The sequence below is a fragment of the Mustela putorius genome, unplaced genomic scaffold, assembly GCF_011764305.1.
Source record: "Mustela putorius furo isolate JIRA1106 unplaced genomic scaffold, ASM1176430v1.1 tig00003845_pilon_pilon_pilon, whole genome shotgun sequence".
Classification (NCBI taxonomy): Eukaryota; Metazoa; Chordata; class Mammalia; order Carnivora; family Mustelidae; genus Mustela; species Mustela putorius.
In genome coordinates, this window is record NW_025421998.1 from 89,740,340 (window position 1) to 89,812,428 (window position 72,089).

At 40.5% G+C, this 72,089-nt stretch overlaps 1 long non-coding RNA gene across 1 annotated transcript; it reads left to right on the forward strand.

Moving 5' to 3' along the window:
• The first annotated feature begins 24,045 nt into the window (after positions 1-24,045).
• On the forward strand, positions 24,046-53,397 carry LOC106004500. Its single transcript, XR_006601421.1, has 3 exons — positions 24,046-24,231; positions 33,585-34,602; positions 51,666-53,397. It is a non-coding gene; the product is annotated as an uncharacterized LOC106004500 (long non-coding RNA).
• Positions 53,398-72,089: the final 18,692 nt, after the last annotated feature.

Consider the following 72,089-nt stretch of genomic DNA (forward strand, 5'->3'; position numbering starts at 1 on the left):
GTTTAGTTGGGCATTTCTAAGACTCCTTTCCCATGTAAAGTTCCAAGTGGAGGTGTTCTTCACTCATTCTGATGAGTTACTGTTAGTCCTTTTTCTTTCTCTTTCTGCCTCCAAAAATTCACCCTTGTGAATGGGTGGTGTGGTGATAGCATCTATTCCCTCCAAATTAGATCTTTGGACTTTGTTTCCTTACTCCTCTACTCAAGGGTAAGAGGTAAAACTTCATCTGTTTGCAGCTTCCTGGTATAATCAGCATTAGGACCTATCAGGGGACGAGTAATGAATGCGTGTCTCAAAGCAAGAATCTGTGGAACGAGTCGCCAGTCAAACCATCCTCCATGTTAGCAGGCACTGGGTCTTCATGGGGATTTGGGAGATGCCATTGAAATGACCCTGTTCCCAGTCCTCCCCTCCCTTCCCACATAGCCTCAAGTCCCAATTGTTAGAGATTAGTTTCCCTAGATTCAGAGATGAAGTTTCTGGGAGTTCCCTTTGAAAATTAAATCCCTGTGGGTGGGAGGTCAGTGGGGAGGAAGCATTTCAGCACAAATGAACTCATCAGCAACCAGCAACAGACATCCGGAACAGGGCAAAGGCAGTGGTGAGTGCAGAGGGCACGCTGACGAGCACAGAAGCAATGAGTCCAGAGAATGTGCGATGCCCTGTTAGAGAGGAAGGACGGAGCGCTGTCCAGGGAGGCAGAGTGAGTTGGGATTTCTACTAAATACCCAGGAGGGAGGTGCTTGATCTGGTTTTGGACAAGCCTAGGGCGGAAAAAAAAAAAAAAAAAAAAAGAAACTGAAGAATAATTTCATTTCCTTCCCAATTCGGCCCAGGGTTGCTCTAGCCCTATTATTTTAAATAAGCTGGGACATCTACTATGGACCAAGTACTAGGTCAGTTGCTTTCATCATTTCTGATAGCGTGCCCTGGCTACTGTTCTAAATGCTTTATGCATATCAACTAACTGGATTTTCAAACAGCCCTTTGTGGTTGGTACCATTAATTTCCCGTTTTACAGAAGAGGAGATGGAGGGCCAGAGAAGTTCAGCTACCCAAGGTCACGTAGCTGGTAAGTGGCAGAGCTTGGACTTGAACCCAGCCATCCCGCTCCACAGCTATGCTCTGGACAACTGCACTGTTCTATCCCTCATGTTCTTTCTTTAAGAGATGACATGTGCGAGTCCTTCGGGCTGTTCGTTTGTTTCAAAAATGGCTTTTGAACTAGGTGAATAGGGTATGGGGTCCGATAGTTCTGAGGGCTTCCTAGGACGTAGGGCTTTGGGATCTGAAATAGGAAAGGTCCCAAGCAGCCTGGGATCAGACATCTGCTTAGGTTGACATCCTTAGGAGAAGGATGATCATGAAAACCAACATCAGACCTGCCCTAGAGAAATGGTGCTTCTTGTCACAAAAGCAGAAGACAGCTCACGCCTGGGAGCTGGGTCTCCAGGCCCAAGAAGGGACAGGTATGGGTTAATTTTTTCCAGTCGGAGTGATTTCAATTGTTACTACATTACAAACCTGGAGAATTGTAACCAATAATCAAGATTTATACTGCTAATGCCTCTGCTTATCCCAAGGATGCATTCATATTACTGTTTAAACCTGATGTGTTACACTTTAAGTGATTACCAGGACGCCCGTGTATTTTTTAAATCCTGCTTTTGTTTTTATAATTTACAGCTGCAGAGAGCCCCAGGAGCTGTTTTTTAAAGAGGATTAAGGTACTGCCTCCAGAAGCCTCCATTTCTAGTCAGCAAATCCATTGTAGCTATAGAATTAAAATTAAATATCATTACATGTTTCCCAAGAAGTTTAGGAGAATATGGAGGTTAAAAAACAGAAAGATTAAAAGCAGCAAATGTAATATGTGGGCAAGAACTCTGAGGGTACCTCTCTTTTGGCTTTTTGGGACTGGAGACAGAGCTGTGGGTCTCCCGAGGGCTGAAGACTTACAGGGGAAGGGTACAGTCCTCTATCAGCTCATGTTCATTCTGAAGACATCGCTGTTAGTCTTGTGTTAGGAGAAAACCTGAACCAGAAGGCACCTTAAGTGCAGGCCAAGTGAGGCACAGAATTAACAAAAAAAAATTGAGTTGTGCTCCTATGTTAGGTCAGGCTGACAGCATAACAAAATACCACAGACTAGGTGACTTCTACAACAAGCACTTATTTCTCACTGTTCTGGAGACTAGAGATCCAAGATCAAGTTGCAAGCAGGGCTGGTGTCTGGTCAGTACCCACTCTGTATCTGCCCAGGGTCTTACCATGGTGCACACTAGTGGGGATGGGGAGGGGGGAGGAGGGAAGGGGCAGAGGGGAAGTGCTCAATGTCTCTTATAAAGGGCACTCATCCCATCATGAAGGCCCACCTTCATGACCTCATCTGAACCCAATGATCTCTTAAAGGTCTCATCTCCAAATATACTGAGGATCAGGGCTTCAGCCTCTGAATTTTGAGGGACCACAATTCAGCCAGCAGCAGCTTGTTTTTTAACTTTGTGGCAGGATTAGGAGGAAAAGTATACGTTCCAAAGAACTAATAGAGAGGCAGGAATTCTTTCCAGGTGTTTTGGAGAAGATGGTTTAATCCAAACCCAGCTCTGGGTTGAAGACGTAGCACACCCCTCACCCAGAGAGTGTCCCAGCACAGAAGCAGTGAAGTATGGCAAGAGGGAGCCTGGATTCTGGAGCTGCCCTACTTTGGTGTGAGTATCCGTGCTCCTGCTCACCATCCAGGTTAGTGGGAATCACCAGTGGCTCAGGTTAACGTCTATGACGAGAGCACTTAATGCCAAGTGGTGCTGGAGGAGTAAATGGCTGATGGAAAATGCTGCATAAGGAATACAGAGAGTCTTTTTATACCAAACATGAGTTGAGGGGGAGACTGCAGGAGCTCAGAGCTGGGGAGTCGGGTGGTGGTTCGAGCTTGAGGCTGGTCTTGATAAGGCACCAGACTTCACATTCAGTTTGTTGAGATTATTTGTTTTTATTTTTGGGTATTTATATGTTTATTTTATTTTTTTGTTTTTTATTTTATTTGTACTTTATTGTTTAGTTTATTTTTTGTATTTATTTATTTTTTACTCATTTGTATTTATTTTTTGAGATTATCTGTTTTATTTGTTTTCAACGTTGAAAAAGAGAAAATTATGTTAAGTGAATTTTCAGACAATGGTGGATATCATACTTTGATACTACCCAAATTTGGCAAATTGTACTCTCTCTCTCCCTTATTTTTTTTTTTTAAGATTTTATTTATTATTTGACAGAGAGAGACACAGTGAGAGAGGAAACACAAGTAGGGGGAGTGGGAATGGGAGAAGCAGGCTTCCCATTGAGTGGGTAGCCAGATGTGGGGCTCGATCCGAGGACCCTGGGGTCATGACCTGAGCTGAAGGCAAACACTTAATGACTGAGCCACCCAGGTGCCCGTGCTTTGGATCTTTTAAACCTAACATCGGGCTTTGATAATTTGGAAAATATTGATCTTTAAAATATCCATGCATTTCATTTTGTAATATAAAAAAATTATGCTCATCAATATCCTCACTGATTTTCCCAGAAAAATCTTTTAGAATGGGCAAGTGTCAAGCTCAAGCAGTAGACTCAGGTTTTCTGAAACCTACTGTTTGCTTGAAAGCTCAAATGTTAACATGGGCAGCGAACACTATCTCTTGTTTTCCTTGAAGTGACAGACTCTCTCTTCATTTCTAAGAAAATGTCTGCCAAGTCTGAGTCCCTGTAGTTTGTTGTTTCAAGTCAAAATGATGTTGCTTGGAAAAGCAGCTAGTTCCGTCCCCAACTCAAACCTTAAACAAGTGCTTTCCCTTGAGACAACCATGGTGCCCCAACATGTTCCTTTTTAAAATTATTTGTATCAGAGTGGTAGAATGCCAAGAACGTCTTCGGTGAATTTTCCTGGGAAATGTCATAGGTCTTTGGCTTCTGTGCTGTCTGTGGTTTAGGCTTAACTCTTGCTGAATTCCCACAGAACACGGTCATGCGCAGTGAAGGAAGACCGCCTGCTTCTTAAGGAGTGGGGATGGATGTTCCTTATGAATTTTGAAATCCTTCACCAATAGTCTCCATCTGGCAGCTGGCAACCATGTTGTCTCAAGGACAACTGCTGTGTGTAACAGATGTGCTTTGGGTAGGCTTCCCTCCCTTTTATCACACCGAATGCAGTAAAGACACACATTCAGGATTGAGATGTCATCAAGTCAATTATTTATACTCATCAGGGGCAATTTAAAATAAGGCAAATTTTGTTTTTAACCTGCTTGTACGTATGCGGAAGCGTAGCATACAGTAACTATCAGTCGAGTTTGGTACCATGAACTTGTCTTTGCGCTAAGACAGCAGCAGTTCTCAGTATGAGTTGGGATCTAGTTTTGACCTTGCCAACTCTCTGTGAGAACTTTGGCTCTAGTGAACGTAAGCCAAGCCTGTCCAGGAGGTAGGGTGTGGAATCCTGAAATCCTTCTGCTTCAAGAGAGCCAGGAAAACCTCTCACTGAGGGAGAGGCCCCAGGAGGAATAAACTTGATGGCAAAGGCAGGGTTGCAGTCTTGAGTTTACCTGCAGAGAATTCAAACTCCCAAACAGCAAAAGGCAAACCCAGAGGGGCAGCTTGTTTACAAGTCAGACATAAAAATACAACCTAACAGAGCACAACTCTTGATAAATACACTTGGTAAAGAGAGCAGTGATGGTATTGGCAGGAGATATCTCTATCATATTGCTAGAAAGGTAATTCTTAAGATTTTTTTTTTTTTTTTTTTTTTTACAGTAACCAAGTCACATAAATTTCTGGCTTAAGATCTCAAAGCCCATTATCAACATGCTTTTACGTTTTTCTTGGTTGAGTTGAAGATAGGAGTAACTCTCATTTCCTTTGGTTAATTGGCATCAGTATGGTTGCTGTACTTGAGTTCAGTATATGTAACATGTTCCTTTTTATTTTTTATTTTTTTAAGATTTGATTTTATTTATTTGACAGACAGAGATTACAAGTAGGCGGAGAGGCAGGCAGAGAGAGGAGGAAGCAGGCTCCCTGCTGAGCAGAGAGCCCCATGCGATGTGGGGCTCCATCCCAGGACCCTGGGATCATGACCTGAGCCGAAGGCAGAGGCTTTAACCCACTGAGCCACCCAGGTGCCCCAACATGTTCCTTTTTAAAATTATTTGTATCAGAGTGGTAGAATGCCAAGAACGTCTTCGGTGAATTTTCCTGGGAAATGTCATAGGTCTTTGGCTTCTGTGCTGTCTGTGGTTTAGGCTTAACTCTTGCTGAATTCCCACAGAACACTGTCATGCGCAGTGAAGGAAGACCGCCTGCTTCTTAAGGAGTGGGGATGGATGGTCCTTATGAATTTTGAAATCCTTCACCAATAGTCTCCATCTGGCAGCTGGCAAACACACATGACATTCATTCTCTTTGTCTCTTGTCATTGTGAGTAGGACCGAGTAGAGTTAGAACTGCATTTGTGGGAGAGAACATGATTTGTGCTCAGAGCCTGAGGTTGCATTCATAACTCTACGGGCTGGAACTGTGAAAGAAGAGTTGCTGGCTTTGGGGTTGCCGCTAAGTAGGACGGCTGCCTCTACTAGAGCATTTTTGTGTATCCTCTGCTTTATAAGTTGCATCTTATATCAGATTTAAGTTACGTGGAGTATGTTTTCTGTTTTAATTTCCTTCTTGGCTTTTTCCATTTATCACCCCCTCCACCAGGACATCCTCCTGCCCCCACTGCCATCTTGTTTTCTTTCTTTCCTTGAAGTGCTGGCCTCTGCGTGGCTAGGTGAAGGTAAGGCAGAGTAGCTCAAGTTGGCTTGCTTTCACTCTTCTCTCAAGCTGGGTTGCTTTTTCCACACGATTAGCAGCCTCCGTGTTTCCTTGCCTGCTGAGCCACCTGCCACTGCATCACCACCACGGCCATGGTTGTGGCCGTCGTGGTTAATGGTTGTGATGCTTAGAGCAGGACCAGAGGGTCATTGTATTAGCCTAGAAGAGACCTAGGGCATCACCTCACCTACCTTCCTCAGTTTTACAAGAGAGGAAATTGAGGGCCAGATTGGACAAGTTCACAAACTAAACAGCAAACCCAGATGCCCTGTGTGAAGGAGTGAGGACTGCTGTCTATCATGTGACTTCTGTCCTTTAGCTGCTGTCTGATGACATCCTCAGGTCGGTATGCTAAGCACCCCCACTTCTGTAAATGGTAAAATTGAGGCTCAGATGCTTGATACAGCTTCCCAATACCAAATTGCAAAACACTGGTTAGTTGGACTGTGAATTCCACCTTTCCTCTGCTGTCTCTTAGCTGTTCTGCCACTGTCCCCCACCCACAGGACCAAGCAGCAATATGTCCCCTCAGTTTATGAGCTTCCGTTGGTAGGAGTTGTTGTTAAAATCCTATTTAAAAAGTAGGAGAACTCTCTGTTCCTTTAAGACTTGGAGAATGGATCTGTGAAAATAAACTTTCTTGGAGACCTTATGCATGACCTGAAAGTTCATTAAAAACATCGCTTCAGTACCACTTCGCTTAGCTGGGTTCATGTTATAGAAGAAAAATGTTAAGTATAAAATTTATGCATCAGTATTTTAATCAAGTCAGAAACCTCTTTGGCTGCTCAACATGGGAGTTAAAAATCTGCATTTAAATTGTGGTACTAAAATATAAATCCCAAGGACCCAAGAGGCCTGTCCCCAGAGGAACAGTATACACAGAGTATGAACTTTTTGCTTATGTTTGATTCTGCCAGCTCTCAGAAAGTTCAGGGATGAGTTGGAAGGAGGAACAGCTTTAGGAAATAACAAGAAAATGCTTAGGGATTTGGTAAAGAACGTCATTTAATGATAAGATTTTTCCAGTTCTTCCTAAGGGCTGAATCTACATGATCTGACATGAATTATGGCTTGGGACTGCTAATAGGCAATTTATGCAACAGCTGTAGGAAGGATTATGGCTTTCTGTCAACAGTCCCACATATTTGTTTTGTGGTGACGCTGGACAGCTGCTGGAGAAGGAGCAGGGTCCCTTAAGTGATGTGCACACGGGCTTTTCACTCAGGCTTCACATGCAGGAGCAGAGCCTGGTGTGGTTATCATCCCAGAGTAAAGGAAACCTCAGTTTAGGAATAGTTTTCATTGTAAAGAAAACTTGTGCGTACATATGCATGAGAGAGAGAAAACTGCACTGGTTACTATTAACTTTCCCCCCAAAGTTTCTGCCTAGTCTCAAGCTTTTCTACTTACGTACAACCTACACATCCCAATCTGATTAGTTTTCTTTCTTTTTTTTTTTTTTTAATTTATTTATTTGACTGAGAGAGATCACAAGTAGGCAGAGAAGCGGGCAGAGAGAGAGAGAGAGAGAGAGAGGAGGAAGCAGGCTCCCTGCTGAGCAGAGAGCTCGATGTGGGGCCTGATCCCAGGACCCTGAAACCATGACCTGAGCTGAAGACAGAGATTTAACCCACTGAGCTACCCAGGCGCCCCCAGTTGGTTTTCTTAAAGTCAGTTCGGAAGGTATGTGATTAGCCCGCACTCATACAGTCCCTGACCTCACATGACCTGGCATTGGAGGCATTCCTCCGTAACAGGGTCCTCGCCTACCTTTCCTTCCTGACCTCCTTCTACTCCTCTGTGCACCTGACACTCAACTGACACACAGACAACTTTTTTGAGTGCGCCTTGTACTCTGTGGCTTCTGTCATCGCCTGGGCAGTCCCCTCTCTCTCTGTCTTCCTCCCCTCTTCCTTCCTCTCCGTCAGTACCTCCATAACCCAGAACAGACTCTTTCCAAAAAACCCAAATCTCTCAGTGATGGTTGTGAATTCAAAGTCTCTCTTTGTGATTCAGTTTCCTCGTTGGGATTGTCATTAGCATCAAAAGATACAGGTGGACATGCTTTGCAACGGTAGTAAAAGTGTGGATTTTGTTTTTATGATTCTGATGGTAGGGGTGGTGCGTAAGAAGCCAATGAGAAGCCAAGGCTGGGCCTCAGTTTGGGGCATGGACCAAGTTGGCCAGGTGCTTCATGGGAAGTGCGGTCAGGAGGAGGCATTGTTACCCTCCTCTCTTCTGTTGTCCCCTCTGTTCAAAAGGGACTTTCAAAGCCACTGGCAAAGGTTGACACAACTCCTGGGGCCATTCAGTTCCCGCCCAGAAGTGGGGAGCTGATAATTAATCAGATGAGATGTGCTGATCTCCTCTCTTATATGTTAATTGCGGTTAGCACGGGCTCCTTCTTCATCACCATGCTTTCCCAAACTCCATTTTGTCGACTCCTGTGCCTCTTTTGTTCTTGTTAAAACACTTCACGGAGCTCCTACCATAGAACCTTCTTTCCTGAAGTAATTCAGGAGACTTCAGATTTTGCTTTGCAAGTAATTATAAAGATTGCATCTTGCTGCACAAATGAGTCCTTTCAATGGAGGGTTCACATTAGTTAGGACTTTATTCTACCTGCCTAGGGATTGTCAGCAGCGCCTTGGCTGGTCAGTTAAGTTTTAGTGTTGACCCCTTCCTTGTCCTTGCCTTTTTCTCCTGCTGGAACGAAGTCCTTTGAAGCTGACCTGGTTATTACGCCTTGATTAATTCCACACTGCAGCCCTGCCTCGCTGTAATTGTGGCATGCCAAAGCGAGAATCTTAATGATTTACACCAAAATCAGATGCTGGAAAATTGCTTTCGACGTTGCTGCTGGAGATGATTTCTCAGGGGCTCTGTTTGTGGTAAACATTACTTAAATGTAGCAGAGTGTATCATCTGGGTTTAGGAAAGTCAAGAAAGTGATGAGTGGAAAAGTTGGCTGAATAGCCTACAGGAATAGGGTAACATTTTTTGTTTCATAGTGTGTGTATGTTGTGTGGGTTGTGCTGACATGTTTTTCTCATGTATCAGTTTTGGTCAGGTTTTGGTTTACATAACATTAAAACCTGATGTGAAAGAGTCTTGAACAACACAGACATTATTTCTATCTCCTATAAAACGAATCCAGTGATGGGTAGTACTTGCTTGGTATGTGGTCCAATGAAGTCCTTAAGAACCAAGCAAGGCTTTTTCTAGGACTGACCAGCCTCATAGTCAAAGATGGCTGCCAAGGCTTCGGTCTACACAAACAAGTATTGGTCCATGAGGGAAGACAAGGAGGGTGTGCCCCCTTATGTTTACAGAGCCTTGCTGAAAGTCCCATGTGACACCTCAGATAATATTCCATTAGCCAAAGCATAATTCTGTGGATATACCTACCTTCTAGAAAGGATGGGAATGTCTTTTAGTGAGGCACCTAGGAGACGAGCTAAAGTCAGGTTACTGTCGTTAAGGAAGAAGGGGTTGATGGGAAGGGAAGTAACTGACAGTTTCTTTCACATCAATCACTATTTCCCATCACCTTTTAGTTCAATTTACCTCTTCAGTCAACTTGTCTCCTGAACCCATTTGCATTTCCCCACATTTCCTTTGCTCCTGTGGTGTTTCCTCTACATGGAAGGAATGCCCCATACTGCCTCCAGGCCATGACAATCACTTTTTCATGGATCTTTCCCTGAGTGCTCACCTGAAAGGAACCTCTTCTATCCTTGGATTCCTAGAACACTTATTTTTTCAATCATTTAAATAATATTTATCACAGGTTACCTTCTATGACAATCATTTGTATATATTTATATATGTGTTTTTTTTTTTTTTTAAAGTAGGTTTCATTCCCAGCATAATGCCCAACATGGAGCTTGAACTCACAATCCTGAGATCAAGACCTGAGCCGAGATCAAGAGTTGGATGCTTAACCCACTGAACCACCCAGGTGCTCCACTTACATGTATGTTTCATTGGTATATGTTTATCCCAGTCTATATACTAGACCCCAGAGAGTAGACGGCCTATTGTATGTGTGTTTTGGTCCTCAAATCTCTAAGACTTTGCTTAGATCATAGTCACTCAACTGAATGACTACCATGTGCCAGGATAATGTGATGAGTGGTGTGGCATGGCTTTGAGGGGAAGCAAGCTAACACACAATTACAATGGAGTGTGGCAAGTGGTTACCACCTTGCATCCCTCACTAAAGAACTTGCCAAAGAAATCAATGAATATTACCCCCTTGCTTCACTTATTTTACAGTTCTAAGTGGAAAAATATAAGAATATTCACTCTTACTAAAACAGATAAGCACCTTTTTAGAAAACCACAGCACTGAGTTCTGAATAACTTGAAGTCATATAATACCCACATTTGTAAGAATATAATTTGTAGTAAGTAGATAATACAAAATCTTTAGAGACGATGGATAATTTAAGCTCAGGCTGCTCTAGAGTATTTTTTCCTACCTTCTTCCCTTCTTTTTTTCCTCTTTTTCTTCTTTCTCTTTCCTTGTTCCTAAAAAATATGTGGGGTAACTTATAAAAATGTATGGCATATAACAAGATAAAATATAATTAATTTAAGAGCGTGGAACAATTGCACTGGGATAATAAGATAATAAGATGACATCAGAAGTAAGATTAGTAAACAGAATAAATTGTTAAATGTTTATAAGAATTTATAAATTTTGCTAGGAGTATACTCTAAATTTGTATTTAAACTTTTTAGCAATCAATGCTCAGTTACATGATGCCATGTCTGTTCTTACATGACACTGTGAGTAGATGAAAGTCTGATTAAAGCACATCGAACAATCATTTTCTAACTAATTACCTATAGGGATTATGGAGAGTCACTAAGGAGGTTGCAGGGACTCTTTTGTTGATCTGGCTTTGGTTTGTTGAATATTTTAGATTGAGTCTAAGCCGGAGAAATTTTTTAATTATTATTTTTTTTAAGAAGAAAGTTTTTTTTTTTTTAAATTTTTAAAGATTTATTTATTTATTTGAGAGAGCATGTGCATGGGGGCGGGGCAAAGGGAGAGGGAGAGAGAGAATCTGAGGGAGACTCCCCACTGAGCCTGATACAGGGCTTGATCTCATTACTGGGAGATCAGGACCTGAGCTGATACCAAGAGCGAGATGCTTAACAGACTGAGCCACGCAGGTGCCCTTGTTTAATTGGTTTTTAATGAGCCTGCCTCATTGGTAAGCATAAGAGATAGTGGAGGAGAATGGCCCTTTCTCCTCCTGTGGCTTTATTACAGTATGAATTACAGTATGAATATTGGTTGAGAAAACTGAAAAATGCTTATTAAAACATATAACTAAGCCTACTACTACCATATTCAATAAACCTTGAGTTCCCTTCATTGATGGTTTTTTTATGAGTATAATTGACAATAGAGTTTACTGTACTCCAGAAGAGTGGTTCACAATCCTAGATTTGCATCAGTAGCTACTTTAGAGCTTTTTAAAGAGTGCATATACCAAGGTTATGGATCTGGAAATTCAGATTCAGTAGGTCTAGGGCTAGGTCTAGGCATCTGCATTTTAAAAATATTCAACAAAAATGTCTTTAAACTGTCAAGGTGGAGATTTGCTCTTCTGGACCTCATGGGACACCCCTGACATATCACTTAGGATGCCAAAGAGATTAATAAAACCAAAGATAATCTATTAGCCAAGTCTAAAAGATGGGCCAATGGTGGGGTTCTGGCTTTATTAAGTTCTTACTGGTCTATAGTGCTGTCTTGTGTCTGATCTGTAAGTATCCCAAGTGGTGTATGCTGGCCTTTTAGACTTGGTTTCCTTCATTTCAGATATGACATGTACCAGGATACATTGGAAAGCACACTCAACCTTGAAATCTGGAATCCTGGGTTCAAGTTCCATCTCTATTAGATATTAATCCTATAATGTAAATAAGTCATTTGGCTTTTCTGAGTCTGTTTGCTTTTAAAAAAAGGAAATTAAATTATCTATCCCATCTCAAGATGTCATTTTGAGGATTCTGCCATATAAACTATGAAAATAATTTGTGGATGTCAAGTGATCTGTTTATGTAAAGAATTATTTTTAATGAGATTCCTTTTCAACCCATTGACAATCTCTTATTGATAGAAAAGTTATGACAATTTGTGTGCCTTCTTGCTTTTCATTTCACAACACCAGAGTGTTGGAGGGGTACCAGAACTGTAGAAGGCATACCTTAAAGGCCATCAGGTAAGCATCAGGGCTAGAATAGCTGGGTTGCACTGAGAAATCCCAAACACAGAGGCAGACACCTGATGTCTGATTGATCCTAGCTTATAATACCTCTTCCTTCTCTAAGAAAATCAAGAGAGCACCTGTATATACACCCCTCTGGTCAATCTGGGATGGACCATGAAACAAACTGGATCAAGCAGACTCTCAAAGCAGAAACTACTCCCAAGGCATTAAGAGTACTGAGAATCTACATGGGATCCTGTGTGTTTGGGAGAAAAATTTAGGGAATCAAGAGTTGAGGGTCATTCCTTGACAAGAGTTTCTCCAAGGGCATACCTATTCAGAATCTTTTTTATAGTGTAAATCACTGGTAGGTACACCTATTTCCAGTGGTTTGAAAATCTGAAAACTACTAATGTGTTTTCCTGATAAGAGAAAAATCTATGTTTCTGTCATTTCTAGTAGTTTCTGGAAATGATGGGATTGAAAGAAAGAGATAGCCATTTCTGTGGCTAGTTTTGGTAAGTTCAAGGCCCAGTCACCTTAGGAAGGTGAATGATGACCAAGTACCAGGCAGGTGGGGTGGAGCAAAGAAATATTTGGGAACATTCCATGTGGAGCCAGCCTAGGCAGGATTTTGGGAAAACTTACTTTATAGCTACTTCATGATATAAGGAAGGCATCCATTGTTCCTGTGATGCCTTCTGACCACCCCAACCTTCCCTCTCCAACTCCTTCCCCCATATTTAGAATTACCTTCATCAAATCCCACTTCTATTGTTCCTTATTTCTGATTGGTTTTGGGAAGAAGTAAAGCAACCTGATGAATTTCATTTGCACTTCTGACTGCCATAAACTGGAGGTCACTTTATATTTGGCCCAGTGCTCTGTTCAGGATACTAAGAACTTTAATTTTCTGTTCTATTGTAATAAACTCAAATGTAAGCTGAGATTGGATACAGGAAAATACCAGATGTCTGTGCTGATATATGCTCTGTTTAAGAGAATTCTAAATATCAGTTCAGTATTACATTACTTCAGGGACTCTCCCCTTACATTGGTTTATTCTGTAAATTGGTTGAAGTTATCATGATTGTTTTGACTAATTATGCAAGGTTTAATGTATTGTTGCTTGATGTAAAATGCCCTTCATTATCTAATGAGATGGAATTGATTTTCTTCTCCATTAATTATTTCTCTGAAAATATAATTACGATATGAAAGATACTATTCTGTAAAATCAAAACCAGTTGATTTTAAAATCCTGCTTTTGTTTTACTATGGGAAAAAAAAGTCCCTGTTTATGTGGCTCACTGATTTAAATTCCTCAGTCTTCTTGGAGAATCGATGCATCAAACAGGACTTGGTACCTTAATTTATGGAAAGGCTTTGGCTTTATGACCCTGTGCAAAGTTCTGTGTAAAAAAGAGGTAGATGCTGGGGGGAGGGGGTTTGGGAGAAGGGGGTGGGATTATGGACATTGGGGAGGGTATGTGCTTTGGTGAGTGCTGTGAAGTGTGTAAACCTGGTGATTCACAGACCTGTACCCCTGGGGATAAAAATATATGTTTATAAAAAATAAAAAATTAAAAAAAAAAAAGAGGTAGATGAGTTTCCTGCTCAGGCTGATGGTAGAACACAAGAGATTTTAGGTTGGCAAAATAATTATTATTTAAGATCTACCGTGATATTTTCTTGAAAACACCTTGGCCTCAGTTGTTTTTAGTTCTGGAAAAACTCACTGATTATCAATTTAGTGGAGAGTCAACCTTATTGACCTAGGTCTCCTTAAATTTGCATTGTTAGATTTTGTGTTCATAAATTAGACTTAGAAGTTGTGCTTTGCCACTAATTGAACATTTCATCAGATTTCAAAATTAATAAGCCAAGGTCTTTTCTTCTAGAATTTTTTAAAAAAGTCTTATTTGTAGAATAAGAGCTTGTCTTTCTCCCTAAGGAAACCATATAATTCACTGAGTGTTTGTCATGGTTACTGGCTGATCAGTAAAAATGAGGCAGAATGGTGGGCCTGACTGCTGTCATACATCTGCTCGTCTGGTTTGTGTTAAAAGCATCATTTACAAAGGTATTTTACTAATGAGTTCGCCTGATCATATCTCAGGGACAGGGCAGAACTGAAGGACTGGGTTAATCAACTTTAAGTAAGGATTCCTGAACATGATTTGTGTGTATTTGTGTTTTAGGAGCCTTAGGGAGTCTTGGGATAAAGCATTTGGGAGGTTTTCTATTATCAAGAGCTGAATGTTATTCAGGAACTGGTTTATATAAATATTTTCTTTTCTTTAATTTTTTTTCCAGTCTGTTTATGAGGAATCTGCTGTTTTGATGCCAGGGTTGAGTGAAAGAGAAGAGATGAGAGAAATGTACTTCCTTTTCTGTGCAGCCAATACACTTCACCATCAGCAACGGAGAATTGGAATGCTCTTGGAAAAACTTTCACAGGATGGACTTTGGGTTATGCCTGAATTATTTCTCTTGAAACTGTGACGATTTATAACCCAATGTCAATGAGATAGGTAGGTACGATTAGAGTTTAGTGTTCCTTCAAGGAACAGAAATGTTACATCTACCTGATACTCTTAACTTCATTATTACCACGCCCAAAAGTAAGTTAATAATATATCCTAGTAGGATCATTTCCAAATAAAAGAAAAATTATGGATCCAATATATACATAAAAAAAAAAAACAAACCCTTGAGGATATGAGATAAAGGGAGAGTAGTTTCCTAGGGGGTCCCTGCACAGGCCAGTCACTATTCTTATAGATGATGGTGGCTGCCACTGGTTGACCTTGGGGTCAGAGGAACTATGGTAGGACTGGAACTAACAGTAGGACAAGGCCAGAGATCACAACTACAAAGAGTGTGAGAGAAGAAGAGAAGATGAAGCTGAGAGCTAGCTAAGCCTGGGGCACAGCGTTGAAACAACTGAATACCTTCTTGTGTCCAAGGAATCTAGATTTTGCATTTGAAGGGATCTTGCAGATCATAGTCTATTTGCCTCATTTTTCAGCAGAGGAATGAGAGATCCAGATGTGTCAGGCATTTCCCCCAGATCAGACATTTAGTTGTGGTGGAGCTTGGACTAGAACTTTAGTTACCCACCTCACCAACTCCTTTCCCACTGATAGTATCATCACTGAACTGTATCTCTTGGGACACATTGCTCAGTGAAAAATGTTCAATAGAAAACAAAGAACTTCAGCATTCAGTAAATATCTATGGAGTGCTGACTCCATGCCAGGCCCTGCTCTAGGCACTGGTGTTTTTAGGGTGACATATTCGTATTCTTCATTTTTCTCTGTGTCTTTCTTTTCTTGGCCATTTTTTTTTTTTAATTAGCTCCCCGTGGAGACTCATTTTCACTGCTTGCTGTTAGTTCTTTGGTCATGGTAGGGGGCCAAGGACAGTTTTGGGGGAGGGGGTGTTGAGATCTGTAGGAAGTGAATGCTCGTAACTTTGTATTAAAAATTCCCCCGATGCCCACAAAGGTCTGTTTTCTTGAGTCGTTTAGAAAATCAAATGGTCATGATAGATTTTCACTGTGGAAGAAGAACCAATAAATCTTGATTGTATATCGTCGCAAAAGCTGCCTCTTGAATAAGAATTTGTATGTAGATTTCTTGAGAAATTTGAAAAAGGCAGAGTTTGGGAATGAGTTTGTAACAGAATTATCTTTTATACTGTTAAAAGTAGATAGGTGATTATTTCCCCCATACTATAAATATTATGCTATTTATTTTTCTAGGACTTTCACAAAATTCCAAGTGAAAGATTATTTTAACACTTCACAAATAACCAGAGGTAAGCATTTTTCACTTCTACCTGCTGCAGAAGATGTACCTCTACTACTTCATCTTGAGGAATATAAATATTGCATTGATAGGGTTATGACAGAAATTTTGATTTAGAAATAAGTTACTTCCATAGCTGAGAGTTTGAAATGAGAATTATCTTAACATTTTGAAAAATTTTCCCATAGATGCGATAGTTACCTTTCACTTCAGCATAGGCCTCATCTCATAGTTGATGAACACTCTGGTTTTTCAATTTGAGGAGAATCCTACTAGTAATAATATGATTTGTTAATTCTACATAGATTTACTCTTCATAGAAGAACTGTTAGGATTCAGGATTGGTAGCTGCATTGTTAGAAATTGCATTAGCCAACACAGAATTTTGGAGATAGGTTTCTGCAAGGAGAGATTTCATCCTGGTCATCTGACCAACATCTTTCACAGAGAAGAAAGTCATGCAGAGAAGGAGAGGTTTGGTGTGGCTTATCGTAATTAAAATTTTTCCTATATGATACACTTATATTTACTTTTTAAACTCTCCAAATATTTTTGGGTCTGTTTTAATTACTTACCCCAGGATAAGGAAGAATCATTTGTTATGGGTGGATGTGGTACATAGAATGACAACACCCCTATTGCCCACCCCTCCAGTCCCCAGAACAAGTGAATATGTTACTTGAGAGAATTTGCAGATATGATTAAGTTAATCACCTTGGGATGGGAGATTATCTTATATTCTGGGAAGCAGGTGGGCCCCCCATAGGTCCAATCGCATAGATCCTTCAAAGAGGAGAATCTTCCTAGGCTCCAATGAGCAAGATGGGATGGAATAATATAAAAAGGGTCAGAGAGATGCTGTGTTGTCAGCTTTGAAGATGGAAGAAATGAGCCATGAACCAAGAAAATCCACTACAGCTAGAAAAGGCAAGGAAATGGATCAGCAGTTGGAGTCCCCAGAAGGGAATGGAGTCCTGCTGACATCTTGATTTTTGTCCAGTGAGACCTGTGTCTGATTGTGAACTCCACAACTATAAAATATTACATGTGTGTTGTTTTAAGTCACTAAACATGTGACAATTTGTTACAGCGCAAGAAAAACCAATACAATAGAGATTTGATTTAATAAGAGTAAATGAGCAGCAGGGGTTAATGGGCCTTTCTTCAGATGGACAAGTGATCACATATGAGATGTTAGAGGAGTGGTAGTAGAACCTGGACTTTTAAAATTAGGGTTTTCATAGAAAATTCCCCGAATTAGGATTGCACAGTAGAACTCCAGGTTTCCTTACAACTGTGTTCTTTCTAGATAATGAAATGTCAGACTTTGCACTAATGGGAGATGAGTTTCTGTGTGAGCAAGTGGCAGACAATAACTTGAGGGGGAAATGACCCAAGGTAGGTATTGATAATAGCATTCAATGATATGATTGGTGAGCTGTTTTCAGCTTCTGACCTGTTATCTTTAATGCAAATTCTGACTGTAGTGACCAGGTGTTGCTAGGGCAACCTAGACAAAAGACTTCTACATTAACTTCAAGCATTGTATGCCTGGTATACCTGGAATTAGGCTAGAATACCAATGGACACTTTTCCACTTCGCAGGAGCAGAAATCTTTGGCTGGGAGAATGCAAGAGGGAGAACGAGATCCTGGACTCAGGAGAGGCTGACATGACGTACCCCAGAATCAACCCTGTGAGGAAGAAGTAAATCCTTTTAGGGCTGTGCTACTCAAGCTGGGTTAAGAACTCCTTTAGGGATGAGTGGCTGATTCCACGAAGTATAGAAAGCTACAGGAACGTTGTGGAGCATCTTCTTGGAAGTCAGTGAATGGAATGATTTTGGGAAAAACATTTTGTTTTAAATGCCTAAGTAATAAATTATGAAATGGTGTGATCTGTATTAGTATTCAAAGCAGACCTCAGAAGAATTTCATGCAGCCACAGATGACAGACGTGGGCTCTCTGCTCCTCAAGAGGTGGGAAGGCTTAGGAAGCACTGGTGTAAGGCAATAATAACCTCCTACTATGATACCTCCTCTTTCACATCCCTCCCACAGGGAATGAGAAACGTTTGGGATTTTTAGGTATTTACTTCTAAATTATTGCCCAAAGTATATTTTATGACCTATATGACCTAGTCCATCTTACACATTTCACTACAGGGTGTGTGTATATTCTTTGTAAGTTCACCTGAGTCTTTCTTTCCAGACTTCCTCCCACTCCTCTTTATTGTTCCATTCTCAGGGCACTGTCCAGAGCTGGGTTTCCAGGTAAGCAGACTCTAGGAGGGAGATTAATGCACTGGAGGTTTATTTTGGGGTGCTCTTTGGGATGAAGGACTACTATGGGGTAGGAAGCAAGATTGGGCAGAGACAAAATCTGGGTACAGATTGTCATTGTCAATGAAAACCCTAGTTTGGCCACAAAGGATGCTCTGAAACTAAGATAGCCCTTCAAAGTTGTCCTATGTTGGGGTGAGGAAGTTGGGCTTATTGGGTTCTGGCTGCCTGGGAATATGGTTGTTAGATTTAGCAAACAAAAATACAAATGCCCAGTTATATTTAAATTTCAAATTGACAACGTACAGTTTTTTTAGTACATGGGTGTCTCAGGCAATATTTGGATCATGCCCATACTAAAAAGTATTTGTTGTTGATCTTAAATTCAAATCTAACTGGTGTCCTGTATTATATCTGGTAACTTTGTCAGGGAAGGGAACAGGGCCATTTAGAGAAGGAAGGAACAGTTACTGGGGGAATCTGGAAAGGTCTCTGGAAGAAGATGGTATTTGAACAGGGCCCTGATGGGCAAGCTAGATTTGGATATGCAGAGATAGGAAGCTCTTGAGAGCCTTCCAAGGGTGCATGCATATTGGGCCAAGTTCAAGTTGTCTCAGCAGATGTAATTCCCAAAGGGGCTGAAAGGTGAGGGCCAAATGTGGGCAGCAGCCCCAGCAGTTGGGGACATGAGTCCTCTAGTTATCCTGGAGAATCTGTGCTGACCATCTGCCCTAGGCACACATGTCTTCCCATTTTGCATCACCATTGGTTGTCAATGTGAGAGTCAGGTAGGAGTGTGTGGGCTTCTGTGAATCCAATAATAGTATTTGATGGAAATAAAACAGGGAAGTTTTGTGGTTCTTTCCTTTCACTTAAAAAGAAAAATGATACCAATTTAAGATGACCTAGGTGAATGATCTACCCTTCCCCAGTCTCCAAGAGAAAGACAATCTTTTCCAGATAACATTATATGGTTTTATTGTCAACAACTGGTACCAATTGAATTGACAACTGACTCTGTTAGATACTAGTTTCAGAAAGAATCTTGACAGAACAATTATAATCAAACTAAAGTTCTCATATTTGTAAATATCTCTGGATATTTAAGTCCCTTATAGAAAATATCTCTATCCAGAAGAAAAACTTATTTGCTTAAGTGTATATTCTGCAACTGTAAGATGCTAAAAGTGCATGTTACTTTATGGGAATCTTACTAAGATGGTGGATGGTTCAGAATAATCCTAAAATTTGTATGTAACCAGAAAAGACCCAAAATAGTCAGAGGAGTGTTGAAAAAGAAAACCACAGCTGGTGGCATCACAATTCCAGACTTCAAACTCTATTACAAAGCTGTCATCATCAAGACAGTATGGTACTGGCACAAAAAACAGACACATACATCAATGGAACAGAGAAGAAACCCCAGAAATGAACCCTCAACTCTACGGTCAACCAGTCTTTGATAAAGCAGGACATAATGTCCAATGGAAAAAAGACAGTCTCTTCAACAAATGGTGTTGGGAAAATTGGACAGCCACAGGCAGAAGAATGAAACTGGACCATTTCCTTTAACTACACACAAAAATAGATTCAAAATGGATGAAAGACCTAAATGTGAGACAGGAATCCATCAAAACCCTTGAGGAGAACAAAGGCAACAACCTCTTCGATCTCAGCTGCAGCATCTTCTTCCCAGAAACATCGCCAAAGGCAAGGAAAGCAAGAGCAAAAATGAACTATTGGGACTTCTCAAGATAAAAAGCTTTTGGACAGCAAAGAAAACAGTCAACAAAACCAAAAGACAACCAACAGAATGGGAGAAGATATTTGCAAATGACATATCAGATAAAGAGCTAGTACCCAAAAATCTATAAGGAATTTATCAAACTCAACACCCAAAAAACAAATAATCCAATCAAGAAATGGGCAGAAGACATGAACAAACATTTATGCAAAGAAGACATCCAAATGGGGCCAACAGACATATGAAAAGTGCTCAACGTCACTCAGCATCAGAGAAATACAAATCAAAACCTCAATGAGATACCATCTCACACCAGTAAGAATAGCTAAAATTAACAAGTCAGGAAACAAGTCAGGTGTTGGCAAGGATGCAGAGAAAGGGGAACCCTTCTACACAGTTGGTGGGAAAGCAAGCTGGTGCAGCCACTCTGGAAAACAGTATGGAAGTTCCTTAAAAAGTTGAAAATAGAGCTACCCTAGGACCCAACAATTGCACTACTGGGTATTTATCCTAAAGATACAAATGTAGTGATCCAAAGGGGCACATGCACCTGAATGTTTATAGCAGCAATGTCCACAATAGCCAAACCATGGAAAGAGCCCAGATATTCATTGGCAGATGAATGGATAAAGAAGATGTAGGATACACACACACACACACACACACACACACAAATACACACATATACATATGATCTCACTGATATGCAGAATTTGAGAAACAAGACAGAGGGTCATAGGGGAAGGGAGGGAAAAATTAAACAAGATGAAACCAGAGAGGGAGACAAACCATAAGAGACTCTTAATCTCAGGAAACAAACTGAGGGTTGCTGGAGGGGAGAGGGGTGGAAAGAATGGGGAGGCTGGGTGATGGACATTGGGGAGGGTATGTGCTATGATGAGTGCTGTGATTTGTGTATGGCTGATGAATCACAGACCTGTACCCCTGAAATAAACAATACATTATATGTTAATAATAATTAAAAAAAGATGGTGGATGCTTCAGATGAGCCATTAGATACCCTATTTGAAATTTTTCCTGGGCTAAAAACTTAACAGCTACTAAACTATAGAATAAACATTTGAGGCCATCATCACCAAATTGTCTTTATGTTCACATGAATACCTAATCTTTTTCTGAGAAAAATCTTGGCTCTGGCTGGGGGTTATCCCTTGGCCCACCTGCGTGGGTGCCAAACTTATTTTCAGTTCAGGATTGTGTCATTTTTTAGACTTCTTTTTCTGATTTCTAACCCAGCTGAACTAAGTCAGATAGCTGTATATTTTACAGAAACATAGAATACCTTGTCTCTAACTGCTTTCAGGAAATACAACCCTAATTTGCAGGTTCATTGTAATGATCAAATCTGTATTTATAAGGGATTATCCAATAATACACAGTTTATTGATTTTTTTAGATGTCATAAAATTCACATCTTTACCACTGAAATCTACATTCTTATACCACATTGTTGTGATTTTCATAGAGTTGCCTTTTTAAGTTTTAAATCAGTTAAATTTTACCTCATGTACCTTAAAGATATTATATAAAAGAGTTCTGTGAATCCCTCTAATAACATGTTGACGATAATAATAATAATTTATTATATGATAATTCATGAAATTCATTCTTTCAATAAATATACATTGAGCAACTTCTATATGCTAGCTCTTCTTTTAAATTCTGGGAATGCAAACAAATGAGATAGACAAAGTCTCTGTCTTCATTAAATTTATATTTCAGTGTGGGGAAGACAGATTCAAAAAGATAAAATACAAGTTGATGGCAAGTGTTGTGGGAAGAAACAGAGCTGGAAAAGGGGATAGGGAGTTGTCATTTTAAGCACGTGGCCATTGGGACTTCTCCAGGGATGCCTAGGATGACCCAGATATTTTGCTGCACATTTTCTATCAGGATAGAAATCAGCTGTTCATTATTTAATCCCATGAAGATGATGTTCATTATCCTGCACAGTGTCCTCTTTATGAGGACCCATGGGGGAACTTTCCCTTTGGTGTTAGAACTAGCAGTCGTTGGGTTTCTCCTGGGTAATTGGTTTCTTTTTATCTTTTGGGCAGCAAGAATCATGGAACAGATCATGTTTCCCTCTTTGTTTAGGCTATAAGGAAACTTAAAACTTTGGCATGAACTAAGAGCACTGATCTTATTCTTGCCTTTGTCTTACTTTTTCTACCTCATTTTAGTCTTTGTTCCAACTGATTCACTTACTTATTTTAAATTTTATTTTGTTATATTTATTTTGCTACATTTCCTTAAAAATTTTGTAAGATTTATTTATTTATTGTACAGAGAGAATAAGTGCATGAGAGCAAGGGGAAGGGCAGAGGCAGAAGGAGAGAGAATCTTCCAGCAGATTCCCCACTGAGCACAGAGTCAGATGTGGACAGATCCCAGGGCCCTGAGATCATGACCTGAGCCCAAATCAAGAGTCTGCCACTCCCCTGACTGAGCCACACAGGTGCCCCTAAATATTTTTGAGCAAGGTAAAACATGAATAAAAATAAATACTCAAATGCTTACAGGCACGCACCCATACATCTACACATGCATAAATAAACAAATCATCCCACAAAGGTGTAGTACCTCTTCCTCATTTCCCTGTACCTTGGACCTGGAGTTCTTAGCTGAAAAAGGTTTTCATGCTTCCTGGTACCTTGCTTCTACAGTTGCTCAATACATATTTATGGAATAGCTGTTTCGGTAGCAGTTATAATTTAAATGAGAAAGATATTCATGAATATCTTAGGAGTTTTTGCATTTGAATGTCAAACAAGTAAAATTTTACTGCTTTAGTTGTTTGAATAATTATACTTAAAATATAAAACTTTTTAATATAAAGGCATGGGGCAAATATGGAACATGATAGCTAAGTTATTCGGACTCCTTTAAGCCACTTTCTAAAAATTTTCAGTCCATGGATTTAGTAATTCTGGGATGATGAAATCCTTTGAAAACTCTCATTTTCTCTCCAGACAAACTTAGTTACAGAAAAAGTGACGAGCAGTCTTAGAGGAGTCATGGATAAGTTGAAGCCCATCCATCAACAACCCCAGATTATGAAGGCTTGTAGCATATTTCTCTTTTTAAATAATACTACATGTTCTTACATTTTTAATGCTCAAAAGCAGAAAGAAGCAGAAAAATTACCTTCAACTCCTGCAGTAAGAGACAGCTATTTTACATAATATTTAGACATATTTATCTTTGATCCTTGTATTTTCATTTTTAAAAATGTATTGAGTTTACATTATTGATAGGATTTTATACTTTGTTGTTGTTGTTTAACAATATATAGTAAGTAGTTGCCCAGGAAATTAAAAGCTTTTTGTAGATATCATTTTTAATGGTAAATATAGGCATACATTTAGAAATACCTGCACTGAAATATTAATATACAATCACTAAATATGAGGTCTCCAGACACCACGTGCTGAAGCATTTTTCTAGTGTTGGGGGAACTTCCCGCAGCTCTTACCCCAGCGCATGCTTCTTGCTGCTGAGTTTCCCCACCCCAGCCAGGCACCCTCTTTGGCCGGGCATCTTCGAGAATGCTCCAACCCGTCCACCTTCCCTGCATCCTCTTCAGGCACATGAAACTCCCATCTCGTCCCACCCCACTGCTGCCTCTCTTTCTCATTCCATGCTACCCTGACCAGGCTCCAGCTTTCAAACCTCTCCGGAGGAGCACAGGACACTATCTCTATGTTTATGTAAGTCCTCAAACTCCCAGGGAGACACATCAAGCTTCAAAGAACTTTCTTTTTTCTTTTTCTTTCTTTCTTTTTTTTTTTTTTAAAGATTTTATTTATTTATTTGACAGACAGAGATCACAAGTAGGCAGAGAGGCAGGCAGAGAGAAGGAGGAAGCAGGCTCCCTGCTGAGCAGAGAGCCCGATGCGGGACTTGATCCCAGGGCCCTGAGATCATGACCTGAGCCGAAGGCAGCGGCTTAACCCACTGAGCCACCCAGGTGCCCCTTTCTTTTTTTTTTAAGATTTTATTTATTTATTTGACAGAGGGAGAGATCACAAGTAGGCAGAGAGGCACTCAGAGAGAGATGGAGAAGCAGGTTCCCTGCTGAGCAGAGAGCCCATGTAGGACTCGATTCCAGGACCCTGGGATCACGACCTGAGTCCAAGGCAGAGGCTTAACCAACTGAGCCACCCAGGCGCCCATCAAAGAATTTTCTTACCACATGCCCCTCTGCTCTGAGGCCAACACCAGGATGGGTTTGCAAGACTCTGCAGGTCACTACAGGAGACAGAGATGCAGATATCTTCTTCTGAAAGGTACCCTAAACCCTCTAAATTGCTTTTATGGAGTTGGTGGCAGGGGGGGCGGTGGGGGGGCGAGGGGGAGCAGTGGGGGGTGGGTGTATGTTTTGTCCCCACCCCCTTAATCACTGCCCCCCCCAGGGGGGTGGGGAAAAAAAAATCTCAGCCCATTTGCCCAATAAGACCTATCTTAACATCTCTTCTCATTCAACAGAAGTTCTTTGAATTGTTCATTTTTACTTACCTAAGCAGGTTGGAATGTGGCATTGGGGGCCCCTTTAAACCCTGGATGGTGTATGAGAATCACTTAGTCCTCTCTTCAGAATTTGGCAATCCATGGCCTCCAATATACTCAGCTGTGGGGCTCTAAACAAAATTCTGACATGACAGGAAAAGTCCTATCCAACATCAAACGTTTACCATTGCCGTTTCTTTAATTAATTAATTGATTGATTGATTAATTTAAAAGATTTTATTTATTTGAGAGAGAGAAGCACAGAGAGAGAGAGAGAGATCACAAGGAGAGGGACTGGGAGAAGGAGAAGCAGGTTTCCCCACCCCCAGCAGAGAGCCCAGTGTGGGGCTGGATCCCAGGACCCTGGGATCATGACCTGAGCCAAAGACAGAGGCTTTAACCCACTGAGCCACCCAGATGCCCCTCACATATATAGTGTTTTTGTATATAGTGTTTTGGTGCAAGATTGTTTTGTTGTTGTTGTTTTTAAGGAAGGCTACTGCTATATTTCATAATCTTTGTATAACGAGGGAGGTCTTTTTATTGTTTTCATACCCGAACAAGTTTTTTTCTACATTTTTAATTCGTGAGTCAAAACAAGAATTTCCTCAAAATTATATTAAGCACTGTTTAATTACCTACCAGTATTTAGTATTTCCACCAAGTCTAAGGTCAGCCTGGTATTTAATTGTATTTTTCTGCCTGAAAGCTTCTAGTATTTTTTCTTTCCATTGACATTTAAGACTCTCACTAGGTGAGACCTAAGTACAGGTCTTTTAAAATTGTCTTAGAGATACTCTTAATTTTATAATTTTCACATTGAGCATTCTGGTTTGAGGGAATTCTACTAAGGGAGGGATTTTACTGAGCGTGTTCACTGAAAGATTTTTGAATTTAAAAAAAGAAAACTCAAATCTCAGATTTTCCTAATCAATAAACAAGATTTGTTAGATTAAAAACATAAAAATTCAAAGATAGGGAAGTGTATAAGCAACATAATACCCTATATTCATGTCACTATCAGGCTGTCAATTCTCTTGGCTCTCCACTTTTCTAATCCTTTATAAGCTTCATTCTACCATACCTTCCCACATTTAAGTGAGATGGTGGCCAGTTGTTTCTGGGGCAACAGCCTTCCTTACTCACATCTAGGAGAGATGGCATCTATCCTCATATTTTTAAATAAAAGTTTCATGTTTCACTCTGATTGGATAATCACAGGTTACATGGGTATTTTGAACCAATCACTATGATGGGGGAGGTTGGGCTGCCATGATTGTCTTAGACCCATAAACTTCTTTCTTTTATTTTGTTACCAACTTTCTCATTGTTGGTATTTCTTACCTCTTTATTTTTTATTCTGGCGGCTTTCTCAAGATTATTCTCCATATCACTGAATAAATTTTCTTCTTTATCAGTATTGCTTTTTACCTCCTCCTGTGAAGGAGGAGGTAACTTCCTGTGAAGTTTAGTGCAGTTTCACTAAAATGTTTTAGGGGTGCAGCCAGGGGGGCTCAGTCAGTTGAGATCTGACTCTTGGTTTTGGCTCAGGTCATGATCTCAGGGGTGAGAGCCAACCCCCCCACCCCAAATTTGACTCCAAGCTAGGCATGGAGTCTGCTAAAGTGTTTCTCTCTCCCTCTTTCTATGTCTCCCCTGACCCCTGGCTTGCACACATGCAGAGCCATGCACTCTCTGTCTCTAAAACAGAGAATTTTAAACCTGTACTTTTTTCCCCCCTCAGAAGCTATCTCTGTATTTTGGGGGGGATACGATAAAGGAATTTTAAAAAAATACATTCTGTGCTATATAACCATATGAATATACTTAATGCCACTGAACTACACACTTAAAAATGAAAATGATTAAAATGATATATTTTGTTATGTATATTTTACTACTACATATAAAATACATATATTTTATATATATAGAATGTTTCTACAGAAAATAATTTTCAATGTGTATTCTTTCCCTTACAATATTTCTTTTCCCTGTAACAAAATATTTTATTAGCCCATCTGTTTTTTTTTTAAATTTTATTTATTTATTTTGACAGACAGAGATCACAAGTAGGCAGAGAGGCAGGCAGAGAAAGAAGGGGAAGCAGGCTCCCCACTGAGCAGAGAGCCTGATGTGGGGCCTGATCCCAAGACCCTAAGACCATGACCTCAGCTGAAGGCAGAGGCTTTAATCCACTCAGGTGCCCCTAGCCCATCTGTTTTATTTATTTGCTTAGAGATTGCTTATCTCCAACATTGGTAAGATTTGTCCTGACTCAGTTTTGTCAGAAGTTAGGGTTGATGAAGTGTCCCCAGTATCCTTTTGGGTAAAAATGACTCTGTGTGATTTAGACTTGGAGTGGTTTGCATGGTCAGAATCCTCAGTGCCAATTCTAATGATCTGGTAGGAATTGACTGGGATATTCTGTTCTTCCAGATCTTTTTTTTTCAATGGAACGTAAGAAGCGGTATTTAAATCTTTTGTATGCATGCAATTGTTTATATATGAGAGCTTATACTCTTTGTATGCATGGCTCTGAGATATTCTATTTTTATCTACAGAGTGTGTCTAAAGGTGTCCACACAACCAGGACAAAATATGCTATAGTCAGACATTCATTCTACTTACTGCTGTGCTGAGAGACATGATTTGCAGTTTCTCAATAAAAGTGAAAGAAACGGGCCAGACAATAGTTCTTGGGCAGTGTGTGTGTGTGTGTGTGTGTGTGTGTGTGTGTGTGTATGCGCATACATGATAGTTGACTGATAGAGTTTCTGGTCACTATAGCTTCTACAGAAGGCCAGCATTGGATGGATTGTAAGACTGAATAAAATTCTTTCCTAGTTTACTTGGTGTGGTTTTGGGGACTCTAATTTAGAATTCTAAATTTATTTTAGTCAAGAATAAATTAAAAAAAAAATTCCCATTTATTCTGCAACTAGTGCAAATGGCCCTGGCTTTTGCCAAGTTTTCTTCAAAGGTAGGAAACACCTATCCTTGCAAGATCTACAGGTAGAATGAATAAGTATTACTTAGAAGAAGGTCAAGTTAGAACCTGGGGTGCAGACTAACACTAGAAACAATGAGAAAGTCTGGGGTCCAAATAGGAAAGTGGGGTAGTGTCAAGCTGTGTGGTGATGATGTGTGAATTAGTGTGGGTGCTGAGAGCTCTCGTTTGGGCAGGAGGGCAGAGGCAAGAGCCAGAGAATGGGAGTCCATGCTGTTACGGACACTGCATAAGATGTGCATGTAAGAATATGGAAATGTACAGAAAACTCTAGAGATTGTTATTAATGCCCTTGGCATTCTTGTAGAGGAACAGCCTGATCTCTTTTCCTTGTTTAGGGGGAAATGCATGGGATGTTAGAAAATCTGCCATGTGATGAAGTTGGTCAGATCCCAAGCAGAGCTTGTGAGAACTGCAGATACCAGAAGAGGCTGGTGTAGCTGAGGTGTTTCTAAGTGGTCCATGAAAGGGGCCTGCTATAATGCGAAATTACAACTTTGGCAAGAGGAGGACTGAGGCAATGTCTGAAACCTCCCACTACAAAGACTCAGAAATACTAGCTCAAATAATTTTGAATACATAGTTCTGATCACAAGAAAGACTATTAGTTACCAGAAATGAAGAAAGAACTAAAGCCAGAATGTTGGGAACACTCATGTATCCACCCTTGATTTGGGTAGAGGTCGGACTGAGAGTTTCTGTCTTGGTAACCTGAAGCCTGAGTGAAATGATGTGTTGTAAATGAGACCCATGCATAAAGTAAAAACCCTCAAAGAGCCACCCTCACTACAAGAGGTGTTAGAAAACAGTCCACCACTGTAAGGAGACAAAGAGGAAATTCTTGCTTTTGATCTGAACTCTAGATTAAAAGAAAAATTCTCCTCAGAAGAATCTGTAACTCAGGCTTGTATCTCATAAGTTTGGGTTCTTAAGAACTAGGTAGGTGTCCCTCAAATCTCTAAATTAAAAAAATAAAGTTCGTGACTGGGTATTAATAGCTGGGGGTACCTGGCAGAACTACTTTGAAAATATACTTCCTTAAATAGGCCCACAGGTTTCTCATAGAAAGAGTACATCACTCTTGGGGTACCTGGGTGACTCAGTGGGTTAAGCATCTGTCTTCAGCTCAAGTCATGATCTCAGGGTCCTGGGATCAAGCCCCACATTGGGCTCTCTGCTCTCTGTTTCCCCCCACCTGCATTTGTCAAATAAATAAATAAATAAAATCTTAAAAAAAAAAAAAGGAAGAGCACATCACTCTTTTATCTCATGTTCAAAATCATCAATCAAAATAACTAAGAAAGAGAGAGAAAGAGAAAGAAAAAGCAAACACAATACACAGGGAGGGTAGAGTCCCTGAACTCAATGACGTAATGTGAATGAGAATACAGTGTGTTTGTAAAGATTCAAGAGACTTTAAAGATCTACATAAGTAAGTCACATTACACTGAAAAAAATAAAGATAAAAATAAAAATGTGTGGAAAGGAACCAAATGGAGCTTCTGGAAGTGAAAATCTAGCCCATGAAGTTAAACTCAGTGAATGGGTAAAACATCAGTTTAAATACTACTGAAATGGTGACTTTCTACCTGGAAGGCAGAACTGAGGAAGTTATCTGGGATGCAGCACTGGCTCTCTTGCAGAGCCAGAAAGTCTGCAAGAGAGGTTAACTAGCACATTGTATATAATGAGAAGATAAAGAGTATATCCAGCAGGATTTCCAAAAGAATAACTAGAAATCGGAGGAGGAAATATTTGAAGAGATTATGGCTGAACATGTTTTAGAGTTGGTGAAAGATATCTATCTCCATAATTTATAATAAGATACTAATATTCATATTTGATAATCCTGAACAGGATGAATAAGAAACAAATCTCTATAGCAACATTCTGATAGTTTCAAAGGCATGAGAAAATCCTAGAAGAAGCCAGAGAGAAGTTAGATAGAAGCAACAGTTACCCTCAAAGAAACAAATTTATCACATGTAAGTTTTCTCAGAAGTACTGATCAACAGACAACAGAATCACTTTTTTAATACAACTGTGGGAAAATAATAAAATATAGAAGTAGAGGACCAACCATCTCAGTTTGTCCAGAATGGTCCTGGTTCTAGCACTGAAAGTCCCTATGCTGGGAGACCCCCAGTCCAAAGCAAGCTGGGACAACTTGTATGTTGCCCTATAGTGCTCCCTGCAATTAAACTGTCATCAAAGAATAAGAGTAAACATTAATGTATGACAAAGACTGCAAAGGTTCATGTCTTGTAGACCACATTGCTGACACAGTGTGATAAAACTATTGAAGGATAGGGTGCCTGGGTGGCTTAATCATTAAACATCTGCCTTCAGCTTGGGTCATAATCCTGGGGTCCTAGGATAGAGCCCCACATCAGGCTCCCTGCTCAGCGGGAAGCCTGCTTCTCCTTCTCCCACTCCCCCTGCTTGTGTTCCCTCTCTCACTGTGTCTCTCTCTGTCAAATAAATAAAAATCTTAAGAAAAAAAAAAAAAGAACTATTGAAGGACAAACCATGAAGGGTAGAGTGAGCAAAAAAGAGGACTGAATCCAGATGAAGTGGGCTATCAGAAGTAATGGGGAACAAATAAGTGAGGGAAAGTATTGATCAACATAAATAAGCATTGACTCCACAAAATCATAATTAAGATAACTATGAATTTTGGAGATACAAAAAAGGAAGGGAAAAACCCATGACAATAACCACATGTAAGACCATGGGGTGGGAGGCAGAGGTTCAGGATTTAAACTCTGAAGTCCTTGAGTTGATTAGGGTGAAGATAGGTATTTGGACTAACTTTATACTTCACTAAGTGTGCATGTTAAAAATCGCTGGTGCTGGGGCACCTGGGTGGCTCAGTTGGTCAAGTCTGCCTTCAGCTCACATCATGATCCCACAGTTCCTGGGATCGAACCCTGAGTCAGGAATCCCTGCTCAGTGGGGAGTCTGCTTCTCCCTCTGCCTCTGCCACTCCTCAGTGCTTGTTAGTTCTCTCTTTCTCTCTCTCTCTCTCAAATAAATAAATAAAATCTTAAAAATCCCTAGTGCTCTGTCTCCTTCCCCTTTTCTTCCTGAATAATCCAGTTTGAAAGGCAGTAGGAAAGCTAGACATCATGCTCGGGTGGACAGGTGCTGGTCATGGTGACCCAGAGTGGGATGACAGAGCCCAAGTAGAAGAAGGCAAGCATCCACGCATGGGTGGCTTGCGGCAGGGTGTGGAAGCTTGGGTTGGGTGAGGAGAGTGTCCAGACAGCTGTGTGAGGAAGGCATTTATATAGGACTGCCAAACAGGGTCAAGCCCAGGCTAGGAGAGTGAGTCCATGTGGGCTGGGGGTGGCAGTCTGGCATGGTGTTGGAGTGAGGAAGGTGTGCATATAGCAGTGGAGATGGAAATTAGTTACATAAATGGGTGTTAATGAATAAATATATTAAGGAAAATTAGGAACTAGACATTTCAGTATCAGAGTGTGGGGAGAATTACAAAGTAGAAAGGGACCAGCCTATGAAGATTTGGAACTGGAAGTATCTGCGTGAATTCAAATTCTCAGTATAGATATAAGAACAAATGTAAATTTAGATGCATGTGTGTATTTCATGAATACATATATTTTAGCCTACTACGCTTGGAGGGCATGGGAGCCAAAGAGGGGACAATTTAAGCATCACATTGAGCAGAACTGTCACATCAGATAGCAAGAGTAATGGTCCATCACACAAGGCGTGTATACGAACAGAGGTTACCAAGTGGATGCATTGCAATTTTCATGTGAATGGGAAATTTACATAATCTCAAAATCCCCACAAAATATTTATCAATTATATAACAAAAAAGGAGGTACTTTACAGTGGAGTGGACTGGTAGGCACACGCTCATCGAGTGAACAAGAGCGGACACCGGCAGTACGGAGACATTAAAATTGTGCGCCATCTGGGGAAATGCAGTAATAATAAATGCAGACTCACCTCTATGATACTCCTGCCAAGGATGCATCATCATCAGACAGATGCAAACTGGGGAAAATTTTACAAAATAACTAGCCTTTAATCATCAAAGTTGTCAAAGCAAGAAAGAGGAACTGTTACCGATGAATAAAGTATAAAAAGACACAGTGACCCAAAGAAGCAAATGGCTCTGTTGTGGACCCTTTTTTTTTTTTTTTTTTTAGATTTTATTTATTTATTTGACACAGAGAAAGAGGCAGAGAGAGAGAGCACAAGTAGGGGGAGCAGCAGGCAGAGGGAGAAACAGGCTCCCTGCTCAGTCCCAACGTGGGACTCAATCCCAAGACCCTGGGATCATGACCTGAGCGGATGGCAGACCACTTAACCGACTGAGCCACCCAGGCACTCCTGAAGGCAATACTTTTACTATAAAGGACGTTATCAGGATGAATGGCAAAATGTGAAAAGAGTCTGGGGATTAGGATATCATTGTTAATTTCTTGATTTTGATGGTTATATGAGGTTTCTTAGAAGAAATATCCCCCATGCCTCCCTTACCCCTCGCCCAGGAAACACAGACAAAAATATTTGGGGATAGGCATCATGCTGGCAACTTACCTTAAATGATTCTGGAAAAAAAAATCACATAGTGTTCACAACTTTTCTATAAGAGCAAGCTTGTTTCAAATTTTTCAAAAATGTTCCCCAAAACTTTTTTCCGGCAACACTGTAGACTAGATGTCCCCCAAAACCTTCCAGGTCAAGACACTTTAAATGCTGCAGGTAAAACAAAAGGAAACCACTTCTTAAAAGCAAACGGTGAAAAAAGAGAAATATTTAGAGAACAGGAATGTCAAAAAGACATGATTCCCCAGGAGTGAGCGAGCTCCGGAGCCCTGGTTTTCCTGGAGCTCACTTTGAGTCTTCAAGTCTCAGCTTCATCTCCCAGAAAGGAAACAGAGAGAGCCCAGTGCCAGCAAGGAGAAAGGCTCTCTCCAATCTGGCTGCGTAAAAGCAAACTTCCCTGCAGAGTGAGACTTACCCATTTCTGTCTCCGTGAAGGGTAAAGTGGAACAGTAATTCAAAGAAAACTAGGAGCTGACCCTGAACGGGTGTGGGGCTGCAATCCACAGCCCCAGGGTGGTCCGGAAAATGTCCAGGGGACTGCTGAGTTTAGAAGTGATCCTGGTGAAGCCAGGTTTTCTAAAATACAGTTCAGGAGCCAGGACTTAAAGTGGTAAGGTTTTATTGGGGAAGGGCAAAGCCAGGGCAACTAGAAGGAGGGAGAGGAAACAAGAGACAAGGGGAGACGGGAAGGGAGTGGGAGCACTCACTTACACCCACCTTTGCTTGGGGCCACCAGCTGGGCTGCAGAACCTCAGCTGGAGATCAGGCTGGGGCTTCCTCAGAGCCGTTAACGGGAGGAGAGGAGGAACATGGACGACCTGACTCCTCCCATCTCCTGCTCAACTCTACCACATTCCCTCTTCCAGGATGAGGCCTCCAACCCCCTGCAGGTGTTCGGGACAACAGATCCATGCTCCATATTGGGGTGTTTCTTTTGCATCTGGCAGTGGAGGGAGAAGCCAGACTACGTCAGTGTGGCTCACAGCTTGGGCCCCATGACAGAGATGAAGGGGAGGTCGGAGCATATATAGGACAAAAGTTCTTGTCAACCCCCAGAACAGACAACATGGTCCAGGAGGCAGGCAAGGGAGTCTGAGAAGTCCTGGCGACACCACAGTCTCCTCCTTGTAGCCACTTGATTCTAAACCTGCTCTTCCTTATTTTAGCTCCATTACTACAACCTAGAGTCTCCATTTTTATTTTTATGAGAATATGCTATTCTAGTTTCTTCTCAGGGAGGAACAAGTCCTCCTCAAAGTGTGACAAGTTGTGGTGTCTTGAAACTCGTAAGGCACGAGGTCAGTGATGCGTGTCTGCTGGTCCCGCTGCTACAGCGGATCCCGATGCCCCACTTTCTGGGCCTCAGTTTCCTCCTACAGCCACCTGTCCTGGGATCCCCTCCTGCGTGGTCAGCAATTTAGCTGGTTTGTGTTGCTTCCTGGTGTGGCAGCCCGGACCTTCTCCTAAAGCTTTCATATTCTGCCTTTGCTGGGTTGTGGCCTGAGCAGATGGTTTTGGGCCCCGCTTTTGTGTCCTCAGAATTCACCTCTACAGACTGAAGGCTGCTTGCTGGAAACATCCGCGAATTCTCTGAGAAGACCCAAGGGAAGACCAGAAGTGTTTGCAGTGAATCCTAGGGGAGCATTTCTCAGCCACCGACCGTGTGGAGATGCTGAGGGACACTCCAGCTCCTCATCCTTCGGCTTCTGTGTTCCACGCTGACTCTGCGTGGGCCACAGCAGAGTGCGCTCCAGATACCCACCATGGCAAACTGGCTGATAATACTGGCTTTACCTTCTTCCTGTCTTTCTACTCATGTGTTCTGGGTTTGCCCTCAAATAAGCTGCTTGTGCTCTCAGATCCTTGTCAGGGAGCTCACCCTGAGACACATTTACTGCCCTTGCTCATTGACAGTCAACACTAGCTGGTGCTCACTGGAGATGCCCCGGGGAATCTGCAGGGATCCGTCATGCTCCTGCCTGCTTCCAGGTTGGATTTGAAACCTAAGGTCTCCAAGAATATCAGTATCAATCAGCCGCACGCTGAGAGTTACTCCTTCACCTGCTGGCCGTTAAGGAGCTCCCTGACCAAGTGGTGACTGCAACCTTCAGTTTTGTGGAGTTCTTACTGATGTCTCCCTCCCCTGCAAAGAGCCAGTACCTCTGACCTTTCAGATTCCAGATTTGGGGGCTAAGTTCCACAAGTAGGTCATTGAGTATGATCATGGAAGGGGCTGCTTTTGATTCCACTCCTTGCTTACTGGAGTGGACTGTTTTTCTTGTCATCAGAGACTAAAATATGTTGGCTGTTGGCTCAGTTCTAGCCATTGAAAACCAGACTGTAACTTGATTCAATGCACATGCTGCATTCTTGAGATGAGCTCCCTAACTTCACATGTGCTGAACTCCGTTTGGCAGATCAGCCAAGCTTTGACAAGCTGCCCCGTTCCATCAGATTGGCCGCTTTGGTTGATGGTTCCATAGTAAGACCAAGGAATCCTGTGGCCACAAGCCCACTAACACACCGCCATTGCTATAAATGAGTTCCTTATTGAGAGGTGAGTTTCGGTGGGGTACCATATTGACAGAGAAGAGGTCTGTAACCCTCAGATACTCATGCTCACTGAGATATTGTGGTCAAGAGGGGCAAACACCTGTGAAAAGTATGTATCCATTCCAGTGATAAATTGGTGTCCCTTCCCAGATAGAAGACAATGTTTTGTAATGGGACCAACACCAGGTTGCTTTCTGACCACCTCAAGGAATAAAAGTGTATTGGGCCCTCATTAATCTCTCTGACAGCTGGCATTCAGCAGGGGCTGTGGTTAGAACAGGCTGATTCAGCCTCCTGTCTTTTGACTTACCCATTAGCAACAAGCTCATTTTAGCCCTAAGATTTGCATAGGAGATGGACCCAGTCCACGCCACCCAGTATACCACAGGAGTCACCAATTAAGCCCTTCAATTCCCCTCAATGAATTGAGGTGAGAAGCAAGTGGTACTATAACTACTCCTTCCGTGGTGGGTGTTCACAGGGCAGGATAGGACCTACAGGAAATCCTCATCACAAATTCTTTCCATCTGCAACAATTGGACCCATTTTTATCCCATTGTTATCTTCGTTCATTGAGGTTGGAGGGCAAAAGGGTAGTGAAACCGCTTTTTAGATAGTGCCATGAGTTTGTCTTGGTCTGGCATCTCCCTTTGATAACAAATACCTATCACTTCAGGATCTTGGGCAAAGCTTCTAATTTTAACATTCTATAACATTTTAATGCATAAGGTCCCATCTAGCGATTCAGCCTAGAAAAATTTTCCCATATGCATGCAAAGAGACATGTGCAAGGAACTTCATTGTGACAGTGTTTGTAAAAGAAAGAAAGTTAGAAGAAAACAGTCTAACCCTGAAGAAAGGAATGGGCCAATAAACTAGTTATTCGAACTACGGAGTACTATATAGCAGTTAAAATGAATGAATAAATCTCTAAAATATGATATTGAATCCAACAACCAAGTTAGAGCCATACATTTTCATGTCATTGATTTAAGCATTAGAAACCCCACAGAAAACAACACGTGGTGGTTTTGAATACACATATATGTAAAAATATTAAATATAAACATAAAAATGTCATATGTCAATCTCTGGGAAAGAGATAATTTCCAGGAACAGAGGGAAAAAGAGGATGTAAAAAAATCTTACCTTCTAGGTAGTCAGGCATCTGACTCTTGATTTCAGCTCAGGTCAGGATTTCAGGGTCCTGAGATTGAGCCCCACAGGCTCAGCAGGGAGTTTGGTTAAGATTCTTCTTCTCTCCTTTGCCCTCCCTCCTGCATGCTCACTCTCTCTCTCTTATTTAATTACTTATTTAATTTGTCAGAGAGAGAGAGAGAGAGAGCACAAGCAAGGGGAGTGGCAGGCAGAGGGAGAAGAAGTCTCCCCACTGAGCAGGGATCCCAACTCAGGGCTTGATCCCAGTACCCTGGGATCATGACCTGAGCCGAAGGCAGATGCTTAACTGACTGAACCAACAAGGCATCCCTTCTCTCTCTTCTTCTAAAATAAATAATCTTTAAAAAAATCTTACCCTTTAGAGAAGACATAAAGTGATTTTTAAATAAATATGACTACTTATATTTAATTCATATTTAAATTTAATAAATTAATAGCAGAAAAATTAATATTATATAACTAATAATATAATTTAATAAACTAATATATGTGAATATAATGAAATATATATGTAGTCCTGATGGCATTTTAAAAAAGGATTTTATAGCACTTTTGAAATTATTCATAATTAAATTTTAAATTTTAGAAAAAGTAATGAAGTGGATGATGTAAAAATCCATAAACTATTAATTCCTAAATATTTTAGCATGTGGACAACTTTTAGCATAAAATTTGTATGTCTTATCAATTATAACAATGTCCCTACATATTTGAATAATAGTAGTACTGTAGTGTGATGTGATGTTTATTCCATTTCTGGACAACTAATGGTATTGACAGATTGGGAGACATTTGTCCTAGAGATGGTAACTACTCAGCTTTTTCTCTATATCAGTGTTTTTTCCAAGTTGGGCACATTTGGAGTTCTATTTACAATTATAAATCTTCTATCCAGAGTTTATTCTAATCCTTCTATCTATAGTTAGTCCGTCACCAGCTCCTTTAGGGGTTAAGTTCTGGGTAGTGTGGATTATTGGACCCCACTTGTTCCTCGTTCCCTTGGCTTCCCTGCTAGGATGTCTGGGCAGCAGCCAGCAACCTCCACTCACAGCACCCATGTCACCTGTGGTCTTGTGTGGCCCCCACCGGAAATTTGAGGTAGAGCATTCTTCTGCTTGTTCACCCATTTCTGTTGTTCTTCAAGCCCCTGAAGGCTGACAGGGCAGATTTTGTTTCAAACATTGAATTTGGGAAAAATTATTTTCAGAGTGTCCTACTGTTTCCTCCTCAGACACATCAGACAAACCAGGAAGAAAGACAAACATTTATTGAATATCTATTATGTACCATGATCTTTGCCAGGTCCTGGCAGTAAAAAAAAGATGATTAAGCCGAGCCTGGTGACTAAGGACATGTTTGTAAATCCTCTCCCAACTTTGAGAACAGGAAAGATCTGATTCTTTGCGAACAAGAAAGATCTTGTCTTTTCTACTGAGCCCTGGGCTCAGATTTTTGACTGCCCATTAGACCTTTTCCCTAGATATTTTGCAGTAACCACAAATGGAACATGTCAGAACTGCTTTCTCTTAGTTTCAAACTCTTTCTCTTCCCAACTTCCTGGTCTCTCCCCAACCTGGCTTGAGGTCTCCTCTTCCGGCCACCTCTCCTTATTCCTTCAAGAACTTGGTGGTCTCTGATGGTGATAGTTATTTTCTTTCCTGGGTCTCTTGGCTCCTCAGACCTGGACTACCCTGGTTGCCTCTCAGTTGGTCTCCCTGCCTCTATTTTCTCTCTCTTTGATCCATCCTACTATTATTGGCAGGCCGGTCTTCCTAAAATATTCCCTTAATCACATCACATCACTGCACCTGAGCCTTCAGCGAATCCCTAGTCACCAAAGGGTAAGGTCCATAATCCTATTGTGACATTCATAGCCCTTCATTACACGGCCCTGAGCCACCTTCCCAACCTTACCTCTGCCCATTTGCTTTCTAGAAACCCATCTTTAGGGAACTCAATGGCTACCATTTATAGATCTATGGCATGCAAATTTTGACATATGGTGTATGCAAATATGATGGACGCGATTGCACGTTTTATTTGATTACAACTTTAAACGGTTCATCTTTAGGGGTCAACGTCGCTTGCCTTTGTACCATGTTTCTCTCCACACATTCAGCATAGTTATGGGGAGGCAGTGGTTTCCAGTCTACCATGTTCACTTAGATTGCCTGGGGTCTTTACAGACTCTCCATGCTTGTTTCTCACTCCCAGAGAGAAATTGGTCTGGGGATCAGGATTTGAAAATTTCCCCGTGAACCAAGTGCTTCTCATGTGCTACCTAGATTGAGAACCTGTGGCTTCTAGGGAAGGTTCCTGTGCACCACACTTTACCAGGAGTGTAGCAGAGGACAAGCAGCACCAGGAACAACCATACACAACTGGCTGAAGAGGTATTTGGTGGCCAGTGCGACTTAGAGAGTGGCCTGGTATTAGGGCAACCTTGCTATGTTGCAGGCTGAGGAGTCTTACTGAGAACTGCCTTCATTAGTGCACAATTCAAAGAAAAAAAAGTAGGCCTACAAAAGCATCTCCCAAGGGGCGTGTTTACATTCTAACTTGGGTGCTGCCTTTCTCTGTCTCCATAGTATGTCACTAAGACACAAATAGGGAGTCTCACATTACCACCAAGGGCAGATGAATCCCATTTTAATTGTACATTATCCACAGAATGGCTGCAAGTATGTCAGAAAAGCTACAAAAAATTATTTGCTACAGCCAAACAAAAGATTTTGGATCTTTTATGTATATTGTTAGATAAACAGGAGCCTGTTTGGTGTTTGAAATATTTATTTTAGCACTCATACACTTTTCAATGTGTCAGATGACATCAGCCTATAAAATTCCTGAGATGACATATTTAGAATGAGAGAACATTCCAGGGAAGAATGCCGTGTCCTGAGTGATGAACCGCCATTTCACAGATGGCCGCTTTTACTCATGCCCAGAAGGTATTGGGCTTACTGTTAACAAGAAATTTCTTTCTGGCTTATAGATCAAGTCAGATCATTTCCAATGACTTTTACATAAAATTAGCAAGGACTATGATGAGGAAGGGAGTTTAGAACTTTCATTGAGGATGAAAAAGTGTTGTTCTTCTTTGAGCTGTGGAGTAGTTCTGTCATCTCAGGTCTCAAGTGATTGACTCTGTTCTGTGGAGTTGGAGAATTTATGGTTCTCAATTTCGCAATTGGTGAAGCAGGGTTATAGGCAGAAGGGATGGTGCTATAAGTCATCTTGCTGTTTGTGAGAATGCTACTCTCATGGTCTCTAGATGTTAAGTTATTGTATCAAAAAGTTTTGCTATATTGGCTTATAAACCAGTGATGGTGAGTCTCCTTCCCTAATGGTTGGAGGTCTCACTGTAATTGTGCCAACTGACTATGGATGAATTTATCTCTAAGTGGGAGGGCTGTAGAGGTGTGGCTCTCTGATGGTGCAGAGAGGACTGGCTCCATGACAGAGTTTAGCTCTTATCAACCCACTGAACTTTGTAATAGGATATTGAGAATTATTTTGTTCTTTAGTGCTAGGATTACAGCACAGGCATAAAACCGAGGGAGGTCAAGAACACCGAAGTACTTCACATCCTAATGATAGTTACAAGTACTTCACATCCTAATGATAGTTACGAGTCAATGCCATCAAGACCCTTCAGTATTGTTTACTAAGAGGTGGTTAAACCTGTCTCAGTAGCATAACCCTCAGCATCTCATGCCTGTCTGCAAGAGGATAGGAGATAGAGGGTGTCATTAGGGCCTGGGTAAGAGGTTTCCAAAGGGAATTTCTCTCTTCTCCAAGAAGCCAACTGAAGGGTCTTCAAGGAAAATCAGTCAAAGGAGTTGGAGCATCCTGTGTCTCCTTCCTGATGAAATGGTACTGAGATCCAGACCCTGCAGACTCATTCTGTACTGACTCTGGAGTGGTACAGAACAGGACAAGAAAGTTTTTTGGGCGTCTGACACATGAAGTATGTGGGACATAGAGACCTGGTTGCTACTAGTCTGGGGATCTCTGAGCAGGGAAGGTTTATTGGACTAGTCATCACCAGCAGAGTAAGAAGGGGCCATGGTGTAAGGCATCGAAGAAGAACAAGATGGGGTCATACCCATTCTAGTCCCTGTGGCCCTCTGAGGACAAAGCTGAGCACATAGACATGAAGGGAGAAGCAGGTGCATAGGGCTGCCCAGGTGGCTTCTGGGCCAAAGAAGGGGCCCCTGAATCCAGAGAAAGGACTAGAGGCATGTGCTGCAAATGGAAAGGATGGGAGGTAGGGATGTCTCTGTTTCTGGGGTCTTGGGGAGGGGCGAGGGAAGATTGAGCATTGCCCCAAGAAAAGCAGCACAGTGTCTATGGAGAGACTGGGAGGCCAGAACACCTGCCATCATGGACATGATTATTGTTTTCACTTATTTCTAACTCCTGGCTCCCAAGGTGCTAGAAGAGCCAGACCTTGAAGAGAGAAGAGAAGTTATGTCAGAGTCAAACACATGGTCACACAGTTCACTCCAGGACTATGGGCCTAGTGATCTTAAAGAAGTGGAAATGAGCAATTTGCAATCAGCTAAGATATTAGAATTTCTAATAGGAGTACTACTAATAATCAAAGTGACTGGTAAGCTATGTACCAAGAGATCATTGCTTGGAATTAGGACAAGGTTATTGGACAAAGCATGATGGAAAGAAGGATTTGAAAAATAATAATTTTTTTTGGAACCCTAACACTGTGGGATGCCCCAGGCAGGGGTAGGAAGAGCTGAGGGACAGATGAAGAGTGAATCTGGAGAAGAGGTCACTTTAGAAGAGGGGAGAAACTTGAGCAGGAATTAGGGTGAGCAAGGAGAAGCACACTGAATCTCCCAAGGGAGAGGGAAGGGTGTCCTATTCAATGGTGGTTGTTCTTATTCCTGTCTTCGGGTGTCTTAACTTGCTGTTGGTGAAGATTGAGGGCAGTGATTTGGGGTGTGGGACATGATTTCTCCTACCCACCATTAGCTGGTGAGAATCATATAATTGTTTAAAGTCAGAGCTGGAGGCTTTAAAGGGAGGTCATCTAATATCCTCTTTTTATCTAACCTTTGTTTTGCTAGTGTCCAATATGGAGTCACAGCCCCATGCTCTTTCCCTTCCCTATGCAGCTATTTCAGAGTCTCCATATACCAAAAGGCATGCATCTGACCAACATTCTGGGCAGCTGCCATATAGTCCTGTGCTGTTCCACTCTTGTTTCCCTCTCCCAGTTCCATTGTTTAGAAGATACTTTGAGGTACCTCAAGAGCCCACTGAACACCATATCCCACTCTGCTACCAATCCACCCTGACCCCATTGCTGGGCACTGCCATCACTTCTGCTGTCTCAGAGCAGGCATGGCCACCACTGCTCATGCCCAGGAGCTAAGACTCTTTTTTTTTTTTTTTTTTTTTTTTTTTTTTTTTTTAACTAGAGCAAAGCTGTGGCTGGCCATGTCTCCCCCTCTCTAAAGTGCTTAGCCTTTCTTTCCTCAATTATTTTTCAGCAAGTCCCCCATTTAGTTTGCCAGACAAGCCCACACATATGTAAGCTTAGTGGTGAACATAGTTTAGGTTCAACCTGGGATATCCTTCTTCAAACCATGAAGAAATATAAATTGAGGAGATGTGCAAGTTCCTCACCCTGGAGCCACAGGATGTGTGGGACAAGAACTAAGTTGTCCCGTAAGCATAGTTGCTGTCTCTGTTCAGAGGAGTGGGGGTAGAGAGAAGGAATGAGGAGAAGTAGACCTTGGTCTGCTTTCTGAAGCCACAGGGAGATGATGTGTGGTCAGAAGGTTGACTGAGTGTTTTGGGGAACATCTACAAGGGACTCTCCATATTTTTATTTCATGACCATTATTTTTTCCCCCAAATGTGAACATTCCTTGGAAAATAATGAAAATTAATTTTAAACATTGAGTAAACCTGGAGATTAATGATCTCAGATTCTTTCCATACTAAATTCAGTCATGACTTTATATTTTATTAAATATTATATATCAATCTTATTTATGACCCAAATCTGCATGACTACTGGTATCTGATGCTGCAAATGATGGTCTTGGTTTAGATTTTGAATGAAGCACTGAATACTGTTTACAACTCTGAGCATTTAATTTTGATTGGACAGATTTACTATTTCAGGGAACAGTTTCCTGAGGCTGTTGTGGGGTGATTGTGATTACTGTGTTTGCTGTAGACTGAATCAAGAGACTGTTCTTGAATATATTAGTGATGAAATTCTTCTCTTCCTATGTACTTCTTGGTCACTTAATTAGACAAATTTCTTTTTTAAGGCTAACGGACATATTCTAGGAGGTATGGTACCAGATGCTTAACATTCTGGGAAATTCTAACTCAAATGGAGAAGAAACATTGTTCCCTCATTTGATTAATGTCCTTCTAGAATTGTTCCAGATTATATTTTCTCTTCAACTCAGGGGCGAGACATAATCAGTGTCTCTAATCTTAGCTCTTTCAACTGTGGTGAGGAGAGGAGAAAAAAATATTTTAAAAATTGTGAATGCTTGAAGTGAGAGAGGGAAAGAAAACCAGGAGCAGGGCAGTTATTGGACCCCTCGACCAACCTGTCATTATAATATGCAGGATGGCTTCTTTTATCTCCAGTTTTAATGGTAGAAGGGAGGGCAGGATAAGCAAATTATAGAATAAAAAAAATCAAGGACTTGGGCTTTGAAATTGATTGGAGTAGAATTTGATTCTTGGAACTTCTGTTACCAGCTGTTTGACCTTTTGTGTGTTTCTTGGTGTCTCTGAGCCTCAGTTTCTTCATTGGTAAATTATCATTTGCCTGGTGGGATTATTATGAGAATTAAATGAAGTGATGAGTGAGTAGCACCTGGCCTAGCGAGTGACACACATTAGGTGAATGGTGGACATTTGCTGGCTTGGTGATCAAACACCCATTCCTTTGGCAACTGTCAACAGTGTCTAATTTCCCCTTTTGAGATCCATCCTCCTGCTGCCATCAGAGTGGATGGAGCTGATCCTATCGTCAGCTTTAGGAGTATAATGAATAGCTTAGAACTGGCCAAGTAGCATAAATCTACACAGCCACAGTGACCCCTTCAGGGACTGCTGTAACTCAGTCAACTTAAAGTACAACCCTACATGGAGCTACGAGAGAGAGAGAGAGAGAGAGAAAGAGAGAGAGAGAAAGAGATACCTTTTCCCCTCTGAACTTGAGCACAGAAAATGCTGTTGGTGAAGCTGTTGGTGGCCATCTTGCTCCCATGGAGTCTTGGAATTAAGCCAATATAATGGTAAGAGAGAAGCCAATAAAATTTGAGACATAATTTGAGGAACTGATCCCCAAATGTTTCAGCTAAATTAGTCAATATATAATTATTTTTACTTGTTATTTACTTGCAATCAAACGAGTCCTGACTGATTAAAAAGTATGTGATAAATTTTGGTCATTCTCCACCTGGGCAGCGCCCCCCTCCACTCCCACCACCCATTCCAGGAACCAGAAGCAGGCAGAGGAAGCATGAAAGCAACAACGGGTTCTCCCAGAATTCATGCAGGAGGAGATAATGCAAGAAGTGCTTTCTAAACTCTGCAATTTCATAAAATAACAACTCCCAAATATATTTTTATTAAAAAATAAAACTTATAGAACACCAACAACTACCATATATTCTATTTTCTCATAAAGAAAGGGAATTCTTAATATTCTAAAATAAATGCAGAATATAATAAAGTTGGTGTTTTTAAATGGCATATATCTTGCTTTAAGAAAAATGCACTGCCCTGTTCTTAATTCTTTCATTTTACTACAGAGCAGTGGGAATGTCAGTGATTTTATAAGTTCTAGTTCTGAAATAAGACTTCCCAGAATGAAATCCAGGCTCCACGACTCACTAGCTTTTCCTTAATTACGTTGAGTTTCAATTTTCTCATTTGTAAAATAGAAATAATAATAATGATGTCTGTCTCATAACGTTTGGGTAAGGATTAAAGGAATTGATGCATGTAGTTTTTAGAATAGTGCCTGGCACACACATAGTGAGTACTCAGTAAACATTATTATTACCTTTCTTCTTGTTTTTATAATTATCATTACTAATCAGCACTCAGTGTGTCTGGGACAGAGATCAGATTCTAATTTCAGCCTTGACAGGAACTAATTCTGTAACCTTGGGTGGGCCAATTCAGCTCCCTGGGCTTCTGAATGTTTATCAGGAGAATATAGGAATTTGGTGAATCTCCAGAGCTCCTTCAAGTCTAACCTTGTGAATGCAGGAAACACCGTTCTCTGATCTGCTCTTCTGAATGGGGGGAGCGGGGGGAGGGGTGGGAGGAGGCCTTGGCCTCCCAGTGCTCACACAGGAGGTGAGCACTCCACCCTACCCACTAGGGTTCCCCTTTTTCTGGATGACCAGGAGACATAGGAAAGAAAAAGTCTTTTGGAAGAGTGAGTGGAGGATTAGGGGGTTTCCCAAGATGAAGTGGGGAAGAGTCCAAAGATGCCAGACACAGAGGGGTCACAGTTTTGGGGACCTAGAGGGTTGTTAGCAGTTCCAAATGTTCCTTGCCCTTTGCTGGCAATGCCTAGTGACTGGTCAGAGAAGTCTCCATGTTGGGTATCCTGCCCTGCCACGGAGGGCGATCCCACCGTGAAGGAAATCCAATTGTCCTTCCGGGTGGAAGGAAAGATGATGAAATGAAACATTGATGTCTGAACGTGAATTTTGTCTTGAAACACTTGTCAGGAAACTCAGAGAGAGGGTAAAAACTGCATTTAGTTGACGTGCTTCAGGGAGCGCTTCACAGGTAACTTACTTAGCAGACACCCTTTGGCTTGGATTTTTCATTGGTCAAGGAGAAGAACCAGGTATGTGACTGTGGTCTGGTTTCAGGTGGAGGTTTTCTTTCTCTGAAACTTCTGTGAAATGGTTGGAGCAGTAGGAGACCATTTTGTGTCTTCACGGCTCTTTCGGGGACTTCACCCAGTCTTCTGTGAGCAGCTGTCGGAACAGTTCTTTAGAGAGCTATTGGCCTTGTGCCTTGTTTGTCTGGGGCCACGGAAGGTTCAGGAGAAGGGGAGCTAGAAGAGGGGTAAAAAGGAAGGGAGGAAAAGAAGAGCAAAAATAAAGGAAAGGGCAGGCCACAAAGTAAAAGCAGGCCACTGGAGTCTGTTTCAACTTTTCTCAACTTAAAAAGGAAACTTTCAGAAATCTTCAGAAATTTTTTTCTTTCTTTCCTTCCTTCCTTCCTTCCTACTTTCCTTCCTTCAGATTTTATTTATGTATTTGAGAGAGAGAGTGAAAGAGAGAGCGAGCATGGGGTGGGGGTAGGAGCAGAGGGTGGGGGAGGGAGGCAGAGGGAGAAGCAGCCTCCCTGCTGAGCAAGGAGCCTGTTGCAGGGCTTAATCCCAGGACCCTGAGATCACAACCTGAGCCAAAGGCAGACACTTCACCGAATGAGCCACCCAGGAGTCCCTATAACTTTATTTCTTAGGAGGCTTTAAAAAACATATATTTTTCCTTTGGACTTAATGCTTTCATTTTTATTTCCCAATTAATCCATTAAATGTTTTTAAACATTCCATTAAGAGAGGAAGAAAGTGTGTCTTACTCTTCAAACTATACATATATATATATAAACATCACATATACTTCTTTATGCATGGCATAGTCCACAATAAAAACATGTCAAAGTTAAGAGAAAGAAAGAGAAATATCTAAGCACAGAAAGACCTTAAGCATGAAAAGGAAAACAAAATCCGTATTTTACAATAACTCAACTCACTTCATTTGGGTCCCTTATATGTTTTTATGATAAGTGTCAGATAGGGAAGGAAAAGACCAGAAACGATAAAAGAACTTCAAGTTCTGGGAATCATTCCATAGAAGCATGCTTGAAGATTCTGTTTCTCTGCAGCTGAATTTTGCAGTATATGAAGGTAATGAACTCCCATCAAACACTGGAGAGGTGCAACTTGGAGTACATTGAAGAGCAGAGTGGTTCCAGTCCTAAGATGGGTGTAACATTTCGCTGACGACAGGCTTTATGTTTATGGGTCAAATCCACTTTCCCAAACATGCACCTGCTCCTTGATACAACCACTCTCTCATTCTCCTTAAAGATGTGCACTTACTGTGTAAGTAAGTAACTACATAAGTAATGAATAGATGCTTTCTTGAGAAATTTGCTCTACGGGTATATCTTAATGAAAATGGATTGAACTGGAAATTTTAAGCCCAGACCTTTAAGGTCCAATTGATAATGATCTAATAAGAATATCACACTGAAAGCAGAATATAAAAGAAAGTGCTACGGTAGTGAGGAAGGGGTCACTAAGACCATCTTCTGCTTTATCCCAGGACTGAAAGCAGCGTAGGAATGTGTTATGGACTGAATGTTCATGTTCCCCCAAATTCATATGTTGAAATCCTAAACCCAATGTGCCACTATAAGGATGTGGAGACTTTGGGAGGTGATGAGGTTATGAGGGTGGCATTCTCATAAATGGGATTCATGTCCCTATAAAAAAGGACCTGGAGAGCTCCCTCACCCCTTCATTCATCTGAGGACATAGCAAGAAGATGGTCATCTATAGGCGAGGTGGTGGGTTGCACCAGACTCTGGATCTGTCAGCATCTTTATCTTGGATTTCTCAGCCTCCAGAGAAATAAATTTTTGTTGTTTAAGCCAGCCAGTCTATGGTATATTTGTCATAACAGCCCAAGTGAACTAAGACAGAATGCAAAAGAGTCACATCTGGCACAGGCTTATTTCTGGTGGCACAGCTTCTAGTGTCCCCGAATCTCCCTATGTTCTTATTTTCCTCTACCCTGGTTCAGCTCTTCTCATGTTTGTCACATGTCTGGGATTCTACCACCATCCCACTCTACCCCAGTTTTCTTTCTCTCTCCCTTACTTTCTCTGGTTATACATATCAAGCTCCTCCGGAACTGGCCGTCATAATAGGACATATCTAGTGACCAGATTCAAGTTGGGCAGCACAAAAAGTCTTATTTGTTTATTAGCTTTGGTGTTTTCATTTCAGGTCAATTACATCCATTCAACATTTTTGAGAATTCCAGATGTGTAGATACAGGGAATAACAAGACAAGGCCTCTGCCCACAAGAGCACAACCAACAAGTCTTTTGAGTAGAGGAACTTCTATGTTTCCTTTGACTTTTTGGATAAACTGAGTCCAACCGACATGGCTGTTACTATTGCCAAGTCTTCTGAGTAGAAGGACTTCTATGTATCCTTTGGTTTGTTGGATAAAATGAGTCCACTTTCAATAATATCACTGATGACAGTTGTTACTTGGTACAATTTATTAAGAAAAAGAAAAAGACTGAATACTTCAATTACTACTTTTCTCACACAAAAGGCAATTGTGTTATAGAGACCTGGCCATTGGAAAGTAAGGCTTGGAGGAGTTGAGAATGGGAAAGGTGGAAGGTGAGGAAGAGTAGCAGTCTGGGTAGTATGGTGCTTGTGAGCAGGGTGTCTGCTTAAAAACAAAGACCCTTCTCCAAGGGGTCCTGAAGTACTAAGAGGAAACAAGAAGTAAGGGGAAAAATTATGCCTTTCCTTACACAGACTTAATTCGCAACCAAGAAATAAAAAATGGCTTTTGTTCCAAACACTTGATATGCAGCTAATTCAAGCCTCTATCTTTCTCCCCTCATTTTGGAAAATGCAATTGTTTACAACATAAATCTCATCCCAGGAAGTACTGAGCTGTGTGATCCATAATGCAAATGGTTGAATCTTCTACTCTTCCATGGTCATTTAACCAAACTTCAGTTATCAAGAAATGAAAAGTGACCCAATTTGCAAAATCTGTTTAATTCTCATACTTTGTCTTTGATGTAATGACTTTATTCATTATCATTAAGTTGCTTAGATGAAAAGAAAACAATTCAGTAAATTGAAACAACTTCGGAATTCTGAACAATCTACCATGTCAAGGTATTAGATTAAGCTTGCTTTTGATCTACATGTTGGCATGTGGCTAACCTTAACATCAGATTTCTGGTTTGAAATCCAGCTCCCCCAGTAGGTTTGAAATCCAATTCCTATATTACCCTGACAAGTTTTTTCATCTTTCTGTGCCTTATTTTACTTATTTGTAGAGTGGAGACAATAATAACCCTTATTTCACAGGATGGTTGGGAAGATGAAATGAGTTCCTCAAATAAAGAGAAGTGTACCTGACCCAGAGTATCCTTTGTAGGTATGTTACCACCACCACCATCATCATCATCATCATCATCATCATCTCTTGGCAGATTGATTGTTTCAGCACCATATATTTTTTTTCTGTGATGAGGAGTGAATTTGCATTATTAACTTTGGAGAGAAGTTCAACCAAAATTGTCTGTAATGAGATAGTGATAGCCTGTGGGTACCGCCATGGTACAAATATCCAATTCATGAAGCTTGTCACTTACTTACTGTTCTTACTATTTCATAATCATTTAATTCACAGATGACTCAAATGACTGAAGCACCATTAGTCTTCTGTCTCCTTATCTGCTCAGGGTTGAAGCAAGTAGTAGTTGCCTTTTAGAGAAATTGGCAATTGGCTTTACTTTAGATGCGTTCTGCTCTGTTCACTTTCTGGCTTTACAGGAGAAAACGATTAACTTGGTAGTGGGAAGGACAGAAGGAAGCCTCGCTGACTCTCATCTAGTGCCTCTCCATGGCTTGACTCCAGAGCCAATGATATTTAAATTCATTGCAGAAGAAAAGGCTTTGGGATTGGGTTTTGAAAAGGCAAAAATAATTGAATTTATTTAATAAAGATTAAAGGCCATTCACAGTGGTGAAGTATATGCATAGCAAATATGCAGAGAATGCTGTAACCGTTTAATTATTTATCTGCTGAAAACAGAAAAGAGTATTTGTTGAGTTGTCAGGAATAAAATTTTATGTAGTTGGTATGAGTTGAGCAAATTCTAGAAAAGGGCTTCCTGGGGCTAAGGGATTTGCCCTCTTGCAGATAGAGGCCATGTTTCTCATTTCAATCTGTTAAAGGACTTCTATTTAAAGTGCCTTTTCTACCCATTACTCCCTAACACACATCTCCTGGCTTATCTCACATTTGGTAATTAATAAGTTACTCTGTGCTGCCTATGATTTGCTTCCTCTCCTAATCTGGCCTGTGCATGGAAAACATTGATAAAGTTTTCACCATCTTTAGTGCATAGCTACTGTGGACAATGCCTTTATTTGAGCTGTCATGGACTTGAGGTGAGTCCACTAGAGGTTCATGAGAGATCCCTGTGGGCCAAAGCTCAGGAGCATTTTCTGGAACCTCAGCGGACCAAAGCCATGCTGGGTTCTGTGAAGAAGGGGATCTTCCTTCCTTTACTATTAGGTTTTCCCTACAGGTCCTAAAGCAGAACTACCACTTACTCAATGTCTGATACAAATATTTGTGAACAGCATTTCATTTGCTTTGACCTATAGTCCTACCTGTTTCTTGGGTTGCTGAGCACAAATCTCTGAGACATGAACTAGAAGGCAAATCTGAGCCAGAGACTCCATACCGAAGTCAGAGTGGCATCTTCCCTCCAAAGCCTGGGGCCCTGCTCTCAGACAAGGTCTCTGTCTGACATCTGGGATGAGTTTTTCTCTAGCTTCTGTTGGGCCATTTCTCAGCATCTAGCCATGTCCAGCGGAAAGCTCTGAGGACTTTGATGAAACTCAATGGAGCTTCATTAGTTCCTCGCTCATCAGGATAGTTGTGAGCTGGGAAATGATTAAGACTTTAAAATAGCATGAAAGACTGATAGTCAAGGAAATTTAAATGACAACATCAACATAATTATGAATGTTACATTCTAGTATGCATGTTCATATACACATGCACACATTTACAGATGGGAAGGAAATCTCATTAATTATAGCACTGATTATCTCTGGGGTTAGGGGATCATGGTTGATCTTTTTTTTTTTTTTTAAGATAGGGAGAGAGAGGGTGAGAGACACACACACACACGCACAGAGAGAGAGAGAGAGAGAGAGAGATGGGGAGGGGGAGAGGGAGAGAGAGAATCTTAAGCAGGCTCCACACACAGCATGGAGCCCAATGTAGGGCTCAGTTTCACAACGCTGAGAACATGACCTGAGCCGAAATTAAGAGTCGGTGGCTTAATCGACTGAGCCACCCAGGTGTCCCTCATGGCTGATTTTTATTTCCTTTTTGCGTTGTCATATCTCCATTTTGGTTTTCAATTAGCATGCATACTTTTCATGTTTACAAAAATATGAACTTTATTTTCAAAGAGAATAAATATCAGAAATTAAAGGTTAGCCAGCAATGATAGAGGGCGAACTGACAGATCATAATGACTATATAATACAGACAGCATATCCCAAACTACTGAATACATTTGTATTAGCTCCTTGGTCTATTTTCATGCACACTGAGAAAAGCAAGGCAGTTCAGCAGGCCTTAAGTAGGAACCGTTAGGTTTCAATCTCATTGGATGAATTCAGATTTAGCTTGGTATTTACAAAGTCTCAAAATATCCAGGCAGTAGGTGAAAAGTGCAGTCAACTGGCACTTACATTTAATGTATATAGCCCATATATCCAGGTGAGTTCAGCTTTGGTTTTCTGTTCAGGTGCTCTGACATTATATAGGTAGAATGATAAGGAGGGGAGTTTAAGGAAAATAATAAGCCATATGAATAAAACCACATCTTTTTTCTTCCTATTACTTAGGACTAAGTGGCCATCTGGAGGAAGATCTCTAGGGAAGGAAGAGGAACAAATATTCTCTGTTCCACAGAATTCTGTGGGAGAAATAAATCCTTAATTTAGGCCAAAGAAGTGCAACTAAAATAGAGGTGACCTAGCTTCGTGTTGAGTGTTTATTTTATACCAGTCCCAACACCGTATTGGAAAAGACCCGCTAAGAGTTTGCACTCCTAGTCTTTTAGAAATGATGAAGAAAAGATGCTTTTAGCATCCGGAAGTGGAAGCAGCCGGACATGAAAATGTTATGTTGTCTCAAAAGTAAACTCTTTCAGGGCGAGGCCCCTCAGGCAAGTTAATCTTCCACAGTTCAGTCTCCTTCCTTGCTCCTGAAAACATCAGTGAGCCCTGTCGAATCATTTCGTGTGTGTGTGTGTGTGTGTGTGTTTGACAAATCTTTTGTTTAAAGAAAATCATAGTAGAATAGGATAGATACAGAGAGTATAGGGAAGCAACGAATACCGTAGCAAAATGCTGACTGCAAGTGTTTCTACCTTTTCAGAACGATGTCAGAATTCCTCCCGGAAGCAGGAATATTCTTTTGTTGGGGGCAACGATGAGTAGGTTATGGGAAGGCAGGGCCCAAACAGAGTCTGAAGGGAAGAAGTGGGGACGGGGGATGGGGAGGATCCTAACGAAGCGAAGGGGTAGTTTTCTTGGTTTGAGGCAACTCAGAATGGAATTAACCGATTTTTCAGCTTCCTGGGGTGACAGATGTGGGGTGGAAAAAGCCAAAGGCCTGGCAATGAAGGGGTTTCTGAGGCTGAAGCCTCCCCACCCCCACCCCAACATCAGGGGCAGTAGCATTGCTTTGGAGTTTTGTTTTCCCTTGGCAAGATAATCCCTTAGGAAATCCTCAGACTTCACTAAAGCTGAATTATTTATTTATTTATTTCTTAAAGATTTTATTTATTTATTTGACAGGTGAGAGACAGTGAGACAGGGAGCACAGGCAGGGGGAGTGGGAGAGGGAGAAACAGGCTCTGCATTGAGCAAGGAGCTGGATGCGGGTCTCGATCCCAGCTGGGATCATGACCTGAGCTGAAGACAGATGCTTAACGACTGAGGCACCCAGGTGCCCCGTGCTGCTTGATTCAATAATCTAATGCCTGTCTTGTTTGCAGGCTGCCTTGGGAAATGCAGGCTGCCTATTGTGCCCCCTCCACCTCAACCGCTAGCCTCAAATGGATGGGCTGCTTATGGAGAAGACAACCCTTGGAGAAGCAGGAGAACTACCTATCTATATCCAGGAGTGATTAGGGAGAAAGGCAGATGGTCATTTGCATTCTGAGGAGACTAGACTCTATTATGACATGTAAGCACTCCCAGAGAATCCCCAGAAATATTTGTAAAGTGACTATTTTCCTGTTCACAGGATTGAAGCTTTGGTCTAATTTGTTTGTATATTAAGAAAAGGGCATGCTTAAAGGGCTGGTTAATTTGGAAACACTCAGATTCCATAGGAAACGGATAAAAGCAGAGATGCTCTGGCCAGAGAGAGACTCTTGGCTTCCATGAAGGGGTTCTCTGAGCCCACAGGATATTAGCACTGTATTTTGCAGATGATCAATAAAGGTTGGCTGGATGAAAGATTAAACAAATGAATGATCTGTGATCAACCACGTAAGGTCCTCTGTTTAAAGACAAGGACTGAAAGATTTGTCAGAGCCAAAATAACTGAGAAAATGAAGTATTTGGACAACTGTGCCATTAGACAAGTTGTTTGGGTACAAAGAAAAAAATTTTTCCAGATAATGCCAAAATGATCATCTCATTTCAGCATTATGAAAATACATCCAGCTGGCTATGTTATCCAGAAAAGCGATCAAATGGTCATCTGGATTATTTGTTTTCATACCAAGTAAGCAGGATTTTAAAAACTTGTCATCTCATTTTTCAATTAGCTGAGAAAATGAGTTGTCTGCTTCAGTGTGTTAGCCTGAATAATAGAACTACGTTCTTTTAGGCAAATTATCTATTAAGTCCACACAGTTAAGAATTATGTGTGCATGTGTCTATTTATTATGGGAACAAAAAAGGGACTGGAATGGGTAAGATAATGTACATCTAAAAAGTTAGAAGACAGAATTGTATGGGTGAGCTAGAGCTGTTCATTTTCATTTTATGATAAGTAAAAGAAAGCCTTTTTAGAGTTTAAATTCATGAGCATTGGTTTTGGAAAGGAAAATAATAAATAGTGAGTCTTAGAGGATATAGGACAGTCTTATAGGATATAGGACAGCTCAGGAGCCCCAGATGTCACCCTCCTGGGGAAGAATTCCTTCATGGTGGGGTTGGGCTGATCTACAGGACTCTGGGCAGTGTTTTGATTGGTTTGGACCCTTGCCTATATGGTATAAACCTAGAGAATAAGAGAAGAAATAATTAGTTCTTTGATCACTTATCAGGACTCTAAATATCCTTCTCTCCAGATCTAAGTTTTAAAACTTTTACTCAATTCGCTATTCATTGACTTCCTACCATATGCCAGGCATTGTGTTGGGCATACACATGGGGTAAATCAGTGAACAAAGAGCATAGTTTCTGCCTTCATGGAGCATAGATTAGAAGGATGTGAGCAGCATGTGCATACATAAATGCAGACTATGCTATGAAGGAACTATGTGATGTTCTAAATACGTGATGTACTGTGTGTAGAAGTTGGGGATATTGTGGGATAGGGTGTGGTAGTCAGAGAAGTCTTTTTTGAAGACATGACAATTGACCTGAGATCTTAAGGGTAACTGCCTTTATTATAAAGACTTTGCCATATGATCAAGTAGTTCTCCTTCTGGGTATATATCCAAAGGAAACAACAACAGGATATTGAAGAGATATCTGCACCCCTATGTTCGCTGCAGCATTATTGACAATAGCCAAGGTGGATGCAACCTAAGTGTCCACTAATGCATGAATGGATGAAGAATAATGATGTGTATACAATGGAATCTTCAGCCACAAGAGAGGAGACCCTGCCTTTGTGTCAACATGGATGGATCATGAGGACATTATGCTAAGTGAGGGAAGTCAGACAGAGAAGGACAAAGACTGCATGGTATCATTTACATATGGAATCTTGAGAAAAGAAAAGGTCAGAGTCATAGAGTAGAAAAGTGGTTGGATGGTGAGGGAAATTGGGAGAGATTGGTAAAAAGGTACCAACTTGCAGTTGTAAATGAATCAAGTCTGAGATCTAATGTCAAACATGATGACTATAGTGAATAGCACTGTATTGTATAATTGAAAGTTCCTCAGAGAATAGAGTTTAAATGTTCTCACACATACAAAAAAGAGATAAATCTGTGAGGTGATGGATATGTTGATTAACTAGATGGTGGGAATATATCCACAATGTATATGGATACCAAATCAGCACAATACATGTCTATATATCTTACAATTGTATGTCAATAAAGTTTAAAAAAAAAACTTGATTTTTTTTTTTTTTTTTTGGTTAAAGAATTTGTTACCTCCTAAAATGCTACTAGCGATCTAAGTGGTTAAGTGCCCTTTTTATGGACGGGAACACTGAAGGACCCATAAGAAAACTGGTTGAGGTTAGATCAAACAACATGTAAGTGGTTTTTGTGATATAAAAATCCCCTTTCTTAATTCATAGTCTTGTTATTCTCACTAGGGAAAGCAAACTGCCTCAATAAATATCAATAGCTTGCTTACATTAAAATTCCAGGTGGACCCATTTCTGGGGATGCTGTCTTTGTATGTCTCCATCAGAACGCTTTCCAGCATCCCCCCCTAAAAAAAAAGGTTGATTTTCATTTTCACATTAATAGCATTAGAATTTGTAAAGATGGGGCTGGATTGCTTTATGAAGGTGATTTCTTGGTAGACAGAGCACATAGCCAGGATGGTACAAGGTTAATTTCACCTTTCGTGTGAGGAGCTCCTACTGGTTTTAAACTCCACGTGGACGTTTTTTCTTTTTCCAAAGCCTGTGATTGTCTAAAACCAGTCTGACAGTCCCCGTAATGGCTCTGAGGTCTTTATTATGCCTTCCCAGGGTTTTCATTCTCCTCATGCATGCCACTCTCATTTTGCACTGAGATATTTTAATGAGTTTCTGAATGATTGTTTTCCACTTTTCCTAATATCCCTGCTCAGGTCACTAAATTAGAGGAAAGCATTTTAGCAAATGGGCACGGAAACAGAAAGTATCATTAGCGGGAGGACGTCTGAAGTCACAGCTATTAGGAATGTGAAATGTCTTTGACTAGAAGTGTGGAAAAGACACCGCCAGATGGAAGGGTTAATTACTAGATGCTGGCTTCAAATGAAGACAGGGCAACTTACAAGACCCATTTGTCAACAGCAGTAAAGAACACATTTCTTCTCCTATCACGTTCCGGGGTGACTAAACGCCTTCTCCTGGGATGTGTTAGGTGGGAGGTCTCCATTTTCTGACTTTCCTCTGGGGTTTCATCATCAGTAGACTAGGAATTCAGCTACTAGAAGCAAAATGCCAGAGTTTTCATGTTTAAAAGAAGGGGAACTAACAAGCAGCAAATATTTATACCTTGGTATGTTTTAGAATGTTTTCCCATTTCTCTTTTCCTGTGCCCACTCATGGCATCTGAATTTCTTCCCACCCAAGGAGTTGAAAACGTCAATGAAAATTTCTAGAAAGTTATTCTAGTTTTCTAAATGAAAATCTTAAACTTTTCTGAGCATAAAGCATCAATCCAAAAAAAAAAAAATCTATATGATCACAAAAGGACACCAAATTCTAATTTTCAGTTGCGTTTTCCCCATCCATTTCCACTGCAGGAATTGGGTTCTGGAACAGTGAGATTTTTCTTGCAAATCTCAGATGGCTTTAGAGAAACAACTTTTGTTGCCCTCCAGTTAGTTCTCTGTGGGACTGGTGAGCTTTTTATAAGGTGCTGAATGTTCATTTCGTTCACCAGATCGGTTTCTTTGGGGGCTCACACTTAACTGCTATGTCTTATGCACAGTAGGCATTCAATAGATGTTTTTAAAAATTGAATTCATTTGTTTGGGGGCATCTCTAAACAAGATCAAAAGACAAAAGGCTCCTGTATTTGCACTTGGAGCTTTGACTCTGACCGTGGAGCAAGGTGCCTTTCTTCCCAATTAAGAAATTCCAAAATTGATTGATGACAGAAAAGGAGGAGCCTCAACAAAACCTATAAGTTTATAAGTAGGTAGCCATTCATGCACTGTATGCAATAAACCCTACATAAATCCTATAGATAGCCTGGGTTTATTTCTACTTTCCAGTATGGGAATGACTATTCCTAATGTGTAAAAACTGGTGGTTTCATTTAGATATGGTTGTGATTTTTGCCTATGCAGAACAGTAACTGGAACAGTAACTTAGGCAGTCATAGACACTGACAAGTGAAGATCCTTAGAAAGAAGTAATTAGAAAAATGTAGAAATTAGGCCAATATTAGAAAGGAGTAACCTTGGATGTCAAACTGGATGAATTAAGGCGTTTAAGACAAGTCTTCTGTTAATTAGAAGGATCTATAGCTCCACGGGCAGAACAACAGATCAATGGGGTCATTACCAAGATGCCTGTTTCTGGGCTAAAGTCTTACTTTCAACCTTTTATTTGGTAGCATTTTTAGAAAAGATTTATTTATTTATTTAAGAGAGAGAATGAGAGATAGCTCATGTGTGCATATGAGCCGGGGGAGGGGCAGAGGGCAAGGGAGAGAGAATCTCAAACAGACTCCCTGCTGAGCTCAGTGCCCAACTTGAGGCTGGATCTCATGACCCTGAGATCAGAACTGGAGCCAAAATCAAGAGTCAGACGCTTAACTGACTGAGCCACTCAGATGCCCTGATAGCATTTTTTTTTTTTTAATTTAGAAACAAAAAATGTGTTGACAATGTCCAATAAAGTCCAGGGGCTCTTTGCATAGGTTTGGCCTATAAATGCTTTCATAATATAATTCCACTAAAATTACTCATTTGTCCCATCTGCAGCACCTCCCCCACCCCCACTGTAAATCCTTGAAGGCAGGAACTGCGTGTTTCCTTTACTTCCCTATCCTCAGGGAAGTGTATTTGATGCACACCTGTTCATGTTACTGTGTTATTAGTCATGAGTAGCCTTGTACAAAATAGAACATTTGTCTTTAAATGAAATTATTGGCTGTACTGTACAATGTGATTTCATTATATCCGTGCCCAACTTTTTCTTCACAACAGAAAGTATTTCAGCTTTTAAACTGGAAATCAAGGGGGAATAAGGTGAACTTGCTTGTTGGAACACTTGCATTCTATGCCCGAAAAAAAAATGGATTAAAGTGAGGGTGCATCGATAATGGGGTAAATTCTTATTTGAGTCATTGGCAATATGACTCACTCTCAAAGAAGCAAGTTGAAGATCCATATTCTATAGCGATACGTACCCCAAATATTATTTTCCCCAATTAATTAAAATGGGCATCTGGAGAACTTCAGTGTTTTTGTGTCATCACTTCAATATTGAGTGACCTGGGATGAAAATGTCATGGTGTTTTAGTTTTCACATCTTTTAAACAGGATTAGGAGTCTCTGAATTTACGGCTTAAAATGCAAAAGGAATGATATGCTATCAAATCCAGCAGTTGTGCCTAGGTAGATAACCCAAATTGTGTGTGACAGTAATAGAAAGGGTCGGGGACAGCTGTGGGGCAGAGATGAAGCACTCCGTGAGACTGTAGAAAATCAATTCATCCTCCCAATATTTCTGACACAGCAGTTATGAATCGAGAGATCTATGAGAAGTGAGGAAGGGGAATAGACAGATGGCAGTTCCTGGACCAGGGTGTTTACATAAGACCTGGTGAAACAGGATTCAATCCCAGGATGGCCAGACCGTGTTCTGAGGAAGCAGGAAATTGGGAGCATCTGGCTGAGGTGGTAAATGTGTGGGGAAGAGAAAATAGAAGCTTCTCAATGACAGATTTTTGAAGCACAGGTGCTATCAACTACATTATCACCCAAACCTGAAAATTTAAAGCTAAGTATGTATAGAACTTTGGTGCATGACATACGGTGTTTCAAATATAGAACTTATAGACCATCTGTCAGATCCAGTGGGGCTTGACTCTGGAAGGATCACTGAAGATTGGAGAACCTGCTACACATTCACACTCAGAAGCAACTAGACAATCAATACATATTAATTGAGTAGCCATCATGGATACAAGTCTAGTTGCTGTCAAGAGCTACAGACATGTAGGAAATACGGCCTTGTTCCTCAAATCCTATGGGAAGACAAAAGCAGGAGGGCAGACAGGAGGCATGGTTTTGGATTACTTCTAATTCTTAGACTTCAGTTTCACGGTCCATCATCAGAATGACCCTTGTGCATTTTCCATCAACCCCCTTGCCTTTCTCTGGCTTCTTACTTGATTGGCAAAGCCACAACCCTGGATGAACAAGACCCCTCTGCCTTTCCACACCAGTATTCATGCAACTGAGTATCTCTGGAGAAAAACACACAACTGTGCTGCCTTGTCTCACCTTAAATGATGATCATAAATCTCAAGTAGATTCTTGATGTGCTCAGGCCACTGAACTACCCATCCCCGGTTCTCTTCTCCCCTGCTCACCTAGTAATACTCTTTCCCACCTCCTCTGCTTTGCTTCCCCTTTCTCATTCTCAGGGGGTAAACCTTAATTTCACTGAGAAACTTTGAAGCAATCACAAGAGAATTTCTAGAAGACCAAATCCCATCTATCTCCCTACTCCCTTTTGTATCCATACATTCTGCTTTCTTGCCTATCCTTAGGTTAAAACACCTCTGCTTCTGTCTAAAGCTTGTTGCTTCACTTGTTGGCAAGATCTCATCCCCTTTGCCTACTCAAAGATAATTGCTGTAACAATTCTTTATTCTTAACTCCTATGCATCATTTGCCCGTATCTTGACTAGACTGTTCCCACCAACATTTAAATATACTGTTATTTTCTCTCATCTTAAAGCAAAATCATCTGTCACCACTTCCTCCATTTCTTACAGTCTTTTCTTAACTTTCCCTTGTATCAAACTCATTGTTTTTAATTTCTCTTTTCCCATTCAATTTGAAACCACTTTGATTGGGCTTTCATTTCCACAAATTCTACTACAACTGCTCTCAGCAGTGACCTACGTGTGTTAATTCTGATGGTCGATCCAAGGGCTTCCTCCCACGGATGGCATTTGGTCCCTCCTTCCTCCCTGGTACACCTCATTCGTGGAATGTGTCTTTGTTTGACTCTGACCTCAGTGGCTGCTCCTTCTTAGTTCTCTCTGTGGCTTTCTCCTCTTTCCCCAAACTTTGATGTTGGAGAGCCTCAGAGCTCAGACCTTGGTCCTCCCTTTTCTTTTCTCTGTTTGCTTATTTCCTTGGTGATTTTATTTAGAGCTTAGAATGTTCTTTCCCTGGATTTGCTCTTAGTTCAACTACACAACTCCTTTAAGTCTGCCCATACTTGCCTTTCACCATCAGCCGATCCCGAGGACTCTCTTTAATACTACAGACTGCTCTGATCCCTGCCCTCCTGATGCCATCTACCCTGCTTGGCTCTTCCTTTCCTAGTATCATGTATCATCTTCTTGCTTATGGTGTACTATAACTCTTTTATTAGATTCATTGTTTTTATTGTTGTCTTCCCACTTACTCCAAGGAGATCCCAGGAGGGCAGGGATCTTCATTCACTGCTCCTGTATCCTAGGCTCCTAGAACTCTGTCTGGCACATACTATGTGTTCATTAAATATGTATTGAATCAATGAATGAACAGTTGTAGGTCTGTGGTCATGCAGGCTAAAGTGTACCCAAGTACTTCTTTGCATTTCTTCTGTCTTCTGAGTAGAGTTTTTAAATATTCCTGAAAATTACAGAGCCATAAATCCCAGATGATTGTCAGGGTAGAAAACTCTAGTTCTCCTATTTCATGTATAAAAATATAAATAGTGCCTGTATTTAAAAATGAAGTCTTAGATTTATTTGGCCTTCTTTTGTATTTGATTCTAACAAATTATCTTGCCCGAAGGTCTTGGAGCTGTTGTTCTTCATAATGAGCAGTTCCAGTAAAGAAAGGAACTCTGCAAATTCAAATTCTAAGGGCCAACTATAAGAAACATTTTGGGGAAAGCTGCATATTGAAAACATTCACAGGGTGCCTGGGTGGCTCAGTCAGTTAAGTGGCTGCCTTTGGCTCAGGTTATGATACCAAGGTCCTGGGATCGAGCCACACATCGGGCTCCTTGGCTCAATGGAGAGCCTGCTTCTCCCTCTCCTTCTGCCTGCCGCTCTGTCTACTTGTGCTCTCTCTCTCTCTCTCTCTGTCAAATAAATAAATAAAATATATATAAAAAAAAGAAAACATTCACAAGACTTAAATTTTGTTGTGCATTTGGTAGTTATGAACATGTACTTGAAGGATTTCTGTTAAAAAATAAAACCTCTTTTGAGACATCTGGACATAACATCTTAGTATATTGAGTACAGAATGTAGACCTCAGTTTCTAAAAGCCTCTCATACTAACTGGTTATCATGGATATGAGTATCCAAATTATGAACTGTAACTTTGGAAAGTATATTATTGGCTTTCTCTTTATTAGACATAAGAGTCTTATTTTTTGTCCCTTTGTCGTTTCCCCCTTTGTGCATAGCAGTAAATGCAGTAATGACACTTACATATGAGAAATTTATGACAAGCACAAGAAAGTAGGAAAAAAACTAAAAATCCATTCTCCTTTTTTTTTTTTTTTTAAGATTTTATTTATTTATTTGACAGGCAGAGATTACAAGTAGGCAGAGAGGCAGGCAGAGAGAGAGAGGAGGAAGCAGACTCCCCACTGAGCAGAGAGCCCCACGCGGGGCTGGATCCCAGGACCCTGGGATCATGACCTGAGCCTAAGGCAGAGGCTTTAACCCACTGAGCCACCCAGGCACCCCCCATTCTCCTTTCTTTAGGTCAGATTAGCCCTTCCCAGAGGAAGTGTGTTAAAGTGGGAAAAACAACAGCAGTAACAACTAACCACAACATGAGGCCTGGGGGTAGGGTGTCCAGGATCATGTTCTGGCCTTGCTGTTCTTCTGAGTTACAATCTTCAGCGTCTCTTTGGCTCTTTGGGTCTGAGTCCATTTCTTTATCTTTAGTATTCTTTGAATTTATAACTTATGTCTCAGCTATGTTTATGTTGTTTGGGGGAAAAAACATCTTATTCCAGATTTAATTAACCTGTAAAGCCAAGGAGATAATTCTTAGGACTAGATGTCAATTATTATAACCCAGCAACTTTTCTTTGTTGACCAAGAAACAATGTCAGTACTTCTCTTCTCTTAAAACTTCCTTTATTCATCCTTCTGAAACTTTTCGTGGGTGCACTTTGTCTGAATAAAAGTGTGTGAGCAACACGGCGGCTACTTTTGTCCTCAACAACCTAAAGACAATTGATTTGTCAGGTTTGGGTGATAATGTAGTGATAGCACCTGTGCTTCAAAAATCTGTCATTGAGAAGCTTCTATTTTCTCTTCTTTGGAATCAGCCAAATGAATACTTTGGGTCCTATTTTCCTTACACATCCATCACGTCTTCTCAAAAACTGAAGATGGTGCTATCAAAATTTGATATCTACAGGCCCGTTATGAAGGACACTCCCATTTCCTTTTCTATATCAAATTATTAACTTCTGCTTATCATCTCTATAAGAAACAAGACCCCCTGCCGTGTCACTAGTGTATACCCTTCACTAGCAGAGTGCCAAGGGCTCAAAGAGCTTTGAATAAATGAATAATTGAAAGAATGAATTGATGAGGAAGCGAATGAAAGAACGCATTTTGCTTGGGTACCGTAACATGAAAAGTGATTTAGACCATGGGCAACTTTAAAACCAGAAAGATAAAGAACTTGAAGCAGAAAACCCATTAGTAAGACAAAGATGCAATTTATTTCACAGGCAGGAGCTCAGTTGTGGGCGACGGGGAGAGACCTACTGCCCAGGGACAGAGCAAAAGCCTTCTCCAGGCTACCTTGGCTGAGTTGTTATCCCACAGATCCTTAAATCTAGACTGATTCTGGAGGAACAAGTGAGATTCATTTGAAAACAGAAATTGCTTTCTGTCATTAGGCTTTTTTCTTTTCTGGGTTGGACTTTTCATTTGTGCTTTTCTATGCTCAGGCATACTTACCCTTGGGGGATTTATATTCATATTTTCCCCCTTTATTTTCAATTTCTTATAGATGAATTTAAAAAACTGTGGTCATTTCCACTGCATCTAAAAAAAATTACATCACTATGAGTTTTTTAACCTAATTCACCTCTGGGATTACTAGAACCCAATTAGAGAACCAGAACCATCTCAGGATGCTTTATTTGTCTTGGATTTTTCTCCTCCACCTTATTAATGTCTAGAACAGAGGCAGTGAAGAATGGCTCATAGAATTAACGTATTTAAGCATCTTAGTTGATCATAGTTTCAAAGGACCCTTCAATGTTAATATTTGTATTTCAGAGCCATTGACTTAAAATGGCTTTGAAAATGTTTTGTAAATTATTTTTTATTAGGAAATTAGAAAAATCAATACATATAGTCTGTTCAATCATTTAAGCAGCTCTGATCAGTGACACTGCTGAATTTCAGAAGCCCCAAAGATTTCTTTTGTCAATATTGGTTTTATTATGACTCTGGTGATTTAATTGCTATTTATTACTTTTCTGATTCTATTTGTATTAGGAAGTAGAGAAAAATTACTTTATTTCATGTTTATGAGTACTGATTTTTTTCAATAATACTTTCCTCTGCTTTCATTTTTTTTATGTTAAATCTGAAATTCTCTATCTAAACATATTTTTCATAAGTATTATTATTGAGTGTAGTGTATTTTTATGGTCATTAAAGAAAATAGTTTATTCAACCATGTGTGCCTTTGCTAAAATTTTGCAACCAATTTAATGCTTAATATTAGTTTTTTATTATTCTATCTTACTTTCTTAGAGTCTAATTCCCACAAGATTCACATATAAGAAAACAGGTTTTTTTGGTCATTTTTAGTATAAATGTCCATATTGTTATTTAGAATACTTGTGCTGTTTTACATTTACATCATTTATGAAATTAAAGCCCTGTCTGGCTGTCTTATATTGAGCATTTATTGCCATTTAAAAAATTTATTATTTCAAAAGAAGATTGATATGCAATGATATAATGTCCTTTAATTTTATTTCCATCTATGTTTGAACACATTAATTCAATCTACATTTTAATGGGTTATTTTACTTTTGTTTCTTGTATATGTAGTATTGATTTCATTTTCTTATTCTTTTTTCATCTGGATAATCTTCCAATTTTGTGGCTTACATCTTTTTAAAACATTATTTCATGCAATAAAGCTTTTATTCAGTGATTAGACCTCAAATTTTAAAAAATATAATTGTTAAAGTAACACCTGCGCATGATATTATAAATCCAAGCAATATAGGGAGATAAAAATCAAAATTAAAGTCTTAAAAAACACACACACAAAACCCCCAAAGTTAAAGTCTTTTTCCACACTCCCGAACACTCATTTTCGGATCTCATATTTGTTTTGGATTGAGGTTACTTCTGTAACACTAAATTATATGTTTATACTGGCAATTGTTGATTTATCAAATTTAAATATTATGTACTGATTTTCCAATATGAAAGAAGAATTTAGATTATGTATAATATTTGCACCATCTTTTCTTTATTTTTTCTCTTCTTAACCAAGGTGTTCCCCATATATAACTGTTAATATTTATACACTTTGTATTTATATATTATGTTATATAATTTATAATCTCAGATAAGAAAGGTAAGCTATTTCTTGATTCATCACTTTTGACCATACTCTTTCCCTCCTAGCTATTTAAGATGAAATTAGCACTCCTAGCTCACTTCTGCTTTGTCCTTCATCACCTTCCAACTTCTCTCAGAATGCTGTTTCCATTGTATTCTTTTCTGTAACTATAATTAAGGCTTCTTTGCTTTGTCTAGCAACTTTAAACATTGAAAACCAATACATATCTCCAATATTATAGTTACACAGACATTATTCACTGCAAGAACTGTGATTAAACCTGAGGACCAAGCCCGAGTCTTTTCTGGGAAAATGTCCTGTCACCATCAAGGACAAATTAGCTCCCATTTTCTCACGTGCATCAGGGGATCAGAAGAATGACATATGTTGGTTGATTTCCCTTTTGATCTGTACATTTTTATATAGTCTTTTGTCTACAGGTTCTTTTTCCTTTTTTCCCATGAATCAGACATTTTACTCTTTTCTGAATTATTTAAGGATTTGGTAAATACATTTTTCCCCTCTCAGAAATAATACACGAGAGGCAGGCTTTCAGACTTTGCTAGATGGAGATTTATGGGGGGGAGTATTGTACTGAGGCTGGGGGATGACATACAGGTAGGAGGTAGAGACCCAAGCATCTGCTTGCATTGACTACAGCACTTACTTTACCTATTCTCGATTCAGATGCTCTGCCTTGTTTTTACTGTAAATCTCTTTTTTTCCTTCAAATCCCTACCTCCTCCACCCTCTGGTTTATAGAGAACAAGTTCTGCCTGTTATCTTCATTGCAGAAAGTGTCCTTGAGTCTTCAGATTTTGAGCAATAAGCTATGAAAATGTAATTGAAGTAACAAAGTGAGTTGAAAGCATTGAGGTTAACCACACATTCAGGAGTCATTCATTTAAGAAATAACTATTGAGTATGCCTGATGTATCTAGCCCCATTCTCGGGGCTTTGATTCAGCAGAGAAGAAGATAAAGTTTGCCACTATCAAGTCTACATTCTAGAATGCAGTGGAAAGTGCTAAAGAAGCAAACGAATAAATACAGAAGATAATTTCATCTTGAATCAGTGCTATGAAGCAAAAAATTGTATGATAGGTAGTGACTATCATATCACAGTGACTAATTTAGATTGGGTGGTCTGGGAATAATCAAAATAGTGTAAGAGATATTTTGAATAAGGATGACTCATGAAGTAATCAAAATGTAAATGAGTTTTTGTCACCTCTATCCTTTAAATTTTATTTTGTGAAAGTAATCTTTCTCTGACTCTGGATAAATTCTTGGACAGGTTGAATGATTTTTCTGTTCTTTTTTAGATGATGTCACAAATGCAGTCTCAATAATGTAATGAGACCGTCTCTGCTTAGATATTAAGCCATCCTTAAATATCCTTTCAAAATCATCCTTGAGTATTCATTTTCTCCTTTCTATGGCCAGAACTTTGGGGGAGTGGCATGGTGGTGGTGGTGGCTGGCTTTTTTATCTTTGACCCATATTCACAATGCATGGTTGTACACTGTGCATAAAGTCAAGAGGTGGGGGTTGAGTAATGAGAGAAGATTAAGGGCTCCTTTATCTGTCTGTCTAGCTTTTCCTTTCCTGGTGGCTGGTAGATGATGAACCTTGACATCGCCTGGGTGCTTTCATGGCTCTTCAGAGATTTATTCCTGGGCTCCTCTGACGCCAAATCTGTGTGATACACATTTGCCTTTGGTCAAAGCTCTCCACTGCCCATATGCATGACCCAGTTCCAGTCCACACACATCTTTTGCCCAATAAACTCTGAGAAAGACAGGTAAAGCTACCTCAGGATCTCAGTTCTGGTTCTTTCACCCAAGGACTTAGTACAACTCATCTCTTGCCTTTTAAATTTCCTAGGTAGAAATCAGACTTTGTCCACAGTGCACCTGTCTAAGGAATGACATACAAAGATATTCCAGTAGACCTGAGGCTGAGAGTAGCGGGGAAACTCTCTTCTCTGTCTCCAAATAAGAAACGATGGAGTTCACAGCATGACTTTCTTTTTCTTTTTCTTTTTTTAAATTATTATTTTTTAAATTTTATTTTACTTTTTCAGTGTTCCAAGATCATTGTTTATGCACCACACCCAATGCCCCAAGCAATACGCGCCCTCCTTAATACCCACCACCAGACCCAACCCCTATCCTCCTCCCCTCCAAAACCCTGTTTGTTTCTCAGAGTCCACAGTCTCTCATGGTTCATCTCCTCCTCTGATTTCCCCCAACTCCCTTCTCCTCTCCTTCACTGAATGTCCTTGTGTTATTCCTTATGCTCCACAGCATGACTTTCTCCAAAGAGAATATTCTCACAAACCTTCTTGCTTTCAGCATCTTCTTTTGGCTATTTTATATGTTTCAAAGTGGATAAAATGCTCAAGAGTATCAAAATTATTTCTCAAGATGTCTTAAAATATTAATATTTTGGTCTGATATCTAACTTGGAATTTCATATCTTCTCCATCTTGTCTTGTCAAAATTTCATCATCATCCTATTACAATAGTTAAAGTTTACTGAGTGTCATTCAATCATTGTTCTATGTGTTTTATGCACATTAACCCATGTAATTCCCATAGTTATTAAAACCATTATTATTAATGTTTTCTTTTCATAGATGAGAGAGGTGAAACTCGCAAAGGTTGAATGACTTGCCCAAGAATGCTCAGGTAATAGATGGCAAAACTAGAATTCAGACCCAGGGAACCTTACTCTAGAGCCCATGGCATGCATGGTCTCTCAAGCAGGGAAAGCCTATCCACATAACTCCCGCTGAGCTGAGACCTGAATTCTAAGTTAATGTCAGTAGTGCAAAGGTCCAGGGGCAGAATGTTCTCAGTAGCAAGCTGTAGATCTGCATTGCTTTTCCTCTTACAGTTCTGTAGCCCACCTTGTTTCTGCCTTTAGTTGGAGCCCAATTTTCTCTCATAGTGAGCCAGCTACCAGCTGACATTTCTTTTTTTTTTTTTTTAAGGTTTTGTTTTATTTTTTGACAGAAAGAGAGAGATCACAAGTAGGCAGAGAGGCAGGCAGAGATAGAGAGGAAGGGAAGCAGGCTCCCCAGTGAGCAGAGAGCCTGATGTGGGGCTTGATCCCAGGACCCTGGGATCATGACCTGAGCTGAAGGCAGAGGCTTTAACCCACTTTGCCACGAAGGTGCCCCCAGCTGACATTTCTGATCTTCCTCTTTAGCCATCGAACTACTGTTACTTGCCACCTAGGACAAAGGTCTATTCTGGGCATATACCCAGAGGAAATGAAATCAGTATCTTAAAGAGATACTTATACTTCCATGTTCGTGGGAGCATTTTTCACAATAGCTGAGAAATGAAAACAACATGTGTCCATCAACAGAAGAATGAATAAAAAGAATGTGGTACATATGTGTAATGTATAATATTAATCAGCTTTAAAAAAGGAAATCCTGATATTGGCAGCAACATACACAAACCTGGAGGACATTATGCTAAGTGAAACAAGTCAGACAGAGAAAGACAGATGCTATATGATATCACTTCCATGTAGAAGCTAGAACAATCAAACTCATAGGAGTGGAGAAGAGAAGGGTTATTGCTGGGGGTTAGGAGGTGGGGGAAATGGAGAGACATTGGTCAAGGGGTATACAGTTTCACTTATAAGGTAAGTTCTGGAGATCTAAGGTACAGCAATGTGAATATATTCACTGTGTTGTATACTTGAAATTTGCTAAGAGGGTAGATCTTGAGTGTTTGCCCAACACACACAAAAAATGGCAATTATGTGAGGTGATGGATATATTAACTAAGATGATTACGGTGATCATTTCACAATGCATATGTGTATCAAAACATCAATTTGCACACCTTACATGTGTACAATTTCTTTTGTCAATTATACTCCAATAAAGCTGGAAAAAATTCTAAAAAATAAAAAATTCTGAGACAACCTTGGATGATAAAATCAATCTTTGGGTAACTGATTCCAGCTTTCTCCTAGGGGGCAGAAAAGAAGTCAGCAAATTCAGATTTGTCGAAGTTTAACAATTCACTTGAGAGAAAGTCTCCAAGTCTATTTCAAATTTGTTTTGCATTTTTACTTGGTCTAACTTTCAATTGTATTTTGAAAAAAGAAAGTTTACATTTATTTACAAATCAAACAAGGAGCCAGAATTGCTGGGTTCATGATACCCTGAGTGAGACCAGTGAATCACCAGTGGTTCTCAACCGAGGTCAGAATTTCCTTTGGGGCATTCAGAAATGTCCCGGGGCTTTTAGGTTGTCACGGTGCCTGAGGGAAACATTAGAATTTAGTTGGTAGATCCACAGATGCTTAACTACTCTGAAATGTACAGTCCCACATAATGAAAATGTGTCATACCTTATTGCTCCCCTTGAGTACTCCTGCTGAGAGATACCATTATAAAGGCAGTTGACATAAATGAAGACAAAGCAATGAGGTGGGCTTTTTCCACAGAACGAGTCCTCCATTTCCTTCCCTAATCGGTAATGGAAATGCCACTCATCTATCTATTTGGAAACAATTACTGCCTTGGCAGCTAGAGTAAATAAATGACTTGCCTTTTAAAGAAAATTAACTCTTTCTTCCCATGTTGATTGGAAGTGAATCGTACCAGGTCATATACAATTGTGGTTTTGTCAGATGAGATACTGGGGTAGGGAGTGGCTAAATTTTGTTACGCGTCTGCCTTGGGCTCAGGTCACGATCCCAGGGTTCTGGGATCAAGCCCTGCATTGGGCTCCCTGCTGCTTCTTCCTGCTTCTGCTCTCTTTCACTATCGCTGTCTCTCTCAAGTAAATAAATAAAATCTTAAAAAGGAGAGAGAAAGAGATTGAGTATAGACGAAGTGTGCTTCTAACATGGTGGTTCTGGAACCAGGATAAAGAATGGGTGCTGTGGTCTACCTGACTACCTCCTGAGTGTGGGTTATAGGGTGGAGAGGGAAGCCCAAAAGGGTCTACGGAAGTTTTGGACCATTTGCCCTCAGGGATACCAAGTTTCTGGCAAAATCAAGGAAGAACTAGCTCCTTATTTCAAATGTGGATTATTTCAGGTGAGTGAATAGTTAAGTTTCTTGACACAAGTTTGCAGGGATAAAAAATTTATTTTTTCTGCCTGTCTCTGATATCAAATGATGTTCTAGAAAAAAATAACGTTAGTTTGTGACTTAGGGTTTGTTTATCACACAGTCTTGTATATATATTGGCAGCAGCTTAATAACTAATTATATTTAATCTGTCCTCCTAATGCTCTTCCCTTCTCTCTTCCAAAATGGCCCTGGAACGTTATGTAACAGATAATAGCTTGTCAATTTTGATTTTCCCTTAATCTGAGGAAAAGCCTTTCTGATAATGTCTGAAAGGCAAGTAGATATAAGTTTAGTCAACACTTTATCACTGAAACTCATTATAAAGTAACATTTACCCATTTTTTATAAACTTTTAAAGAACAGCATCTCCTCACCTGCACAGTGCCAACTCTTTCTCTATCCATATCCATTTGACTCTCTCTGTCTTCATTTCTTGTCATGCTGAGCAATTACTGAATAGAACTTTTAGTTTCACATGTAAATCATCTTCCTTCAGCTCTGATGAGTTTATCTCCTAAAACTTCCCCTCAGCTTGAGTTGCTCAAAGAGATCAGTGAAGGATCTGAATTCTCCTCATAACTGGCAGTGCCTCGTTTCTCCCAGAGACTTGACATTAGACCCAACTCCTATTTGACGCATCTATTTGACGCATCTCACGCATCTATTTGACATGCGTGAGATGAATGAAGATCGCTTAGCCTAGATCATTCTCGGGGCCATTCATCGTTGCCATGTTGGGAAAAAAAAATAGTAGAGAGGATCTATGATGAAAAGATGGATGAAGTATTTTGATTCTTGCTGACAGGGCTCTATCCATATAGGGCTTGTACTGGTGTCCTAAGGAGAATGACTATTGACCAGAACCATCAGGGAACCGTAACAGAAGGGGTTGGTAAGGAAATCGGACTAGTTGAGGCAATTGTTGAATCTAAGAGGACTAACACAAGAATGCAGGGCGGAGGAGGGGGGGGAATCCAGAAATCAGTCAGTGTCATTCACTCCCATCTGTGGAGGTGGTAGACAAGAGGTACAGAGAACACTATAATTTTTTAAGGGAAGAATGGCTAAGAAAAACCAAGCAGGATACCAGGGCTCTTAGTTACTTATGGTTTAGGTCCTAGGATGGGGATGTCAGAAATAGGGTGTTAGGTTGGGTGTTGATGTGGAAGTGTGGCGTTTAGATCCTGATGAAAACAGTATGGAAGAAGGAATCTTGCGTCAAATCTAGAGCTACAAAAATGCGAGGGAGTCTTGTGTTTGATGGTATAGGAGAATCAGGGATGCAAGCTCACCTACTAGATCCCAAGGTTTAAAAATATTTTTGCTCATGTGTGTGTGTGTGTGTGTGTGTGTGTGTAGAGGGAGAGAGAGAGAGAGAGAGAGACCCTTTCTGTGTCCTCTTTGATGCACATTGGCATAGCTTGTCACCTTCAGTAACACCTCTCGTGCAGCAATTCTCAAAAGGGCTAGGAGAGGAGACACGGGATGTGCCGGGTAGCCTTGCAAGACTGCAGGAGAGGAGCTCCATCCCGGCTTCCCCAGCCTGGCCCGTGCCCGCATGCGCACACTGGGAATTGAGCACTGAATCGCCCACCTTCCTTCACACAGAAGCAGCTCTGCCCAGATGAACGTAAACAGTGTTGTGTTTTGTTTAACATTTAAAAATTAAAGTGTTTGTTTCAGTTCAATTCAAACATTTCTTGAATTCATACTTCCAGGAAGGTATGGTTGACAAGATACTGTGTCTGCCTAAAGGAAACTTCTAATTTGAGACAGAACAGATAAATACGTAATTATACTGACTGGCAAAAATTTTTACCCATTTAAGTTAACTTTGGGGGTGAGGAGTTATGTTATATTAGGCAAGTCCTTAGAGCATGGGAGATATGGCATTAAATACCAGAAACGAAGGTGGGATTCTCCAAGTTAGTCCACAGTCCTGGGGAGTGGTGAATCATAGAGCCTAGACTAGGAAAGGCAAAATGTCACTCCAGGGACCCTGAGGTCACAGGGGCTGGAACTGGGTAAGCAGATCAGATCCTATAGCACAAAAGACAAGAATAGAAAATGTGGGAAATGGGAAAATGTTCCTGAAAAGTTTGTTAGAGGCTCGGGAGTATGACAGAGACTGACAGACCTCTAGGAGAGGCTCTCTCCTGACATGACAGGAAGTTTTAACATGGAGTCAAAGTTCTGATAGATCCAGGAGTCTCTGACTTGCTCCCATTTTCCTGGAATTCTAGGGAATAGACAGTGTTACAGGCGAAATAGTGGTGTGAGGACATTTGAGCAACAAGGAGCAGGAGATGATGGTGGAGTGTGGTCCCTGCAGTCTGCTGATGAACACAGAGAGCCGGACAACCCACCAAGTGCTGAGCTCAGTCTTAGCCCGAGAAAAATGGCCTCCTGGCGCCATATTATTCTGTCAGGAGAAGAGACAAATCTACCTGTCACGTCCTGCTGTTATGAATCTGTGTAAAAGTCTTAGGGGGAGATTCAGAGTTATCAAATCTCCATACAATTACTTTAAAGTATTGGCTAGAGTTTAACCGCAAGTGACATTCTCTTAGATTTATAGGCTTTAGAGACCTCAGGTAACAGATATTGACCATTGGAAAAGAAACTTGTCTTGGATGAGCTGATGTAGGATGTTTTTTCCCGAAAGACTCAACAGAGCTTTTCTTTTCCTCTGAATCATGTAAGTGTTAATAATTCATTTGCTTTGTCTTTCATTTCCTATTTCCATGACATATGTACAGTCCTAGGAAGGGACATTCATGGTGCATAATCACAGCCCTGGGCTCTTTAGCTTGTTGCTAAAGGACTATTTCAGCAATCTGATGAGCATTAGGGAGGTTATGGAATGGCCAAGTGGAAAGGTGGAGGGAGAGCTCTTCCTTTCCCCAAGCTCAGGTGAATGAGAGTCCAGGAAGAGGGGAGACAAAGGTCTGGCTAAGCAGCTGATAGAGAAGATGTTAGTGGAGAGAATGCAGATAATTATGGGCTTGTCACTTGAAATCCTTTTCACGTAAAGAAGCAAATGGGCTTCTTTCTGAAATGTCCATTCCCAGTTAAAGAGGGAGTCCATTTCAGGAGTGGTTGCCAGGCGATGTATATGTTAATATCACTCCAGCATGGTCAAACATTGTAGTCCTCTCTGTATTTTAAGGTAAACGGCAGGACTTTAAAGAAAGTACCATGCACAGGTTAAATGGGTACTGTTAAATTTTGTCTAGGGATAAGACAAGAGTCTTTTTCGTTTTTAAGCATAACATTTAGAATTTATGAGAGCTGTGGGACTATATTTACTTACTCCCTTTTTGTTTGATAGCTTTATCAGACTGTGAGTACACAACCCCAGGTTTGTTTGAAACGCACAGCAAACAATTAATTGACTGATGGTTTGCATATATAATCCTATAAATACACACATAAATAAGAAAATACCATGAAAGAAAAAAAATCCTCAAGCCAACCATTTTATTCTTGGGAGCAACTGTATTTTCACTACTGAATTAACTAAGTTTTGTTATTCAAAGATGTCTTCCAATGCAAATGAAGCACTTGGGCATTCTTGGCAAAGTTATCTACCTGTAAGGCTGGTTTCAGGGATCTCAGGATCTGTAAAGGCTGGTTTGGAAGTGTGAGG